The sequence below is a fragment of the Solea senegalensis genome, linkage group LG19 (genome assembly GCF_019176455.1).
Source record: "Solea senegalensis isolate Sse05_10M linkage group LG19, IFAPA_SoseM_1, whole genome shotgun sequence".
Classification (NCBI taxonomy): Eukaryota; Metazoa; Chordata; class Actinopteri; order Pleuronectiformes; family Soleidae; genus Solea; species Solea senegalensis.
The window spans coordinates 12481027-12549292 of NC_058038.1; the positions used below are offsets into that span (position 1 = coordinate 12481027).

General features: G+C 39.7%; 8 protein-coding genes, 1 long non-coding RNA gene and 1 other non-coding gene across 15 annotated transcripts; 6 read left to right on the forward strand and 4 right to left on the reverse strand.

The window, feature by feature from the left end:
• The first annotated feature begins 1135 nt into the window (after positions 1 to 1135).
• Positions 1136 to 4024, forward strand: LOC122785585. The gene is made up of 4 exons (XR_006362306.1): positions 1136 to 1629; positions 3077 to 3215; positions 3726 to 3860; positions 3957 to 4024. It is a non-coding gene; the product is annotated as an uncharacterized LOC122785585 (long non-coding RNA).
• Positions 4025 to 6634: 2610 nt separating this feature from the next.
• Positions 6635 to 18409, forward strand: sdr42e2 (short chain dehydrogenase/reductase family 42E, member 2). The gene is made up of 12 exons (XM_044050265.1): positions 6635 to 6899; positions 7600 to 8041; positions 9644 to 9739; positions 10714 to 10771; positions 10950 to 11068; positions 12109 to 12184; positions 13330 to 13412; positions 14347 to 14484; positions 15443 to 15508; positions 15646 to 15709; positions 15810 to 15883; positions 17973 to 18409. Exons 2-12 carry the CDS (start codon positions 7607 to 7609, stop codon positions 18210 to 18212), a joined length of 1449 nt encoding a protein of 482 aa, XP_043906200.1. The 5' UTR covers positions 6635 to 6899; positions 7600 to 7606; the 3' UTR covers positions 18213 to 18409.
• A 2649-nt stretch (positions 18410 to 21058) lies between these two features.
• Positions 21059 to 21140, reverse strand: trnal-uag. The gene has a single exon. It is a non-coding gene; the product is annotated as a tRNA-Leu (tRNA).
• A 1478-nt stretch (positions 21141 to 22618) lies between these two features.
• Positions 22619 to 34005, reverse strand: cdr2a (cerebellar degeneration-related protein 2a). The gene is made up of 8 exons (XM_044051864.1): positions 33797 to 34005; positions 28662 to 28852; positions 27423 to 27535; positions 26334 to 26482; positions 25754 to 25930; positions 24942 to 25247; positions 24551 to 24827; positions 22619 to 23904 (listed from the first exon to the last, which is right to left on the reverse strand). Exons 2-8 carry the CDS (start codon positions 28741 to 28743, stop codon positions 23623 to 23625), a joined length of 1386 nt encoding a protein of 461 aa, XP_043907799.1. The 5' UTR covers positions 28744 to 28852; positions 33797 to 34005; the 3' UTR covers positions 22619 to 23622.
• Positions 28850 to 33239, forward strand: LOC122785868 (transmembrane protein 180-like). 2 transcript variants are annotated; one of them, XM_044051863.1, is made up of 8 exons: positions 28850 to 28914; positions 29042 to 29320; positions 30234 to 30548; positions 30640 to 31062; positions 31182 to 31336; positions 31421 to 31504; positions 32027 to 32170; positions 32832 to 33239. In XM_044051863.1, the coding sequence occupies exons 2-8, from the start codon at positions 29162 to 29164 to the stop codon at positions 32971 to 32973; spliced, it is 1422 nt and encodes a 473-aa protein (XP_043907798.1). In that variant the 5' UTR covers positions 28850 to 28914; positions 29042 to 29161; the 3' UTR covers positions 32974 to 33239. The 2 variants fall into 2 exon arrangements, with proteins under 2 accessions (XP_043907798.1, XP_043907797.1); XM_044051862.1 differs by lacking the exon at positions 28850 to 28914 and having other exon boundaries at positions 28928 to 29320.
• A 357-nt stretch (positions 34006 to 34362) lies between the features above and the next one.
• On the forward strand, positions 34363 to 38482 carry LOC122784688 (transmembrane protein 180-like). Of its 2 annotated transcripts, none has more exons than XM_044049998.1 (7): positions 34363 to 34842; positions 35924 to 36238; positions 36330 to 36758; positions 36890 to 37044; positions 37145 to 37228; positions 37435 to 37578; positions 38047 to 38482. In XM_044049998.1, the coding sequence occupies exons 1-7, from the start codon at positions 34684 to 34686 to the stop codon at positions 38186 to 38188; spliced, it is 1428 nt and encodes a 475-aa protein (XP_043905933.1). In that variant the 5' UTR covers positions 34363 to 34683; the 3' UTR covers positions 38189 to 38482. The 2 variants fall into 2 exon arrangements, with proteins under 2 accessions (XP_043905933.1, XP_043905934.1); XM_044049999.1 differs by lacking the exon at positions 34363 to 34842 and adding an exon at positions 35636 to 35832.
• Positions 38483 to 39902: 1420 nt separating this feature from the next.
• si:ch211-139g16.8 lies at positions 39903 to 41650 on the reverse strand. The gene is made up of 6 exons (XM_044051153.1): positions 41564 to 41650; positions 41020 to 41352; positions 40840 to 40940; positions 40745 to 40756; positions 40427 to 40522; positions 39903 to 40294 (listed from the first exon to the last, which is right to left on the reverse strand). The coding sequence occupies exons 1-6, from the start codon at positions 41613 to 41615 to the stop codon at positions 40241 to 40243; spliced, it is 648 nt and encodes a 215-aa protein (XP_043907088.1). The 5' UTR covers positions 41616 to 41650; the 3' UTR covers positions 39903 to 40240.
• A 655-nt stretch (positions 41651 to 42305) lies between these two features.
• kdelr2a (KDEL endoplasmic reticulum protein retention receptor 2a) lies at positions 42306 to 46816 on the forward strand. Its single transcript, XM_044049986.1, has 5 exons — positions 42306 to 42560; positions 44646 to 44746; positions 44839 to 44997; positions 45077 to 45329; positions 45625 to 46816. The coding sequence occupies exons 1-5, from the start codon at positions 42470 to 42472 to the stop codon at positions 45657 to 45659; spliced, it is 639 nt and encodes a 212-aa protein (XP_043905921.1). The 5' UTR covers positions 42306 to 42469; the 3' UTR covers positions 45660 to 46816.
• A 595-nt stretch (positions 46817 to 47411) lies between these two features.
• LOC122785544 (lipid droplet assembly factor 1-like) lies at positions 47412 to 49750 on the reverse strand. 4 transcript variants are annotated; one of them, XM_044051397.1, is made up of 6 exons: positions 49613 to 49750; positions 49333 to 49429; positions 49069 to 49237; positions 48813 to 48955; positions 48139 to 48147; positions 47412 to 48108 (listed from the first exon to the last, which is right to left on the reverse strand). In XM_044051397.1, the coding sequence occupies exons 2-6, from the start codon at positions 49423 to 49425 to the stop codon at positions 48052 to 48054; spliced, it is 471 nt and encodes a 156-aa protein (XP_043907332.1). In that variant the 5' UTR covers positions 49426 to 49429; positions 49613 to 49750; the 3' UTR covers positions 47412 to 48051. The 4 variants fall into 4 exon arrangements, with proteins under 4 accessions (XP_043907332.1, XP_043907331.1, XP_043907330.1 ...); XM_044051396.1 differs by having other exon boundaries at positions 47412 to 48147; positions 49632 to 49750; XM_044051395.1 differs by having other exon boundaries at positions 47412 to 48147; positions 49623 to 49750.
• A 6847-nt stretch (positions 49751 to 56597) lies between these two features.
• LOC122785543 (extracellular serine/threonine protein kinase FAM20C-like) lies at positions 56598 to 65481 on the forward strand. Its single transcript, XM_044051393.1, has 7 exons — positions 56598 to 56774; positions 59275 to 59390; positions 60613 to 60793; positions 60913 to 61022; positions 61724 to 61805; positions 62262 to 62321; positions 63679 to 65481. The coding sequence occupies exons 1-7, from the start codon at positions 56629 to 56631 to the stop codon at positions 63935 to 63937; spliced, it is 954 nt and encodes a 317-aa protein (XP_043907328.1). The 5' UTR covers positions 56598 to 56628; the 3' UTR covers positions 63938 to 65481.
• The last annotated feature ends 2785 nt before the right edge of the window (positions 65482 to 68266 follow it).

The following is a 68266-nucleotide window of genomic DNA, read 5'->3' on the forward strand; positions in this document are numbered from 1 at the left end:
TAAACACTGGACGTGAGTCAGACTCTGCATCACGGTACAATTTCATAATGTACATTCACACTGAAAGGGAACATGGTATTTTTAGCTGTGATCTGGAGGGACCTTGTGTCCTGCAGCTGTGAAGACGTACAGAAAGACATCGCTGCGTCACTGCTTTGTCAGGAATTAAGCTTCTGATTGACGTCAGTGTTATTTACAATGAAACTTAAAGGAGATTTAAAGGTTATTCAGTTTTTAGTTAATAGAGATAGTGACACACTATCAACACAGACTATATCCCTTAAGAGACTCAGACACTGAGGACATGGCTGCCAGAAACAATGATTTTAACCACACTTAATAAAAGACTCACGTTATTAAATCTTCACCTGCTTACATCTGCAATTTATTCATTTCATTCATTCATTTGCAATTTCTGGCTGACAACTAAATTTATAAACTGCTATATCTCTTGCACCAAAGCCCATAGAGAAACTGAGAGGGCCAGATTTGATTCCTAGGGGCCAATGGTCGCTTCAGACATTTGTTTTAACTTTTTTATAAACATGTTATTTTCATTGTCCCAATTATCATTTTTAAATGGCAACGCCAACCATAGCTATGCCATACAGGAGTGAACAAATGGGAAAAAAAACCAAAACATTTCTTTGACATATGGAGTCAGATAACATATTAACATAAAGTAATATTTACATCTACTTATTTACAACCTTATTGAAAAGTTAATTAAATAAATAAATAAATAAATAAATAAATAAATGTACTGTTGACCATTTTGCAAATGGTGTATGCACGTATCAGTCCCCCAACTCTGGACTCAGGACATGTCTCTCCGTGTTTAAAGAAAAATACCAAAATGCCAGGGCCGATATTCTGTCCCAATCCTATAAATGACATAATATAAAACCAAACCTCAAGCTGCAGGTCGTCTAAAATTCCACAGACTTGTTTGGCCATGCCTGATGTAAAAGTAAATCTAATGATTGAGATGATCATCATAATTGATTAGAATCATGAGACCAGTGACTTCATGGCACGCTGAACAGAATATCACAGCATGTTCCCTTTTTTTTTTTTTTATAAAGGGAAGGGAAAAAAAAATGACTGTAATGATTCTCAGCATGTGGTCGAGACACTTAATTGAACCCACTGGGTTTTTCTCAGTCACACAGGAAAACCAGAACCCTCAGAGAGCACACGCCTCTTTGTCACCTGCGTCTTACATGTTGACACCTGGCATTTTTACATTTTGATCCATTGGATCCAGAGGACTTTGTGTTTCTATTCAGAACTGTACCTGCTCATAGCTACTGCCATCTTACATAAGCATGATCATTTCACCCGGATCTATTTATGTTAGGATCTGCATAAAATGTCCTTTTCCCCTTCTGTTATACTGTATGGCTGTCTGTCTGTTTTCCCCCTGTCTGCATGAGTGGGTGTGTCTCCTTGTCCTTTTCCCTGCAGGTTGGCCGGAGAAACCCCTTTACCTACCAACTCACCTGCTGCAGATTACTCTGATTGCCACCACTCACTCCTTCCTCACCTGTATTCACCAGATTGTTTTGTCTTCCTCCCACTAACACGCAGCCTTCATGCTTGCCTTCTCAGCTTTTGATCCCAGCCTCTGTAATTTTTGCTTTTCATTTCTTCTGGTTGATTTGTCGAAACTGTAAACAGGAAGTTACTAACAGAAAATCCACGCAGATGTAAACAGAACCTCCTTGGTGGAGGTACTGAGAAGCTCTTGCATCTTCCAACTCCAATGTGGTATATTTTCCTGCAAATTTCAAATACTCTGGTTCTAATATTCTGCAAAAACACCATACTGACCATATGTGTGAATAGTTGGTGGAGTGCTTCTTTGTGCTGAGACTTGATTTCTGCCTGCAAATTAAAGTGTTTAATTATGTGTTGGTCACAAGTGAGAGTTTGACAGAGCAGGACAGTGAAAGGTCAACACTTTCCACCATGGTTAGTTTTTACAGTCTGGCAACTACACTGGTGAGGAAATGTGTTTAATGCTCTCAAAAACTCTAAAGTCAATATTTATACACCACTCTATTTTGATCCCATACGAGTCCAATGAGCCCTAGACCACCCTCAAGTCATCATGCCCTTGGATGTAATGGTTGATGTTTAGTTCTGCTAAATGGCAGCGTAAATGATTCATTAAACTACCTTTTAAGTCTAGTTTCCAGATGAGTAGCTTTGTTTCAGTAGTTGTGTTGTTCTACTAGCTGGAGCTGGAGGAGAGGCTGCAACCACTGCACTCTCACACCCCACTGACCAGTGTTTATTTCCACTGGAACCCACCATTTATTTTCATGAGGGTATGAATGTATATTTTGATATGGCTCTTGTGTTGTTTTAGATGAGTCACTGGGGAAGGTGTGGGTACATGTGAGAACAGCGTATGCCTAGCAGACACTCGGCATAAGAAAGGCCTCTGTATCCTTCTGAAGCTTTCTTTATATGAAGTTAACAAGATGACAAACTAAACTAACAGTTTTACATAAGATGACGCGCTGAAGTTAAAACTGAGCGTCAGACTGGAGATGAAGGATAAAAGTGACTTGGAATGTGGTGCAGTTGTACTGCTGATTCACAGGGATTTTCATGCACAGCCGTCGCTATAGGCTTTATGAGAGAACGGTCCAAAAAAAAGAAAATATCCAGAGAGTGGCTGTCGTCGTTGACATCCGTGTCTCTCAAAAGTAAATGCCCAAATTTCACTTGTTATCATAACAAAGTGATAAAAATTAAAATTAACCACAACGTAAATATATTCTCCGTCCGTCCACGGCTCATACATATAATTACAGAAATGAAATTTAACCTTATAAGTTAATTTCACTCTAACCCACAATGAGACTTGTTGACAAAAACTCAATAAACATAAATTGTACAACATTTGAGAAAAAAAAATTCATATTCAAGACATTTTCATCAATATTTACCCCTTTAAACATATTTTGATCTCTGTCTGTCATGCATGTCATGCCTTATTCTCAGCTGATAAGATAAGATTAAAGTTTGAAGCTGTACATTTTCATCCTTCCCCTCGTGCCATCAGGTGCATCTGGACAGATACTCCGCCAATTGGGCTCCGAGGCAGCGGAGCGAGAGCTAACCTGCCCGGTTGGCTGCAAGTCTCTGACTTTAAAGGGAGCAGATTTTGTTGTTTTGCTGTTTGTCACAATCTACAAAAAAAGGTATGATTTGAACTGCTGCTGCAGCCTTATGGTGAGTTTTTGTTAAATATTGACTGAGCGGTATGGGATTAAGCCAGCAACGTATCTTGATAAAACTTCACACTGAATGGCAGGAAGAGGCTGAAATAATAAACTCCACATCCAATGAGACGAGCCTTGTTGGTTTTAGAAGTTAGTAAGCTACTATAAGTAGGTTGTAAAAACCTTCAGACAGACCTTCTGTACAACAGAAGTAGATATTTTCCCCTCGCCCACTCATTGTTTCTGTATTTGCCTCGGTCAAAAGCCTCTCATTTTGTCTTCCAAGGACTGATGTGCTCATCTTGTCAATTTCCTTCTCCTTTATCTCTGAGAGAGACAGTGAGCAGACAGGCGGGCTTCACTCACGGGCCAAAACAGCCCAGAGATGCCACAGATTCCTCAGCCATACGCTCATCACTTGTTTGGGACATCCCTGTCCTGTGTTTGCTGTGTGCTCTGTGGGCCCCGCCCACTCTGCTTGTTCCACAGGTGCATCCAATTCAGCAATCATGCTGTGGAGAGGAAAGGATGGGGGGAAAAAAGCTGGGACGGGCCTCTCTGGAGCCACTGGGAGTGATGTGTTTTCTCCATTCAACCTTTTTTCCTCACCCTTTGTTCTCAACGGTATGTGTGATATTTTATCCAGTGGAGAAACGTTGTCTTTTACTTTAAATGGATTAACCTTGGTTTAAGTTAATGGTGTCTTTCCTTGTGTCGTAGGCCGATCATCTACTTTTGGAGCAGTTTTACATTTTATTAATTCATTGTAAATAAACGCTTTTAAATGATCCCAGGATTTGTTTTACACTGTTACTCCCCTCATCCCCTGGACTTTAACAACTTTATTTGTTGAGCACATAATTATACATAGTTGACATTCAGCGTGCTTATAGAATTATAGCGAGAACAAAGACGTTTTCAAAATATCAATTTAAAGAGTGGATGCATGTACACATGATATTACTCACTCACTCACACTTGCTCATTTTTTTAAATGCAATTGTTTGGCGCCCCCTGCTGAAATACTTAATATATTTAAACATTTTACACTCAGCAGGCACATTTAAAATAATGGCTTAGTATTTTTCTATATCGAAGTGCCTAAGATTCTTTTCAACTTCCACTAAATAATTTATGTACTGCTTAGACTTATCTCGATGAGCACCTTTTTCTTATACCCAAATTAATTTTTTCTTGTCCTCTGATTATCCCCAGGAGGTTGCGTTTAATTTTTAAGTCTGTGCTTGTACAATGTTTAATTCACGAATTGGACCATATATTGTATCCAATAAAAGCCTAATCATCACAATTACTACTTATTACAAAAGACCTAATATACCCATGACTTAATGATTCAGTGTGTAAGAATTAGTGATCTAATGGTGAGACTGCAACAGTTAGACTCCTCAATGCCTTTTTCCAAGTGTATCAGCAAACTATAGTGGACTTCACATACCACATAGGATGTAAGTTTTTCCACAGTTTTCTCACCCTCATTTCCATTTCCTCTGTTATGTGGGAACGTTATTCACCATCATTGCTCATGTAGAAAGCTGCTGTTTTAAAATGCACACCTGTCGAGCTGCAGCAGAAACATGCTGCCTCAGGATGATGACCTCTGTAAAACAATGTCTGTATAAAAGACTTGTCTGACTTAAAAGGTAGTTTAATGAATCATTTACGCTGCCATTTAGCAGAACTAAGTCTGCAAAATCCAAACTGGTTTGATTTTAAAGTAAATGTACCATTATCCTAACATTCATAGGCCCAGAAAGCCTCCCAAATATTACACCCTGGACCTTTAATCGTTTATGAAAATTAACAGTGGTTGACACTTTTGTGAACTAAATGTACTGCCTCTGCACAGAAAAGAGGATTTGTGTCTACAAACAAAATCCTAAAATAAATTTCCCTCTGTGACACAACAGCACTTGCTGCCAGATTTGCCATGAAAGCCAAATGAGGTTTAAATGTAATCACAATTGAGTGAACACATCATGTACTCATCAAAAAGAGGAGATGTTTTTTTTGTTTTTTTTTATGAAATTGCTTTCACTCCAAAGAAACCTCTTGCTCTCTAATTAGCTGATATGTGTGCTGTGTTTGCGTGTCAGCTCAGGTTTGTCAGTCTGTTGTATCCTAAATAAAATATGAAGCATCTATTTCCGCCTTCTCCAGAAACACATGTGCTCAGGAGGTGGCTGCTGCTGCTGTTAATTCAGCTGCCCGTTGTCATGCCGATGATACATAATTTGATGCCTGAGCGTGGATTAATGTCAGCGTGTTTCTATGTAGACAAGTTTTCCATATATTCATTTGTAAGGAGTTCTAATATAAATATCACAGTGTTCTGAAATAGTGTGTAGAATGACTTATTGAGTGGTTATATTTGAGATTGGTTTAATGCAGGGGTCTCCCACTCTAATGCCTTGGGGGGGGCACTGATCTAGTCTGTAGTGAAAAAAGTCAAACTTTTCAGGCAATATGAGCTTAAAATGATATCATGATTTTCCCCTCATGACACTTTCTTTAGATATTTCAAAACAAAACCATTTTTGTTGCTATGGAACGATGTATAGCAAAATTATAATCTTAATAGAAAAAATGTGCAGAACTAACTATATCTTGATATAGGCTGTATAAAATCAATTGGAGGGCCACAAATGCTAGTTTGAGACCTCAGGTCTAATGACTTGCTTGTTCTGCCACTTAAGTACTAGAGAACATAAGATGAGATATACTATATGTCATACAAAGAAGCATAAGCCGCTTAAATGACTTTAGGGCAAAGGACGCCATCTTCTACAGCCGCTAAAATGGACAAACCAGCCAGAATGTAACTTTAAATCATCATTATCATCTTTATATGTGCTAATTATCATAACCCATCATACCAAATAAACAAAACATAAGAGAATGGAAACACTGAGTCACTCACCAAGCTGCTCTTTAAGAAAATTGACCTACAAGTCAACCTCAAATTTCAAACTAGAAATGTTCCAGCAGTTTTCTAATACTTAGTAGAGAAAACAACTCGCCTCATTCAGACAGAAATGGTATTCAATTCAATTCAATTAATGACATATAAAAAGTCATATTCATAACCTGAGTGTATCCTCTTTACGGCAAATACTCTTGTCCTTTAAAAGCATCACATTTTGCTAAAAGTGCAAAGTGTGCTTGTCTTGAGTTTTGAGTCAATCACAACAGGGCAGCACTGTGGCCTGAGGTAAAACTTGATAGTTTAAGTTTGTTAAACTTACAAAAATGAGTTCACCCAGTGACTGTCCCATACACTCTTCATATACTCACACTGTTTAAGTAATGCAATACAACTAATGTAAAAGTGGTATTTACTCAGACTGTTTACATAGAATGAACTTTCGGGTTAAAAGTGTGGATTAATGTTTGTGTAAATAATTTTGCAAATCTGCTGGGCCAGCTTTTTTATTCGGACGTGTCCATTGCGCGTGCGGCCGGTGCGTAAAATCCACAGGCGAGCCGGACGCGCACCGAGTGGAGTCTTCAGGTGCAGGTGATTGACAGGTGAGCGAAGTGACGCGTCGGGAGGAACCACGAACACAAAGGCAAGGTTTACGCAGGATTATTTCACGAGTCAGCCGGTACAGGCGTGGATGAGAGAGATCCGAACACGTTTTAGAGGTAAGAAAATGAACACGAGTGTTTGATTAAATTTAATTTTTTTTTGTTTTGTTTTGTTTTGTTTTGCTTTTTTTGTTCGTCTCCATGGCACGTGATGGCAGACGGATCCTCGCATCGTTTTATCATCTCTGACTTATGATCGTCTCTAAAGCGCTTTTAGTTTCGGAGAGAAAAAAACACACAGAAGAGTTCCTGTTTCAATTTGGCATGTGTCGTCCTACAGTGACTCACAGGCTGAATGTTGTGGGAAATTTCAAGTAACTTTTAAGTCTAAATGTTTAGATCACAGCCTTTGAGTATTGATTCTTAACAGTTATAAGTCAATATTTATTTATTGTTTAGTTGAGATGAAATGTCTAATATGATATTATCAGGTTTTTACTACAAAAATGGGTTAAGCACAAATGTGTGTTTCACATGAAGAAATTGCTATGAAGTAATGCACCCAGGCAGATGTAATAGTCATGGCAATGTGTCAATTTAAAATTTAAATTCAGGGACTTCTACAAATAAATGATAGTACAAGTGATTCTAGGACTAGTTATTCTCTGGCAAAAGAATGCCACTGTATAATTCACAGGGTAATAAGTCACTCAACAAAATTAAGGTGAAGGGTATTTGAAGCTCGTACAGAAGAAGTAAATCAATGACACCATATCAATGAATGACCATTATTTTCCCTAAATCTTCTGCTCATCAGGACACCGATGGAGCTGTGTGGCCCCAACATGAGTGAGAGCGGAGGTTCTCTGTGCCAGGTGAAGCAGCTGCCCAGTCACAGTGTTCCCCTGTGTCGCCTGCAGGCCAGCGGACACCACACACACAACCTCCCCCACCTCCAGCCCTGGGTCAACCACGCGACCCCGGCCCTCATCTCCAGTCCAGCGGTGGCCCTCAGACACAGGGTCAATGGAGCCATGGCTGCCAGCTGCAGCGGCCCGGAGTGCGCCGCCTCCAGACTGGGAGAGGAGGCAGCGCTGGCACCACGGGGCGTCTCCCCGGGGAAGGTGTTGGTGACGGGAGGAGGAGGATATTTCGGCTTCAGGCTGGGGAAGGAGCTGGCCCGCCAGGGAATGTCAGTGATCCTCCTGGACATGAACAAGCCTCCCTCTGCGGTCCCTGATGGAACAACCTTCTATCAGGTATGGAACAGGGCAAAGACATGTGACGTTACCTCGCTAACATATTTGATTCATGTCACCCAAATACTGTGAAGAGTGAGAAAAGAAAAGGAAATAAAAGATAACCAGTAACAATTCTCTCACCCACCCACAACAAAGAGGGGTTACTCTTTCGGGTATGTTGGCTGTATATCTTAAACACATTTTTAAAACACAGTTATGGTATGGTGGTGGTACGATGAACTATAAAGAAGCATGTACGGCCAAATAAATGGATCAAATAAAAGTAAAATAAATATCCATCACAACTCCAGGCTTTGTTCACAACAAAGAAAATAGCTCCACTGTTTCTTTATATTTGTGACCGAGTCCTTGAAAGGAGGTTCTCGATTTTACCATGAAGATTTTAATTCTTTCCTTAAAACGTCTTTGCTTTAGCCTTCAATCACAGTTTATCTTGAGAGTTATTTAAATGTATTCAATTAATGTGCACATGTATACTTCCTTTTATTATGTGGTGTGACTATTATGTGGCTTTTACTCATACACGTTTGGCTAAGTGAGCCTGTGGCTGATTGTACTGCCGAGGATGAGGTGTTGAGAGGGAAGCTTTTTGGCTTCCCTCTCAGGCTCCCTTTTTGTGTCCAACTTGGCAAGCAGGACAACCATTTTTGTCCCAGGTTCAGATAATCAAAAACACGTCCTTTTAGCCAACCTTTAGTCAGAATAATACTGCATTTTACACACACTTTATGGTTCCCAAAAGTCTGTAAGGAAGAAGAAAAACGACTTGCATTTTAGTTTTCTAATCTTGGGCTGCGTTGGTGTTATGTGTTATGTGTGATGTCATGAAATAACAAATATGAATAAGAATAATAGCTAGAATAGAATAGAAGATAGAATTTGATACATGAAAAGCAATACAGTGTACGAGATGGGAGGGTTAGGGTTAGGGAACCTTAAGGAACCAAGGGAACCTTAGGGAACCCTAACCCTTAACCTTAGGGAACATAGGGAACCTTGAAGGGCGCCTAGTTTGTGTCTTATCCTAAGTTATGGCTGTTTATATTGAACACCAATTGAACACCTTCTCTGTCATTAGGCTTATTTTAAAGACTTTAATTGAATATTTACCTGTGCAGGTGTGTTTGTTGTGTCTTACCTCCACATTTGGTTTGGGATATAAATGACATGAAATGCACAGTATATGTAACAGTCACACTGCTGCGCACAAACTTGAAAATCAACTCCGGTGTTTCCTTGCGTCAGCGCGTGTCAGTGCGTCTCTCTGGTTAGTCTGCGTGCTGGGTGGAAACAGACACAGGTGAGTGATCCGACCCAGAATGCCAGCTGCTGACTGAGTCACAGTGGGTGGAGACATGATTCAGGTTTCACCGACAGGCCTCGTGGCACACTTACCTTAATTATAACTGTCCCTTAATGAGTTTATTAGAGACACACACACTGCCACATCACACTGCACTGCTTCCAACCTGTTCACTGCTGATATTGTAGTGAGAATAATAAAAGCACTGCTTCGTGTGAAAGGACAAACTTCCTGTCCTCGTCAGTAGAAAGGACTAATTCAAGACTGAAATGAATTCCTCCCTCTCTCTCTTACAGAGTGACATTCGAGACTATCCATCCCTCTATAAAGTGTGTGAAGGTGTCGACTGTATATTCCACACGGCGTCGTATGGCATGTCTGGACCAGAACAGGTGACTTCCCTTCAGTTCATCCTAATCATTCACACATATAAATAAAGTCATATAAACTAGTGATTACTTATGGCAAATTCACACACTTTGGAGGTGTCAACTCTGCCAAACTGCATTGTGGGTCCTTTGCGCCGCTTTATAGTGTTGCTACTGTTGTTTTCCTTCATTTATATGTGTACTGTCTTTTTCTGTCGTTTCCCAATGAGGAAAGTCAATGTTTTATCTGTTGAGAAGTTGATAAGTGTTTCAACATTTCAACAGCAGCAACGTGAGGCAATCTGCCAATCAAAAGACTTTATGTTAGGGGTGTCAAACTCATTTTAGTTCAGGGGCCACGTACAGAACAATGTGACATGTAAAATAATAGCATAATGACCTACTTATAAACAAGACCTCCCAGTTTTTCCCCTTTGTTTTACATTTAATGAAGTATCTTTTTTACAAAAGATATAATAAACAACCTGAAATTTCCTGAGGGAAATTTAATCATTTCAACAATATTATGCCTAAGTTTACCATTTACACATCACGCATTACAACTGACAGATCGCAGTGGATCTACAAAGGCACAAAACATTGAGTCACAGGTATCTGGAACTGGAAAATAGAGTAGAATTTTAGCAAATTCATCCGTATGTTTGACACCCCTGCTTTATGCAGATATTCCAACTAGGGGTCGATACACCAGGGCAAATATTGATATCTTAATAAACACATTAAGACGTTCTAAAGTGAGAGTTTACAACGGCATATGGAGGAGAAAGCTACGTTAAGGGATGCTCCGTCCTCGTTCACTTCATAGACTTTATGCTCTTCTCTATGTTGTTGTAACAAACAGGTTTTTCCACCACAATGAAAAGATTGGAGTTTTGTTTTGCAATTGTTTTGATTAAGACGTTTGATACATTTTGAGTCAGTCCCGCTCAAGCAGCAGCTATAATAAAATAAAATGTGATCTTTTTCTTTGTCTCCAGCTGAAGAAAGAGCAGGTGGAGTCTGTCAACGTTGGAGGGACTAATAATGTTATAAATGGTAAGAATACATGCAGCTGTTAATGAATCAACTACATCTTTTGCTGAGCACCAAAATGTGGTTACTTGACAGTCTGACTTGGACAAATCAGTTTCATGTCTACAATTTTATTTGCAAAACTAAACCCTTGTTACTGAAGCAGCATCACGTTAAATAAATTGGTTGTGCTCTGCTTCAGTGTGTAAGGAGAGGAGCATTCCCCGCCTGGTGTACACGAGCACCATCAACGTGGTGTTTGCTGGGAAACCAATTGAGGATGGTGACGAGACTTCAGTGCCGTGCGTGCCTCCTGACGTGGTACGTAACAAGAATCAGATCGACTTAACCGACGCCTGATTTTGACCAATGAGCTTTGTTAAAGCTATAGTACAAGGCTATTCAAATGGCGGCCCGTGGGCCACATGCAGCCCATAACCCAGCCACTAAAAACACTGAGAAATAATTGAGACACACTTTTCACAGTCCCTCAAAGATTCCTACATACATTCCTACAGTAGTCTGATGAGGTTTGATAGCAGTCTTAGTTGTGTTGCGTATGTGTTAGCGTTAGGTTGTATGGTTATCTGATTTCAAAGATAAACAAATGCTAATATTGTGCACCCTTTTTGATTTCATGCACTTTAAGTTGCACATGAGATGACAAAACAGGTAATACTGTGCACTTTTAGGTGCTTTGAGGTGTGCGAAGGACAGGTATGACTAAAATAAATGTGTGCTAGTTCTTTTATTGCTCTTTTAATCCACATTTTTTGATGTACTCTTTAAATTTGGCACCAAATGCTGCTGCTGCTGCTGCTGCTGCTTACTGGCTGCAGAAAATGTCTGGCCCAGCCAGATTTCTTGGTTTGAAAATGCGGGCAGACTGAGTTTGTTATTGAATAGTCCTGCTGTAGCGTGTTACCGTTAAATATAAATAAAGTGTCCTTTACATTCAGACCGTTGTCGAATTAGTTCCCAAAGTGAGTCATTTAGCCTGGCAGCTCCACACGGCTCTCTCTGCATATCTCAGTCTAGCGGTGTTTAGATCTTGTGTTGACTGGTGACATTCCTGCACCGCTCACACAGGAAGATTTGTTACACGACAAGAAAGATGGAGACAACAGCAAATGCTTCTTGCCCCCAACCCGCCCCTGAGCTGCTGGTGTTTACACACAAAGGCTCTCTCAGTCACGTCTGATAGAATTCTTTGACAAAAGCCTGTTTTTCAGATGAAGGACGCAGCAGATGAACAGAATCATCAAAAGTTATGCACTGCAGCTTTAAGTGTCTTAGGTGTACTTAAATAAATAAACAAACAAAAAAAGCAGAGATTAACTGTGTTTTTCTTCTTTCCCCAGCACATTGACCACTATTCCAGAACTAAAGCGATTGCAGAGCAGATGATACTCTCAGCCAATGGATGCTCCCTGAAAGGTGTGAAGCAATGACGGCGTTACCACAGGATCACATGTGTGTTTCTGTGTAAAACGCCCTCTTTTTTTGCTTGTTGTTGTTGTTTGAAATAGCAACAGAGAGAGGCTGAGGCGACGGTAGCCATGGAAACCTGTGGTGTGCAGTCCAATACAACACTGACACTAGTTTAAATTTAGAGCTCGACAAAAAAAAAGCACACGCACAACCCATAAGAATCCAAATTCAATTAGAGATAATTTAGAACAAAATCATTTACTTTTAAAACATTAAAGATATTCAGCGAATTGCACTTCTGTGTTGCTGCTGACATGCAGGTGTGTAACATGCGGCCTGATTCTGCATTTACACTGTGGTATGTGTAAATCTGTATCTGCATATATCAGCAGACACCTGCCTTTGCTGAAACTATGATGACTGATAATGGCCACTGTCGGCATTTCTGTTGCTTTTCTGATTTTGCTGCTTCACGTTCCAAATGTGCACATGTGAAAAATGTATTTAGTGAAGTAAGTAAGTTACATAGCACCTTTCACAGCTATACAATCACAACGTGCTTTACAATAAAAATAAATACACTAAATATTAAAAGAGACATAAATAATAAGGTTGTTCTGAGCGTCTGACCTGAAGACCTCAGGATCAGGTCAGAGATGTAAGAAGGAGCTTGTCCATGTCCAGGATTTCAAAATGTACTCCTAAAATGAACAGGTAACCAGTGGAGTGATGCTTAAACTGGTGTGATGTGATCACTCTTGCACGTGTTAGGTAAAAGCAGAGTTCTGAACTGCCTGGAGACTTTCAAGCTCTTTCTTATTAAAACAAGTAAAAATGCCGTTACAGTAGTCCAAACGAGAAGAAATAATAGCGTGAATAAAAATGATTTTCAAAAGACATCAAAAATACCTCCTAAGTTCCTGAGGTTCTGCTGGAGGAATTAGCCTAAAGCTCCACAGTGCTGTTTAATCTGAGGGATTTTATCATCGGGTGCAATACTTGGCTGCAAGTAGTTTGATTCTAGTCAAGCAGCAGATGAAGGAGGACAGTTTATGGAGCTGAACATCATCAGCGCAGAGATGGTACGACACATTGCTGAACTGTCTGAGCTGCGTGTGTTGAGTGGAAGGGTTGTATTTTGTCCTGTGAAGGTGGAGAACTGCTGCGAACCTGTGTCCTGCGACCCTGCGGCATCTATGGACCAGAGGAGAGGAGACATCTCCACAGAGTGATGGTGAGGGAGACTCAGGGGAAAACAAAAACTCTTTCATCATACAGAATCATTCCTTTTGTGTTGGCACTGGGAAAAAAGAATGACTTATACTTGCAGTGTCTGAAACCTCTGTGGCAGAATGCAGTCCAGCCTCAAGTGTTTACATTATTGATGGAGCTCTCTAGGTGTCCACTTACAACCACCTCTTCTTCCAGTCTTTGCTCAGCACTGCTGGGCGGACTGTCGGCCAAGTGGCAGAGTGAGCTGAATTTGAATTTTCTGCCTTCAGTCTCATTCGTTTTACCACAAAATCAGAGATTTTAAAACTGCCAAGACTCGTAATTTCAGTTTATTATAGTAGGAAAAAAGACTTTCGGGGCTCCCTTGTAAAATAGATCTAGATTTGATCTCAGTGGGACCAACCTGGATAATAAAGGTTAAATATCTATTTATCCATCTATCCATCCATTTCAGTCAACTCACGTGTGAATGTTGAACTGTTTAGTGCATCAGAAGACAAATGGTGATGTTCGGCGTCCAGACTCCGACTTAATCACATTGACATGTCAGGGAGTGATGAGCAAACACATTAAACCCCCGGTGGAGCCTGCAGGTGGATGCTGGGGTGGTGTTGGGGCTTCATGCATGAGCAGCAACATCGACACAGAGCAGCAATTGAGAGCGATGTACGTGATGAAGACACAAGCACTTAAGCTGTGTTAAGTCATAACATGACCTTGAGATGCTGTCAGAGATTAAAGAAACATGTTACAATACTTGTTTCACTGTAAACAATAGTACAGACAGTTTATTCGCGGTTTACATCACATTTCTTACTGGGGAAAAAAAAAAAAAAACAGATTTGGCTGTGAAATAATATCAAGAAGAGATAAAAAGAATGTTGTAGCACATGAGGACAAGGAAACAACCAAACACATTTGTTTCTTCCTCTCAGGTGAACGTGGAGCGTCGCTTGTTCAGTTTCCGGTTCGGGGATCCACAGGCCAGGATGAACTGGGTCCACGTTGATAACCTGGTGCTGGCTCACACGCTGGCAGCTGACGCTCTCACAGTGAAGAGGAGCGGTGTCGCTGTGAGTTGCGCTTTCCAGCAGCAGATTCATGTGTTTAGAAAATGTTGAACTCAACAACCACACAGAATAAATTAGGCCTAACAGATTATCCCTAAATCTTTCATATTTGTTATGTCATAATCTGGACACGCACCTGAATGGCTGCACATAAAGGAAGCTGTTGATCATAATAACAATATTATGAGACCAAGTGACAACTGGTAGTGATGTCACCCATTAGAATTTGAAGCCTTGAGATTCATGAGTTGGCCAGCACCTCTACCAGGCTCTTATTGGACAATAGCAGCTGTCATGCGCTGTGCTTTATGATATAATTTCCCTCTAAATGCGAACATCATTTACAAAATAGGCATTTAAGAGGAGCTGGATGGAGTAATTGAGACCATTTAAAAATGATGTTGTGATCTGTATTGCGAAAGACTACACTGTGGCCAAGACCAAGGCAGGACGTATACAGTTTACACTCACTGGTCACTATATTAGGTTCACCTGTTCCACTGCTCACAAACTCAAAGATCTAATCAGCCAATCACGGGGCAGTGACTCGATGCATTTAGGCATGTAGACACGGTCAAGACGACCTGCGGAAGTTCAAACTAAGCAACGCACCAAAGAAGTAATGTGATTTAAGTGACTGTGAACATGGTTGTTGGTGCCAGACCGGCTGCTCTGAGTATTTTAGAAACTGTTGGATCCGCTGGGATTTTCCCACGTAACCATGTCTTGGTTTACATAGAATGGTCCGAAAAGGAGAAAATATTCAGTGAGTGGCAGTTCTTGCATTGGCACTTGATACAACCGAGTATGCAGAGGACATCTCTGAACTAACACGTCAAAGTATGAAGTGGATGACCTGGTGAATTCAGCTCAGTCTCCATCACTGAAGGTCTTTGTCTTGGGTCCACTGTGGTCTTGACTACAAAACTTGTTTAACCCTTTCATTTGTACTCGTTTGCAGAGCGGACAGGCCTATTTCATTAACGACGGAGTCTCGGTCAATCTGTTTGAGTGGCTGACACCTTTGGTGAGTCAAAGGATGATGATAATCCATCGCACGTTTTCCCTTATTGTCCACAGATCATCACTTACCCTATAAACGATATTCGAGTTGAGCTGAAATGTTTTACTTCCTCTCGTATTGTCTCGCTCTTTGTGTTGCAGTTTGAAAAGCTGGGCTACAGCAGGCCGCTGATTAATCTGCCTGTTTCACTCGTCTACTCAGCAGGTAGCACATCTCTCTAAGCTCTGTCCTTTTCCAGATGTTCCAAAATGTGACAGGTTCTTTGACATCACTAAACCCATGTGTGCTTATCTTTGATTTCAAGCCATCCTGGTGGAATACTTGCATGTAGCTCTCAGACCAGTGATAAAAGTGCCTCTCCTTTTTACCAGAAGTGAGGTAATTATGTTTCCTGTCTCTCTTTGAAGCTTTCTTTTGCCTCTCTGACTTATATCCTGCACAAATCTGCTAGTTTTGTGACCTTGGTGACCTGCTTGAGATACATTATAGATGAGCTTTGCATGCATGCCTAAATGCAAGTATGCGTCTTGTGTGTGGGAGAGTATGTCACCTGCTTCCTAATCAGCAGATCCTTGTTTAAGTCTCCTACAGCAGTGAAGGTCGGGTATTTTCCGATCTGCCCTCTGCCCTCCTGTGTCTGTTGCTGTCTCTTCTTCATGAATGATGGAAAAACAAAGTGAAATGTTGAGTAAATAATAATAAGAAACAAATTGGCAGAAAAGCTATGAGAGTAATCTCAAAGTTGTCACGTTCAAAGGAAGGCCCTGTAATTGTATGTGACGGTCTGTAGCACTGTTAAAATATACAACGATTAGACTGTGTCAAGGTGAGAGCCTTCACGGTGCATCTTAAGGAGCCGACACTGTGGCCCGTAAGGTCGTCATGAATGTGTGATGAGGCAGAAACCAAAGCTGAGTGCCGTGGGCCTGCACCTGGAGCTCATTCTGTCGGACAGCTGCTTGCTTGCTGGGGGATCGATGATTGTCCTGTGAATAAAACATAAACCGCTGTGGCTCAGAACAGGAAGTTTGAGACAATGTTAACAGGAAGTGACCTCAGTACAGTGGCTCTGTTACCAAGGTGAGGTGAGGCCGGGCAAACCTTTTGGCCGGGCTCAAATAATCTTGCTGCCAACTCTCAGGTTATACCAGTGCGTGACATGCAGAGGAGGTTTTCCCTCGTGTCCTGCTGGCAAGATGGGGACGATGTAGTTTAAAAGTGTTAAGTGTTCAAGTCAAATGAAATCACGGCATTTTCCTTTTTAGAGCTATAAGATTACATAATATTATTGGAGATGTTCTGTGTCTGTAAAACATAAATGAACTGGCACAGTGAGAGACTGTCAGGGAATAGAACGAAGAAGAAGAATAAGTGCTTGGTTAGTTCAAGGCGGAGAGTCGGAAGTAGAGAGTTAAGCTAAGTTAGTTAGTTAGTGGTGTTAAGAGATTTTAGATAGAAAGTGTTCATCTTTAAAACTACATAAAATGCTTGTAAAACTAATTGAAATGACCACAGAAAGACGTCATTGAGGTGCTAGGCACCGGATGCAAGTGTGTTGAGTTATTTTTCTCCATATACAGTGTATTTGTGTTTTTTAATTATAGATGACATTCTGGCCCTTAGGCTGCCTTTGAGATCACATCGTCTACTTTGTGCATAAAACAGAATGCAAACACACTAGCTCCTATAGATTCTACCCTACACCACACCTGCCGCTCTGCAAGACTGGGAACGGATAGATAATCAGCCACGAGACAACATTCTAAAGTGCCAGAGATAACGCAGCAGCAACAGCACCACACGCTGGACATTGAAATAGACATGTGCACAATTGCATCACACCAATTCAGCAGTGATGCATTAACAATAACAACGCAGTGACAAGTAATAAGTACAGATTTGATTTTTTAGAATAGATTTGTTGCAGTAACTATAAATGTTTTTTTTAAAAAAAGAAGCTGTTTTTTTTCAACAGGTACATTAGTTTTTTAAAGAATATACTGTGTCTGTGATTATCTGGGCAGTGTGAAGCATCACATGCCACAGAGAGATGATTGTCAGGTCAGACAGGATGAGCAGGACCAGTGTCTGTGTTCCTAAACATGATTTCATGCTCGCAGGTTGTCATACTACGACAGGTAGAGATGAGTCACAGAGAGGGAATCTGATACTGTTTTACATAAATAAGGAAGAAGTGTTTAGAAGATGGGAAGCCAAAAAGCTGAAAACTCTTCATGTTTCACGGTGTCCGTTGTAGCTCCTCTGTCAGTGTGCGTACTTTGCATGCAGAGACACCTAATCCCACGGCTTGTAAGATAACCAGAGACACCCATCGGTCACAGCCAAGGTTAACCTGAACCATTAGCCTGACAGAACTACGTGGTATGTTGGTCTGCAACACCCAAATGGGATTCTAAAAATGATTCTTGTCTTCATATAAATAAAAACCTCTCGTCTTCCACTGTAGGTGAGGAACATAGCGGTGAGCCACACTTTCAAAATTGACAAGGCCCATCAAGAGCTTGGTTACTGCCCGAAGCCGTACAGCCTGGTGGACTGTGTGGAGCAGTATCTGAGGTCCCAACAACCTCGAGCCACCTCGTCTCCTTTCACCGCCTGCTGGACCTCCCAGCTTCCCCGGCATCTTCTGCTGCTGCTGCTGATGGGTCTCAGTCTGCTGCTCCTCATGTTCTCCTGCATACTTTAAAGCAATCCATGCTCCAACTTCAGGGATTTTATTCGAGGCTGTCCCTGTGCATTATACTTTCAAATTAGATACTTGACTTGTTTGTTGGGTAACTAATAATTTTACTTCATTTTTTTTCATAGATTAGGTTTTTAGAATGTCAGGTTGTAACGTAATTCCCTTTGATTTAAGTACATGAGCTATAATACATATATATGTATATATATATATATACATATATACATATATATATATATATATATATATATATATATATATATATGTAGTGTGTGTGTGAGTTCAAAATTATGTATCTATCAGGCTGCTAAAGAGTATTAAATCTGAGTTCTATTATCAAGAATTTAAATTACTGTGATTTTATTAAGACGCGTTTGTATTAAAAGAAAATATTTCAGTTGAGACTGTTATATTAAAATGCTGCATGCTCTGATTTTAGGAAAACATTTTGTTGGGATTTGTCTCTCGCGTTTCATTCATATTTAAACTGGCAGTTTTGTACACTTTTAGAAATAAAAGCATGAGCAATGAATGCCAATGACCATTTTATGTCCATAACAAAAAAATGTTTTGACTGTAACGTGCAATTGAAGAGGAATAATAAGATAAGACTGTACTATTTATTTGTAATGACATTTGAAAGTGGCAGGCACAACAGCCGGGTGTCTTCGTAGCTAAACAGCCCTAAAACGTTTCCCATTCATTCTCTATGGTAGTGCTAAACCACTACGGATGTATTACATTTTTACAAAGTAGGTTTTTGGGGGCGCTGTTTCCTGCTTGGCTTAACAGTAAGGAGACGGCAAAGCGGCAGCAGCAGAGACACAGAACTTTTCAAAGTAAGTGTAGGCTTTTTTTGTATTCATGAGAATGTGAATTAATGCTTTTTTATTCATGTGTATCAAGATTGTTTAATATCAACTATTTCCAGGTTTGTTAGGTGATATTGTTGACGGTGTCCAGAAACATGAACGTTTAAATCGTTTCAAACTGATTATTTAAATATTGGTTTTACAGTGATATTTTGATTTCAATATATCTAATATCTCAATATTATTAGTAAATAGGTGTTGCAGTGATATATGTCTGTCTATATCAATCTATACCCAGATTTGAGTCAGCTCACAAGTATGTGTTTTACTATTTTTATGTTTTTCCATTTGAAAATTCATGAATCACAAGAATTATATTTTAGCATTAAAATATATCATTTCAGTTAAAGAGCTTCTAAATACTGCTGTATTAACCGTTACAGAAACCATGATTTTTATATTTACCAATGCTGTTAATTGAAGGCAGCCTTGGCTTTGGGTGGTGGTCTAATAGCACTGTGTGTTGTTGGGGTTTTATTCCTCTCTTTTGACAATGACGTATCTTTTAACTTTTATTATTTACATGTTTTTGAAAGCCCACAGAGAGCCAGTCTTCTCCCACAGTTCTTCAGAGTCTGCAGCAGCCCTTTTCTCCTTCTCATGGTAAATGTTTTATTTTCTTAAGTGTCCTCAGAGACAATATAATAAGCATATAAATGTCTGTATCACACTTACACTGTATGTCTCCCTTCTGGAAACAAAGGACACTGCCATGATGAATTTTGGTGACACTGTTTTAACCATAGCCTACATTTATACTTGCCCAGTGTCTCCTGTCAGGCACAGTGGAACTGATCCCATCAGCAGAACATATTATGGATGAGGAACGAGCTTGATGCGTTGGGTCTGTGGCCAGGGTCACGTGCTGTACCCTGTCACCCTTTTAAAGAGGAAGTCAGCATTTGTGTAGGTTCTGTCACCAGTCTGTGACGCAGGGGCCCGACAGCCCTCATATTCATGCCTGTTTCCCTGATGTGCCAGAGAAGTATATCTACTGCTCTGCAAAAATGTTTTTCCTGTACAAGACACAGGAGGGCTTGGTCAGGGAGATGACCTATGACCCAGGGGGAGTTCCAACAGTCTGACTTTTATGAGGCAGAAAACATCAGATGTGCTGCAGAGGAAGTAGATAATTTAAATGAATAAACTAAAATGAATTCAAACAATAATATATAGGCTTTATGTTTGTAGTAGTATTTACTGTATGTTTATGTAATTATTTATGTATTTATTAGTATGTATTTATAGTTAGTAATTTATAATTCAGTTTTCTTTTCAAATACAGTATCTCACCAACATTACCGTGGCTGTATTTACTTAAGAGGGTTTATGATAACAATAATAATAATAATAATAAAAAATTAAAGTGTATCATAAGTCAAGCTGGAGCAAAAATATTTGTATAGTGAAGTCAGCCTTTTTTCTTGATTACCGGCTTAACACATTGTGTTGTTACCTTATTCATAAAATATGCTACAGAAATATGTTTATCATTGTTGTTATATACTAGGTTAAGTTCAGTCTTTGCCAAAACCAGCATGTAAAGGCAGTATTATTATATTAACATTTAATAACAATAAATGAAAGTCTATCATATCAGTATTACCATTAAATATTTATTGTTCCCTCATAATTTTTGCAGCACTTCACTTTAAATACTAATACTAATGCCCTTGAAGTATAAACACACATTGTAGAAAGGTATTATTAACGAAATAGTTTGGGCGAGGTGGGATTTGCTCCAAATAATGCAAAAATCCTGCAGATAAAAAACATGCTGCCATAGTACATTGCAACTATTCGCTAATATTAAACGTACCTTTTACCACGAAGGCTGTTGAACTGTCAATTATTGTTTTCTCGGTAATTTGCAGACAAACATACTCAATGAAGTCGCTAATCGTTTTCACGGTGTGTGTGTGCTGTACACTACTGTTGACGCGCTCAACCATCTCCTGCGTTACGAAAACGATGTTCTGGCAGCGGTGGGATTCGAACCCACGCCATCGAAATGACTGGAGCCTAAATCCAGCGCCTTAGACCACTCGGCCACGCTACCCACGTGCTGCACATGTAAAATGTTTGAATAAATCCGTGATACGTTGTTACATGAACGACGTATTACAGTGGGTTTGTGGACGGAGTTGCCCTACGTGCCTCGGATAATGCTGCATATCAATTGGCTTTTAGTAAGTAATTTATAACGTAAAAGAAGTATTTTATTATACAACGATTAACTCGATGAGATGAGTAATGTACGGATGTAATGTACATGTCAAACGTCGTGAGAGTAGTAAAAAATGAACTAATCCTCCTCCCCACTACGTTATGAAATACTATGTACATTTCAAAAATAATACAAAAGCAAAAGATGACAGGAATGGCTCTTAAAACAATAGTGTTCTTGTTTGATAGAGATTTTCTTTTTATTTACTGCTCAGCTTCCCTTTTAATGGACACAAATAAAGGTTTAGACTCTAAACCTTTAGAGTTTTCACTCTGAACTTTCGAGATTCGGATTAGGCACATTTAGTTGGTAATGCTGAAAGAGGATATCTGGGCTCAACTGGTTGAAATCATCAGTTGTTATGAGGAAAACCTCAAATGTTTTTTCAGTAGTACCTAGGGAAATGTTGCTGCCTATATATCTAATAAACTACTGAGCATAATAATCACCCACCGCCATCATCACAACACAAAATGCAGGACGAGGAGCCTTTGTGAAGAAAGGTAATGCATTTGTCCGGTGCACCTTCAGATATATGGTTCTCCAAATTGTCCTGTTTTCAGGTCTTAGTCAATCAAAAGCAGGTCGATAATAATTGCACATTCTCAGTGTTTTTACAGGATTCCATGTTCTCATGAATCCATAATGCATTTGAAGGCATGTACTATGGTTATGTGATGTAGGGAATGCAATCGCCTTGTTGTCAAGTTTAATGGACTTGTAGCTGATTTGGAAGCAGTTTGGGCTTATGCACAGTTTTTTCTACCTCACATTGCAGCATATAAAATAGCCATAACAAGTGTTTCCCATCAGATAAAAGGCCAAAACAGGACAGGTTGAAACATCGCTGTGATTTTATCTCTAACGCCATATCAGCATTGCCCATTAAGGGTTTTTGCTCTCTCATGAGCATCAGATCACGGGGAAAGTGAGAGTGAAATAAAAACACCATGAAACTGTTATGTTTTGTTGTTACTGTGGACGAGGTCAGCAAAAAAGGCTGAGGTCCGGAAAATGATTGGGTTTTAAGAATTAGTCATATATTTGATTGTTGCTTTAACAAGCATGTTCTCCCTGTGTGCGTTAGTTTTCCCCTGTGTCCTCCTATGGTCCAAAAACATGCAGAGGTTAAGTGGACACAGTAGGTGTGACTGTAAGAGTGAATGGTTGTTGGTCTCTGTGATGGACTGGGTGTCCCCCAAACTTTCACCCTATGTGAGCTGGGATTGGCTCCAGCGGCGCTGTGGCCCTCAGGTGCAGAATAAAGCAGTAGACAATGAATGAATGAATGAATGAATATTACAACAATATGAGGCAAAAGGAATTGTTTATAACAAGTAAACGTGTGTCTGTCGTTCCATTCACCTCTGTTATTTCTTTATCAGTCACCCGTGTGAGTGAATATTTACAACCACAGACAAAAAGCACCTCTGTGTACATTTAAATCTCGGCTGAACCGTCTACTCTAAAGATTAAGCAATCAAGAAAATAAATAACATTTCCTCATAAAAATAAATAAAACAAAAAACCTGTGATTTAGTCACAAAAGTGCAGGATTGTTGATTGTTGTACTACTGGCGTAAAGCCTAAGTAGTGCACACACATAGAACAGAAAGCACAGACAGCTGCAAACAATACACCAGTGTCCACCGACATTTTTTCTGTTTACATACCAATGACCCTCAACTGCTGAACCAACGTACAAAAACCAACTCACACCAACTGTTAAGCCAATTATCATAAACTCCTGAGTCGTTAGTTATTACACACATTTTTTTTTTATCCTATTACAACATTTCTGTTTACATAAGTCACATGTAACAGCTACGCAATTCCTCAAAGGATTAAGTGTTAACATTACGTTATATAAACTCTAGATACTGTCGCCGTTGAGCGTAATACTTAAATACAAAGAGTAAATACAGACATCGAGTTATTCAAGTAGTTCTGTTAGTACATGTTAATCCAAGCTTAAATTTCTCCCTGTGCAATACTTTTCTTTAGCCTCTATAGCTTTCTGATATTTGTTGTACTTTGGAATGCATTGTTGCATCACACATACAGCTTCTTTGTATAACACTGAGGTTTTATTTCTGTTTTTTTTCCACAGGGACGGAATTAAAGGAACAGTGCTGACTAACTAAAGTATAGGTGCATCGACATGACAGGTGATAAGAGGATTACACACGCACAAGTGCCGACTGTGATTAATGCATCTGCACTGTGCAAGGTGGTTTTCCATTACTAACGCAAAACCGCCACAAAGTGTTTTTCCCATGTTAAGAACGTCGACAGATCAATTATTATATGCTCACTAGGCACAGCTATGAGAAATAATGTCCCCGTCTGCACGTCTGTTCTCGCCGAGGTCCTCTTTGGTCTTTTGGATGCAGGTGAATATCTCCTTGAAGAGGGCCTTGTACTCAGGCTGCTGGCCGTCTTCCAGAGCCACCGCCAGATCAGACAACACGGTCGAACTGGACAGGCGTCGGCATGTCCGGGTGCTTGCAAAGGGACTATGGGATGTCTGCACAGCTTTATGGCTGAGTCCGTCTGTAGCCTGATGGCATCGCAGCAGCAGCTCATCATATTTCACCTAGAAAACACACAGGCATTCATATCTTAGAGAAGTGGTTTTATTTTTATTTTAATCGTTTAAACTCGGGCTGAGCTCATTCCTAATTTGAATGTATAAGGATACTAACATACTGATTTTGCAATTTTCTATTTTTTAAAATCACAATTCAATGATACATTTCTTGAGACAATAAACCCACAAGTTAGATTTCCAAAATCAATGCACATCGCACGTCAGTAGTCTGACATTTTTTTTTAAGTCAACTGCTACATTTTGGAATTGAAATAAATACAAATGAGGCCCAAGTACAAAATATATATTTTTTTTTTTAGCTTTGCCAACTCAGTGTTCACACTGTAGGACACACCACAAATGTGAGCTTTGACATCTTTCAAATGAAACTTCAAAACTCTGGACTGCTACTTTTCACCTTTTCTGTTTATCAAGCTAGTCAAAATATCACGATGTGTTTTATATCACCATGAAAAAAAAAAAAACTAAAAAAACACCCTCCAATAAATCTATGTTACATTTTTCCTCAGCCGTAGTTTAAACCATAGACTGCTGGAGAAGAATGACATAATCAAGTTCAGATTCAAAAAGGGTCATGCTGTGCAACAAAGAAAAAATTCTCAATTGTTTTATTATTACTTGCATACATCACCTTCAGGGCACTGTACTGTGCGTCCACCTCGTTGAGCAGAGAGATGCCCCTCTGTTTCACCGCCTCCGCTCGCCTTATACACAGCTGCTCATGACCGCGGCGGATTTCATCTGGGTTTGCAGTTCGCAAAACGCTGTCACTGTTACACCTCTGTCGAGTGAATCTTCTCCGCTCCTCATCATTCTCCACCCTCTCCTCTGCGTCACTCTGCATTGGGCCGGGCTTTTCTTCAGAGGCAAAGAAAACTGTATCTGGCAGCAGAAGTTGGTCTGGTATTCTGACATAGAACATAGATAACAGAAAATAAGGTGACGTTACACATCTGATTATGACCCATATCTAAAAAAAGAGAGTCAATATAACTCAGTCGAGAAATGAATTCAGTCCTGACCTCTTGGCACAGTCGCTGCGCCACAGAAGCCGCAGCTGTTCCACTTCACCCTCCAGCTCCTTCTGCCGGGCCCAGCAGCCCGAGAGCAGAGACAGCCGCTGCTCCAGACTCATGTTCTCCCTGATTGTCAACTCACTTTCCCGCTCTGCCGTATCCCTGCGGCTCCGCTCCACCACTAACTGGGCCTGAAGGGTCTGGATGGAGCGCTGGAGAGCTGCATTCTCCTCCTCTGGGTTTAGGCATCTGTCTCGGTCATGGAAAAAACCCTGAGGTGACCACAGACTGTCCACATGCAGAGTGTCTGACCTGAGACAGGACAGGTAGGTCAAGTGATGCCAAAATTTGAAAATGAAAAAAATTATTAGTAGATGGGGATATTTTTATTGGAAACACTAAAATGTGACAGTAAAAATGGTGATAGTATCATGGAAGTGTGGTTATAATTTAACATAAGGGAAGTAACATTATGGTAATACCATCTTATTTTTAGGTTATCACCAAATAATGAGGATGAAATTCATCTTTTTAATACGGTAATTATCAAACCAACATTTTTATGTCACGGTATTACACTGATACTGACTAAAGTAATTCTCATTACCAAGCTTTTACCAGGACATTACTTTGGTACATTACATGGTGTTGCTGTATACCCCTTACTAATCTATTAGTACTTTTACCATTATTACCACTAGTAATAATATCTCAGATCTACCCTATTACAGTTGTCAGCAGAAACTCTATTTCTAGAAAATCTACAAGACACATTTCAAGGTGAGTAACAATGTATGTGTTATACACAAGCAAAATACCTGTCACTGTGTAAATCATACAGCTCTTTGAGACAGGACACACTCTGTGCTCCGAGGTTGCGTCGTTGCTCTGATAGCTCTCTCTTTTTTCTCTCTTCCTGGGCGGCCTTGAGCTCATCCACCTGGGTCTGCAGGTCCTCCATGTGGGTCTGAAGTCCATCAATGGTCTCTGTTAGACTGCAAGGAAAAGCAGAGAAATGACTGTGAAGTCCTCCTGAACCTCCAGGTTTATTTTCACTCTTGTTAAAACTTTTCACAAGTGTTTCTTGGCATTTTTCGATGCAGTTACTGTGTGTATGCAGCAGTCTTGCTTCACATTTGTAGCTGCTGACATAAAATGCATCACTGTGTGCGCGTCATGTTAATGTCACGGGCGACATGAAAACAAAACACTGCTATAGTGAGAAACGCAGACTGAGAGTCATGTGGAGCTGATCATGTGACAATGGTTTGAATGTAGTGAAAATCTACATTCAAAGTAGCTGGAATGATTGATAAAGTATTTCTAATTCTGATTTATATCTAAAAATGACTCCCTACAGCTTTGGAAGGTCATTTTATTGAAGGCAAATAAACTGACCTGTGGATCTTCTGCTGAGCCAGTCGGTTGTCCTGCACTAGTCTCCTGTTGCCCTGCTCCAGATCCCTGGCGGCCATGTCCAGCTGCTCATATACTTTGGCGTGCTGGTCATTCATCTGACGCAGCAGGTCCACCTGCTTGGTGAGGTACTGGAGCAGCAAGAGATGGAAATGACAAAAGTTTAGGTATGGTATATTAAATAAATGACTTTTCCATGACTAAATGTTCCAACCTAATTCAATGTTGTGAGCGAGCTGTCACGAGGAAATTTGTCATTTGAAGGACTCAAAAATGCTGATGCTATATCATTTACTTTTATTTAAAAACACAAAAGGTTACTTAGAGAGAAGAACGAGAGGAGAACAGTACATGATCTTTTACACAGTTTTACAACAGTCAAAGGCTTCGTTAAAAAAAGAAAGTCCGGGTTACATTTAAATGTTATTTGACTTGTAATTGTTGTTGTACAGGCCACGAGTTCATGACATGGGCTAAATTACTTTTCTCTGGTGGAGATCAATGCAGTCATTTTGTCTGATGTACACAGAGAGACGCTCTGCCCTGTGTCACATTACCATGTTCAGGTGTGTGCACGGCTTTCACACAGTCATTAGTGAAGTGACTAAGACCAGCAGCGGACACGGCATGAGAATGAAGGTCAGAGACACATATGGGGATTACCATATCAACTTCAATAAATCCTGAAGCCACCGGCCCTCCCACTGATGTAAACAAATTAAGGCTCTTATCATTGTTGACCCACTGAATGCTACAGTACGTCCTTGGAATGTCTCATACTGAAATATGAAGCATAACAGTATGTATTTAGAAGCTATAACTGACAACCCATGAGCAAACCAAAAACTGTGCTCTGTAGTTTGAAAGGTGAACGCTAGAATTTAGTAACTTATTCATCTAAAGAATGGTGAAAATACATGGGATGAAACTCACAATAATGTCTTTTCTAGTTTTACTAGACTAGACTGGGGAAAGTGCAACCACAAATATAAATCTTGTTTAGGGCATATGCCTCTGTCTCATAGCTGTTCCCAATTCCCACTGATTAATTCCTTCCCTAACGTTTATCACCTCGATCTCCTGCAGCTGCTCCTGGTTGGTGGAGTACATCTGCTGCAGAGCCTGCTCCAGCTCATGGTTCCTGTCGAGCAGGGTTTTCCCCAGCTCTGCGGCCAGGTGGAGATCTGTCAGAGCACCGGGGGAAAAAATGTAAACATGAGACACAAGACAGCTTCAATGCCCAAACACAGGCAACTGATAGAGGTAGGTGAGTGTAAATGATGTGTATACAGACTTCCAATAAAACACACAAGCCATTGTTCCCATGCTGTTCGTATTTGACACTGGTGAATCACACGGGAATCTGAGGCATGTCTTGGGATCTCTGTGTGACCCTTCCCCCTCAATACTTTCTCTGAGGGAAAGTGTGTGAATTAATATTTTCTGCTACACTCTACACGCATAAGAGAGCCGTCTGTCTTTGTTATTGCGTCTTGTGTTAATTACATGTGTCACTAATAAAGTGCACCATCTGCGTGTCTAGCTCACAATTTATGAACAGCAAGGTTATTGGAAAACAGTCAACACAGAACCAGTGAGCGCCTCAGGAAATCCTGGCTATATAGAGCTCTCAGGATGTCTCAGCTCTTTCTGCAATCTTACTTGATCTGTGCAGCAGTTGGGATGGGATGATATACAAAATATATTGTGCTAAAAAGCACTCGTACTAAGTTGACTTGTGACTTTATTTCTAAACGTCACAAAGGAGAGCCTGTATATTTCCAATCATTCCGGTGGTGACTTCATGAATATAATGACCTTTTTTAAGATTCTTGTTTGTTATTGTTAATGACATTGGAAACATTGGTTAATCAGTTTTCCTTTGTTAACAATCTGACAAACCAAATGAAGGTTTGAGAATCTAAGAAAAACAAAACTATATTATATATATGCTTTTAAGATTTTCTGCAATAATATGGTGTGTAGCAGAACATTTTTTGTGTGAGCCCATTTGTTATTGTGTATATGTATCAAGCATTGGATTACTTCAGTAAAAACCGTCACTCACTGACAAGCTCACATGTTTTGTTTTACTAATATAATAATAAGATTACCTGCACTTGAACACAATACAGCAGCTGATGTTTACTCAAATATTTAATTGTTCTCCGTCTTTTCTTGTAGCTAGTTGGATATGGACATTGATGATTTTATTCCGATGTTTTCCTTTATATTATTATGCAGCTGTTTGTAGGGTCAATGTGAGACCACACACACAAACACACACACACACAGCCATGCAGCTCCTACCGTGTTCAAGGTCTTGTGGGTTGTGCCAGCAGGATTCTCCATCCGTTTCAAACTCTTCCTCCAAAATCATGTCAGTCAACATTTTATAGCCTCTGGGTTCAAGTGAGGACTCCACCTGACTGAAACCTGACACACCGGTGTGTGTGGTTGCTGGACCGCCTGTCGTGTGAACAGGAAGGGAAATCTGCAACCTACCAGTGAGAGAGGAGCGTTAAGTCTCTGAAGCAACGTGGCAAGTGTTTACTTATAAGCTGTGGGTCTCGCCCTGCTGCACACACACACACACACACACACAGTTGTTCTTGTAGCCTTAACCCGGAGGAACATTTTTTATTAGGATTAATGAGCAAACTCTCTGTTTTTGTGGATATATTTAACAGTGATGCTAAGCAACATCAACGTGCCGCGACAACACTTCCTGCTTCCAAGACTGTTGATTAAACTACCTGAGCTGCTGTGGCCGTGGAGGAAAACCAACCTCAGGTGTGCACTTTGCAAAAATGAATGCATTCAGAAACTTCCGCGTCAATCGTGCAGCTCTGGCCTATGCCATGACTACACTGGGAGCAAGCATGATAAACAATGTATTTGGCTTCTACTATGTCAAACTCTTCCTCAACAAGTACCAAATCTCAGAGGGAGCTTTCCACCAATCACAAGTGAGTATTTTTCTGATGCACTACTGTTTTATTTATACAAATTGAGTTTGAAAGTTTGGCCAAGATCACCAAATTCCTCTTTCTTTCATATAACATATAGGTTAGTTTCTTGTTGGCTCAATATATGTATAGTATAGACAATTTTTTTTTGAAGATTTGTTGTTGGGTTCTTTTAATGTTTTTTTTTTTTAATTATTATATCTCGACTTTTGCTAAATCCACACATTTTGTTTTATGGGGGCAGAACACTTGATTCTTGCCCTTGTGAGGGGTCCAGTTGAGGGGGCAAGACACTCGATTCTGGGGAGTACTGCCCCCTCTTGCCCCTTTGAGGAGCTGGCCCCGCTTCCTATTGCAGAACACACCCCAGTTCAGTTGGGTGTCATGCTCTTGTTTTGGTCAAATGAGACAACAAAAGACGTTAGGTTGTACATGGTAGTTTGCCAGTACCCACACATGTAGCACAAGTCAGCGCTCAAATACTACAAGGACACACACATTAAGTTAGGGTGATTTCCTTGTGAGATGTCAGCGCAATTGGAGTAGAATATGAGACTGAATATGCATGCTTTCAACAACTGACTGACATCTGACATGGACCCTTGTGTAAAGTGCAACTAAACCCCTAAACATGGCGTGAGCAGCTCGATGTCTGATTTCATGACCAGACAACGTCCCCTCACTGCTCCCCTCTCTCGCTCACTCCTCCTCAGTTCTCAGTCCACTTCTTTGGCATTTTTCAAAATCAATGCGGGCTTGTGCATGCATGTGGAAATTGAAAAGCAGCTTTCTGTGAATGAGGTCAGGGTTAGATTTAGAATAGATTTTTTCAACAAATGATTAATTTATTGGTTGATTATTTTAACGATATTCAAATTTTTCACAAGTAATGTTTTGCACATCCTCTCCACAGGTGGTGTACATGGTGTGGAATGCGTTCAATGACCCTCTCTTCGGATACCTGCAAGATAATTCCAAAATGCCTTGCTGCTCTCAGCGACGTCTGTCCATCCTATACGGGGCTCCCTTCTACTCACTGGCGTTTCTTATAGCCTGGTTCCCATGGCGGACCTACACCCCTGGGGACTGGATGAGTGGCCTACATTTGATGGTGGCGCTGTGTGCTTTTGATGGCATGCTGACTTTTGTGCTGTTGGCACAATGTGCACTATTCACAGAGATTTCCAGCAACCATAACAACCGACTAAGACTAATAAAGTACAGCCAGGTAAGGACTTTGTTTATGTCCTTCTTTTTCTTCTGTGCCCCCCTTCCAACAAAGTATGACTTTTCAGCCTTATTTTATGCCCTCTCTCCAGGTGGCATCTCTTATTGGTTCCTCCAGTGTCCTTTTCTGTGGTGTGCTGTCCAATAACATGGAGGACTTTGCATCCTTCCAAGCCTTCGCAGTGCTAATTGCTGTCCTAAGCTGCGTCTGCATGCTCTACACGGGCTTCCACAGTGACAGCCGCTATGACAACAGAGGATCAGATTCAGTTTCTGGGTGTGATCACACATCCCATCAATCAGTGTTGTCCATCTCCATGTTAAGAACACTAATCTGGCAAATCCTGACCAATCGGGACTTTCAGCTATTTGTGCTCATGAACTTCTTCCACGTTTTCATGCTGTCTTTCTTTAACAACTTCATGATGATATTTGTTGAGCACTTGATTCCTCCAGATGTGCTTCCATCCTTGGCCAAGAGCATCATGTATGGAGCAGGACACATCTGTCCACAGGTATTGTGCTGCCAATCACTAAATGCATGTATCGCACTCATGCATTAGTCATAGCAAAAATAATTATGAGCTGTCAAACACCTGCATTTAATTTATTAATCTGACATTTTCTTCTTAAGTTGTTAGTGTTGAGCTGTCGGAGACTGCTGCAAGGCGTTGGCTACTACAAGATTATCCTCTGCAGCTTCTACGTAGAAGCAGGAATGGCAGCTGCCATGCTCATGCTTGGTCGTCAGCACTACTATATTGTGGCATTTTTCCTCACCATCAACCTGTAAGACTTTAATAACGTTCTCCATTTAAAAAAAATATTCACAGTATCACTTCCTGTGAACCGGTCACCTTAACCTTTATGCAGGGTTTTACGCCAAGCATCCTGCAGTCTCTTTGGGCTGCCTTTGGCTGACATCATTGACAAGGACATGCAGCAGTACAAGCGCAGGTAAAGAAAACTTGCTTATCAGCACACTTACAAAAACACAGCCATTGCTCACACGCAATTTTTATAAATATATTTAAACAAAGTGAGAACTAGTCATTTTTAACCCTAACCCATTTAGTGGTAGTGAATTTGTCCTCTGCATTGAGCCCATCCTTATTATACACTAGTAGTGAACACACACAACCCGAGCGCAGGAGCAGTGGGCAACACTCATCTGCGCCTGGGGAGAAGTGGGGGATTAGGTGCCTTGCTCAGGGGCCCACCATAAGCATAAACCCGTCCTGGGATTGAACCAGTGACCTTCCAGTTATAAATCCTATTCCTTTCCTCCTGGCCAAGGCCTGTTATTTGATGTAGACAACATATATATAAGGATTTACATTTACACCTTTCACCTTCAAAGATGGTTTGCCTGCATTTACGTCATAGAAAAGAAATGTGGGATATTGATGATCAAGTTACAAGTTATTTGATAAATGAAAATATGTTTTATCTGACTTTTCTTTTTCTTTTTTTCTACAGTGCCCCTCTCTCCTCTATGGTGTTTGGGACAAATGCTCTCTTCACTAAGCCAGCTCATTCTCTGGCTCCTATGTTGGTGCTCAGTATTGTCAATCAGTTTGGATATGAAAAGCTGAAGGACCTAGGACAGGAGGCAAATTCAAGGTACTGACACTTTGTTGCTTCTTAAATATCCAAATAAGGTCACATTTACAGTTGGAAGAGTGCAGACCTCTGTCACCTGCGTTTTACTTAGCGATACCTGAAATGTTTACATTTTGAGCCACTGGATCCAGGAGACATAAATGTTCAAATTAAATTGCCACATGCTATCTGGATCATACAGATAGAGAGGGAGTTGCTAACACAGGGACAAACTTACAGAGAAACCCACACAGATGAAAACATTATCTCCTTGGTGGAGGTAATACCTGTGATGTCTAAATTAGAGCTGAAACAATTAATCGATTAATCGATTACTAAATGAATTGGCAACTATTTTGATTAATCGGTATGAAGCTTTTTTCATGATTAAAACAAAATTTCCGAATGTGAATATTTTCTTAATTTCTTTGCTCTGGATAACAAAGAAATCATTAAAAGTTAATCATTTTGGTTTGTGGACAAAACAAGACATTTGAGAACATCGTCATTTCCAGGTTTGACAAACACGATCATTTCCTGACATTTTATGGACCAAACAATTAATCGAGAAAATAATCGACAGATTAATCGATTATGAAAATAAACATTAGTTGCAGCTCTCGTCTATATCAGTACAGTTACAAAGTAAACATACCAACACTTTGTGTTTTCTTCTTTCTAGTGACTTGGAAAGCCTCCATAATGTGATGTTCTACTTAGTGTGTGTGGCGCCAATATGTGTCGCTGCTGCACAAGTCCTGGCTTGGAAGCCTTTCTCTATCCGCCAAAGTCACTCAGTCGAAACAAAGTGTATTGATGGCTAGTTTTTGTGCTCACTGCACTCAACGTTCTACAATTCTTAAAGTGGGATTTGGGAATATTCATAATTGCTTTACCGAGACCATGTCGAAAGTAATGTTTGTTGAATCCTGGGTTGTAACGGTGTTCATGTATGTACATAATGTTTTCATACAAATAAATGATCCTCTTTGCTGGGCTTATGGACAAGTGCACCACTATCTAAATTAAAAGTAAATATACATTTTGACATGAGGGAAAACAAAAATAAAGAAATTAAAATCTATTTAAGGATTTACTTCTTCATTGACATCTTCCACTTACAAAGATGGTCTGCCTGCATTTATGGCATAGAAAGAAAATGTGGGATGTTGCAAGTCATTTTGTAGATTCCTCTAACTGCTGTATATTAAATGTATATTTAACAATTAAGCCTTGGATAAGCACTTTATAATACTAATATGGTGTGCAGCAAAACTTTAATTATATTCTTCTTCCCCAGTAAAAATCACTCACTGACAAACTCAACTAGAATAACACACGTTTTTATTAATTTAATCAAATACTAATGACCTGCACTTAAACACAATACAGCAGCTGATGTTTACCTAAGTATTTTTTAGTTGTTATTTTCTTTCTTCTTAGTTTCTCTTCTAGTTGCTTAGATATGGACATTGATAACTTTATTATTTTGCTTCATTGGCTTGTAATTCCACCCTACATATATTTTCTGTTTAAATAGTACACAGCAGATGTCCGGTGTGTTTTCCTCTATACTATTGTTGGTGGGGTCAGTGTGAGACAGGGTGCGACCACACACACACTCACACACACCCATGCAGATCCTACCGTGTTCTAGATCTTGTGGTTATTGTCAGCAGGATCCTCCATCCGTGTCAAACCATTCCTCCAAATACAGCCTCGGGTTGAAGTGAAGACTCCACCTGACTGAAACCTGACACACAGGTGTGTGTGTGTGTGTGCGCGTGTGCGTGTGGTTGCCCCACAGCCCGCCGTGTGTGTATGGGAAGAAAAACTGCAGCCTACCGGTGAGAGAGGAGCGTTAAGTCTCTACAGCAACGTGGCAAGTACCTAATACACGACAACATCCGGTAGGTGGCAGATGTGAGAAATCATCGTTATTATAATGATAATTATTATTATTATTATTATTATTATTATTATTGTTGTTATTTTATTAATGAATCGTGAATCGTTTCTCTATTTTAACCAACGTAAGTTTCACAACCATTTAACATGAAGTCCAACAAACACCGCTGTCTACTTTTTGTTTGTTTTCTTTACTTCCTGCTTTCATTTGATTGGCATTTTCTATCAGCCAATCACAAAGCAGCAGTGTAACTTCATTGCGATACTGGTCAATCAAGTGTTTGCTTATACGCTGTGGGTCCCGCCCTGCTGCACGCACACACACACACACACACACGAATCAAGTTTGACGGGTTAGAGGATCGAGCTTAATTTTAGAAAAGGAAAGTTTTCTCGTAGCCTGAAACATTTTAATGCGTTGGCATTCATAGAAAAGAGGCAGCTGCAATATATTTTTTATTGGGAATAATGAGCAAACTCTTTGTTTTTTGTGGATAGCTTTAAACAGAGATGCTAAGCAACATCGGCGTGCAGCGAGGACACTTCCTGCTTCCAAGACAGATACAAATCACCTGAGCGTCTGTGGCCGTGGAGGGAAACCTACCTCAGGTGCGCACTTTGTAAAAATGAAGGCACTCAGAAACATCGGGATCAATCCTGCAGCTCTGGCCTATGCCATGACCACATTGGGAGCAAGCATGATAAACAATATATTCAGCTTCTACTATGTCAAACTCTTCCTCAACAAGTACCAAATCTCAGAGGGAGCTTTCCACCAATCACAAGTGAGTATTATTCTGATGTACAGCTGTTCTTTTTAATAAACAAATTGAGTGAGAAATGGAAAAACCGATGGCTGTGTCATAAAAGCACACACAAAAAAACAAGAACTAGGGTTTGTATGATGCAAACCTGTCGTCTGCACATTTCCGCATTGTTCTGCACAGAATCCACGCACACCTGTTTGATATCTTTTGCCATTCATGTGTATGGGGTTTGTCATTATGGACAGCTACAATTCAGCTGTGGATATCTGTAAATGAATCGTAGGTATCTCTAATTCCACTTTCAGATATCACCATGCAAGTTCCAGATATCTTCAATTATTATCATTTTTCAATTATGACCTTGAATTAGTCATAATGTTATTGTAGATTAGAGATATCTACACTGCTACTGGAAATGGAAATTGTGATGCATTGAACATGCATGCTTTGAACTGGCTGACATGGACCCTTGTTTAAAGTGCAACTAAACTGTGCACATTTTCACAGTTTAGTGTAAAATATTGAAATTATACATTTTATGATTTTTTTTTATTTTATTTTTTAAATGGTGAATCTTCTGCCTCTCTGGTCAAACACCAGCTACTGTATTCAAATTTTGGCACTGACTGTTTTAGACCATGCTTGCATCACTGATGCACTCTTTCATCACACTCTTGCCTAATAAAGCAACCACAGGAGCTCTTGCTTTGTCACCTTTCTCTTTCCACCACATGAAGCACATTGTGAGCAGCACCTCATTAGAAAGCTGCAACTCAGTGTCTGATTTCACTATGTCCCTCATTGTTCCACTCTCTCTCTTTTTCCTGCTCTATCTCACGCAGGTCTCGGCCCACTTCATTGGCCTTTTTCAAAATCCGACATTGGGTGGAGTTAGCTGCAGAAGAGAGGGTTTAGTTACACTTTAAATATGCACACAACCGCGGGCTTATACGCACATGTGGAAATTGCAAAGCGGCTAGGTTACGGTTAGATGTTGTTGATATAGAGGTAAGTATGACCCGGCTCTTATAAATCATCAATCATAAGTCATAATAGTTACTGATGATTCTTGTTGTTGTTATTATTACCCTCTCCACAGGTGGTGTACATGGTGTGGAATGCGTTCAATGACCCTCTCTTCGGATACCTGCAAGACAATTCCAAAGTGCCTTGCTGCTCTCAGCGACGTCTGTCCATCCTATACGGGGCTCCCTTCTACTCACTGGCGTTTCTTATAGCCTGGTTCCCATGGCGGACCTACACCCCTGGGGACTGGATGAGTGGCCTACATTTGATGGTGGCGCTGTGTGCTTTTGATGGCATGCTGACTTTTGTGCTGTTGGCACAATGTGCACTATTCGCAGAGATTTCCAGCAACCATAACAACCGACTAAGACTAATAAAGTACAGCCAGGTAAGGACTTTGTTTATGTCCTTTTCCGTCTTTGTGCCCCCCTTGCCAACAAAGTATGACTTTTCAGCCTTCTTTTATGCCCTCTTTCCAGGTGGCATCTCTTATTGGTTCCTCCAGTGTCCTTTTCTGTGGTGTGCTGTCCAATAACATGGAGGACTTTGCATCCTTCCAAGCCTTCACAGTGCTAATTGCTGTCCTAAGCTGCGTCTGCATGCTCTACACGGGCTTCCACAGTGACAGCCGCTATGACAACAGAGGATCAGATTCAGATGATTCTGGGTGTGTTGATGAGACATCCCATCAATCAGTGTTGTCCATCTCCATGTTAAGAACACTTATCTGGCAAATCTTGACCAATCGGGACTTCCAGCTATTTGTGCTCATGAACTTCTTCCAGGTTTTCATGCTGTCTTTCTTTAACAACTTCACGATGATATTTGCTGAGCACTTGATTCCTCCAGATGTGCTTCCATCCTTGGCCAAGAGCATCATGTATGGGGCAGGATTCATCTGTCCACAGGTATTGTGCTCGCTGCAGTAATAACAATAATAATTTTGTCCAGCCCATAGGACTATACTGACAATTTCACATGGCTAATTCCATCCATGTTGCATGTCCTTCACTCACATTGTTTCTAATTTTGTTTTTAGTTGTTAGTGTTGAGCTGTCAGAGTCTGCTGCATAGCCTTGGCTACTATAAGATTATCCTCTACACCTTCTACACAGAAGCAGGAATGGCAGCTGCCATGCTAATGCTTGGCCATCAGCACTACTATATTCTGGCATTTTTTCTCACCATCAACATGTAAGACTTTATTGACATATTCCATTAAAAAAAGAATTCTATCACTTCACGTCATTTGAATCATACTTGCTCCGTCACCATCATCTCCTACTGTATGCAGGGTCTTAATCCAAGCAGCCTTCAGTCTCTTTGGGCTGCCTTTGGCTGACATCATCGACAAAGACATGCAGCAGTACAAGCGCAGGTAAAGAAAACTTGCTTCTCAGCACACACACAGCCATCCCTCACACGCAAATACATGTGATTATTATTATTATTGTTATTATTATTATTATTATTATTATTATTATTATATGTGTTCTGCCTTTTTAAAGATACATTTAAACACATAGGTTTTCTGATAAATGAAAACATGTCTTATCCGAATTTTCTTTTTTCTTTTTTCTGCAGTGCCCCTCTCTCCTCTATGGTGTTTGGGACAAATGCTCTCTTCACTAAGCCAGGTCATTCTCTGGCTCCTATGTTGGTGCTCAGTATCGTCAATCAGTTTGGTTATGAAAAGCTGAAGGACCTACGACAGGATGCAAATTCAAGGTACTGACACTTTGTTGCTTCTTAAATGTCCAAAAAAAGGTCACATTTACAGTTTCAAACAAACCTCTGCCAAGACTTAAACACTTGCATTTTACATGCCAGCACCTGAAATGTTTACATTTTCATCCACTGATGTGTTAAGATGTTGCTGAGATATACTGTATGCCTCTGAACTTGTTAAATGGGACTCATCTGATAGATTTTGACTGAGATATTTGACAGTTTTGCCCATTATATAGTTTTAGACAATTTGATCCTTCTTTATGACATCAGTGGGTAGATTCTTACCAAAATGTAATGGAAACATACTTGGCGTGATCACCTACCTATCACACAAAATTCAGATTGATCCGTCAAAAACAGAAAGAAAGTTGCTAACAGAGGGACAAACGCCTTGGCGGAGGTAATAACTCCAACTGTGCAGTTACAAAGTAAACATACCAACACTTTGTGTTTTCTTCTTTCCAGTGACTTAGAAAGCCTCCATAGTGTGATGTTCTACTTGGTGTGTGTGGTGCCAATGTTTATCGCTGGTGTACAAGTCCTGGCTTGGAAACCTTTCTCTATCCGCCAAAGTCACACCGTCGAAGCAAAGTATATCGATGGCTAACTTCGGTGCACTCAACTCTCGGAGGCAGCTGAGCTGTTCTACAATTCTTAACCTGGCATTTGGGAACATTCTTAATTACTTTACAGGGACCATGTTGAAAGTAATGTTGTTGTAGAATCCTGGGTTGTAATGGTGTTTATGAATGTATAATGTTTTCAAACAGATAAACAATCCTCTCTGTTGCGCTTATGGACATGTGTATCACTATTCAAATGAAACATAAATGTACATTTTGACATGAGGGAAAACAAAAATGGAGAAATTAAAATCTGTCAGGATTGACTTCCTCATTGACATAGAGTATCTCACCTCCAAAGACTGCATTCATGGCAGTGAAAGGAAATGTGGGATGTTGATGATCATTGCAAGCAATTTTGTGGATTATCTATTGTATATCAAAACCCAACTATTAAGCCTTTGATAAGCACTTTATATACTCATGCTGTTTCATCCTTAGTGAACCAAAACCACTGTGGCACAATGTTCAAATGGAACTTAAGTCATATATGCTGGTTTTTACTTTATTAATATAAATTATGTATTTATGGCCTATACAAATGAACGAAGCACATGAACCTGAGCACTGACAACTGTTAACCCCTATGTGTTGTGCAATAACTCCTAGACTCAGAAGTAAAACAAAAAAACAACTTTATTTTCTTTGAGGACTTTAACATCTCAGGCTCACGTTTGGTTTTATCACTTGTGGCATGGAGAAAACTAAAAAGTACATTTTGCTGTGGTCTGCGATAATGCAAGCACTTTAGGCAGCGTAAAAAGACATGAATGTGTCCCTTGCTACCTGCAAAGGCTGTAGACCTTTTGTAAGCATATACAGTATTGTGTCAGAAACAGCATATTTACATGGTGCAAAGTTACCAGCAATTTTATCTCAAGAAGCAAATGTCACTAACTACAGTAAATTACGTCATGATCTTATGTGTGTATATGCCTGTGATCAAGGTGGTCAGTCATTAAGATAGAGAGTTATGAACAAGAGGAAGTGCAGGTTTTGGTCTAATGGTATATATATGTATGTATTTATATATATGTATGTATGTATATATATATATGTATGTACTGTATATATATATGTGTGTGTATATATAGATAATTGATAACATTTCACATTATATTCACAACATTAATATATATATATATATATATATATATATATATATATATATATATATATATTAATATTCACCTTTGCAAAGGACGAAAAGGGCATAACTGAGCAGAATGTGTCGACATGATGTTTCAGTAACATATTGCCCTACTTTAAATTTTGTGCTAAAACTGGCAGTTTTGGTGCAGTGGCTAGCATTGCTGCCTCACAGCCAGAAATGATTTATATGAATTTACATGTTCTCCCCATGAGCATGTGGCTTCTCTCTGGGTGCTCCAGCCTCTTTCCGCACTCCAAATTGACAGTAGGAGTGAATGGTTGTTTCTGTACATTGGCCCTATGATGGACTGATGATCTATCCTTGGTGAACCCCGCCTTTTGCCCCATGTCATGTCAGCTGGGATTGGCTCCAGCTTCCCCCGTGCTTCCCCCGTGACCCTCATGGAAGGTCGATGGACTGCTAGTTTATATATAATATACCTTTTTGTCATTACATAATTTATAATGATTAACTTTATATATACAAAATTCTCCTTGCATTTTTTGGATTGTTTTCCAAAAGATATGATTTCTACACAGCTCCACTCTGAATCTACCCCCATGTTTATTTCCTTATTTGTTGAGAAAATGGTGCATAGTTTTACAATCCTGACAGAAAATGCTATTGTTAAAAATCAGATTGAATCCTCCAGGACATGGACTGCGACCTCTGTCTGCTCCTGTGCAGAGTTATTTTAGAATCCACAGAATGTAGACAAACGCTGAAACCGTGTGGAATGTCTCATTTTATGAGAAACTGTGAGCAACCTCTGCTGATGTGTCAATTTCCTCAGTCACGCGAGTGTCCTGGTGTTTCATGACTTGCATTTCCCCCAGTTGAGAAGACAAAGGTCTGGCTGCCAATTAATGTCTTTGACCATCAGTTAGACGTTTTGATAGATGTCATCAGCTGACCTGTTGAATTTGGCATTTGCAGCCTGTGACAGTGTTTATTAGTTTATAGTTAAAAAAATGGAAATTTTCTAGAGCAACAGGAAATGTGATATGCAGAAGTTTTTGCCCAATCTGCCTGTTGACTAAATCTCAACTACTACTGCAACACAATTTACCTCAACTTGGAGACTGCTCTGGCCCTTTTCCAAGTTCCTTCTGCTGTTCATTTCTTGCAGCACATCATGGAACTTTGTTGTTTTAGTTGAGTAGTTCTGAAAACAGAATTCTAACATTTGTTATCATACCTACTGGAAATATTCAGTTGATCTGTCTTTTCACAACCAGACTTTACACAGGCCTTGTTCCTCTATTTCCTCTATTGGGCTTTTCCCAATTTAGTTCACAGTTTAACATGTCATATACAAATTGAAAGAAAAAATCATTCACTTATCTACAACCTTGTCGGTTTTGCACGTTTTTCTGCAAAAACTCACCTTGCGGCCGTGCTAGAACACAGAGAGAAAACATTAAAGTTACATATTTTAAGATCTCATTTGAATTTGAAATGAATATAGTGAGGTAATTGTACCTTTTTTAAAATGATGAGTGTCACAATTGCTATGCTGTAGATGACCAACAGGACAAATGATGACCATAGAAGAATGTTGCTTGCCACTGTTTTAACATTTCCTGAAAACAGAGCAAAGGTCTGTCATCAAATCTCAGTCAAAATATCCAAACACATGTGCCAATACAATTTTTTTCTTACCTGTCACTGTGAGAACTGTACCCGGCCCAACATGCTGTGTGCCACTCTCCGCAGTGAGTTCAGAACACACTGCAGCACAGTGGTAGATTCCACTGTCATTTTTCTGAAGTGACTTGATGCGTAAAGATGCTCCATTCAATGTGTATTTGAGAGGATTATCCCGCAGGTTGAGGCGAACATGTGAGTGCTCTTTGAAAAGAAACCACTCATAACGCACGCCAATGGCTAAGCACTCTGAACTGCCATTACAAGGCAAAACAACGACTTGTCCTCGTTCCTTCAAGATCTCCTTCTGTGGCTGTCTTAAGCAGTCATTTACTTTTCGCATACTCTCTGGAAAGAAATATGACAAACGCCATATGTAAGATGTCAAATAATGTTTTCTAAGCCCAAAATTGTTTAATAGTAACCACTGCACAATAACACCCAGGAGCTTTGATTTAAGTTTATTTTTTTATGAGGCACAATAACAGTTAGAAAACATTACCCCCCTAAGTAAATACTGTGCACAATGACAGACCACATGTGGGAAAATAAATTTTACCTGTTACTGGCAGGTTGGTGAGGACGAGAGAAATCCAAAACAGCAGCTCCATGTCTGACGCTTGACAGAGTGAGTGATCTCATGATTACTTGCATGATGTTGTCCAACTTCCTCAGCACTCACTTCCTATTTCCTACTTGGGTGATATCTCATATTTCATATGTTCATGACTCATGGAATCAAGGAGATTTAATGGTTGAGACTGACCTGGAGTCAAGAATTTCTCAGATTCTTTGTCTGATGGAATACACCATAAGAACTAGATATCTGAAATTATAGTTACAATCGTCATCAGGATTCACCGAAGAGCACCAATAGTAAACAAAGTTACATGGGGATCTTATTGGGCACTGCATCACTTTTCTCTACTAGAAAGACACTCATTTAAAAACAATACAATTTATAATTTGCTTTAGAGGCCACATACGAATGGCAGGCAGTAGGGCACTTCCCATGTTTCAAACTTCAAACTTGGAACTTGCAGACCACATGACCACATCAATCTCATGTGGCACGCCACTTAATATTATAAAATTATTATAATGAGTTATTTCTGTATGTTTGTTTTTTTTAAAAAAAACTGGATTAATTTAGCATCATACATATGTTTATTTGTGGCAAGAGGCTCAAGTTTTCAGTCTCTGTGGGTCCAGCTCGTGGTGGGCGGCTCATGTGTTGTCAATCAAATTTTTGCTCCAATCAAATCTGCTCCCTTTGTTTTCTCACGCCCCCTTCCACGTCGACCTGCACTTTCGCCATATTTTCAATCCTGTCGAGACCCGCATCTCTGTTTGCCACCAAGTTTAACCCGAGGACCCTTCTCACAGCTCTACGCTTGGGCTTATTTCTGAGGAAACATCTCTGTTAGCTTCACTGCCGTGTCTGCGAGCTCTTCCTGCTGCAACCATGAACATCTTCAGAGGGATTGCGGACTTCTCCCATCTGGCTGCTATCATCATACTGCTGCACAAAATATGGAAAAGCAGGTCGTGTGCAGGTAAGTCAGTGCTGCTGTTCGTCATGCACATGCTCCACTATGACTTTCCTGATTTTACAGGTTGACTTCTATAAATGCCAAAGTGGCCGGTTTTAAAAGCTTTGTCCCGCCTCACTCAGTACCCTCTAATGCAGCTAGCTAACGTTTCCCCACTCATTCATTTGACCCATTGGCTACGAGCGTTAGCGGTCAGTTGACTCACTGGTTCGTAACTTTAATAAACTATTGTGTGTGCAATGTGCACTCTCTTCAATTCTATTGCGGTTTACACAACACATATGTGGTTGAATGTTTGTCTTATCGACGTAAGTAGCACCTACATCCGAATGTAGTATATCTGTCTTAGTGGAAGTTAACTCTGTTAGCTAAACTGCTGGTTGAGGGAGTCTGTACATAGTTAAGTACAAATAAATACACGTATGAGAAAACATTAATACAAAATTTGTATTAGAAGTACTTTATTTGCCACACACATAAAGACACAGCTTGATGTTCAGTGCTCGACTTGTTTGGTCTGGCTTCTGACGTGGCGTTCTTACAACAGCGGTCAGAAGTAGCGAACCTTTACTTTTCATCATTTTTTGTTGTGAAGTATAAAGGTAGACAGACTTGACAAGGCAGATAACCAATCATTGACATTTATATTATACTAAACACGTATCAATGCGAAGTGAAAATAAAATGCGTTGAAATAAAATTTAGCGCACAGCAAAAAAAAAAATGCGTTAACGGGTCACTTTTAATAATTTGAAGGCATCAGTAGTATTCAATATTATTTCCGTAGTCTTTTGTTGGCTTCTGTGTCTTGTCATATGAAGCAAACTCTCTCTTAATATCCACCTGTAAAGGTTGTGTTTTTTCCATTTGTTTGGATAAAAGTCTTACCCAACATTATTGTTGAGTGTTTTGTCAAACTTCTGAGCTGCTATCCTCCCAGACAATTCCAAATGTGATGTTCTCGTTAAACGTGGAAGAGTGACTGCACTTTGGGCTCCACCTAATCATGCATGTCACCCCCAACTGCAAGATGGCCATAGTATAGAATAGGCAATATTATGTTCAATGGGAAATCATTGTCATCTTAGGATATCACCCGAAGCACATATATCTTTAATACTTGTGTCTAACTTTACAAAATGCTTGTTTGTGTTATTCTGCTCATGAACACCTGTAATGTGTTAAGAATAAAACCCTCTTCTCACCACCACTGATTTCTCATGTGGAGTAAAGTAGTCTTTCGGTTCAAAGTTTAGAGGTTACATCAGGCCACAGATGATTACTAGATTGGTGTGTTTGTGTATCGTCTTTAGATATTATGCATCAATAGTTTGGTTTACTACAACACATGACAAATGTTGTTGAAGATTGCAATACAAAGAGTATGAAATATTTAGAAAGTAGTGCAGAGTGTTAGCTAAAGAGGTAAGTAAGGCTGTTTTACAGGTGAGGAGTGTAGACACTAAATATTGACTCTCCAAAGTTGTTTGAGCTCTCTTGTGAAACAATGAAATGGCCCGCACTGTAGGACCCGAGTCATCTGGAGGGAGTCTACTCCAAACTCTGTTCTGAATCATAATGCCCATATAGCATTCACACAGAGGAATGGAACACCTACCACCTAGAGGCTGATGAAACAGACCTCTCTTGTGATGTGAATGCAGGGCTTCATTTAAAAGAAAACAAAATCACCTTGCTTTCTTTTTAGAATGAGAATGTCTATCGTTCTGAAGGTGATGGAATGTCCCAAATTTTAATTGATTGACAATTGATCATTTGAAAAATGTGTATCGCGATGAAGGTTGTGGATACCTCAACCAGCCCTACCTTGTTAAAATATCTTGTTTTTTCATGCTAGAGTAGTTTTAGAAAATAAAACTGAGTGGGCATACAAATGGATATCCATTCACATACATACACACTAGATTGTGTGTGATAAATATTCCCAATTTTTCCAATTAATGTCGCTGATCAACAAGGCAAAGTATAATTATTCACCCTTACTACTAGAGAAGCATATCTGAAGTGCTCATCACTGTGGTGCACCTTTAACCGAAATGAAAAATGTGCTTGATATTTGTGTTAAAGGTATCTCTGGAAAGAGCCAGATCCTGTTTGCCATTGTGTTCACCACACGCTACTTGGATTTGCTGACCTCCTTCATCTCCCTCTACAACACAAGCATGAAGGTAAGACAGCCGTTAAGTCTCAGCCCAGACCGGTAGCCTTTCTACCAGTGCACCCTGACTGATGTGTGGAATGGTTTTGTGTTGTTTACCAGGTGATCTACATCAGCTGTTCATATGCCACAGTCTATTTGATCTACATGAAATTTAGGGCTACGTACGATGGCAACCACGACAGTTTCCGTGTGGAGTTCCTGGTTGTTCCTGTTGGAGGTCTTGCTGTTCTCATCAACCATGACTTTGCCTTGCTAGAGGTGGGTTCAGCCTCCTGTACTGCAATCTGTCTGTGATAGAATTCATTCCTACATGGTGACATATAACTTCTTTGATCAGATCCTTTGGACATTCTCCATCTACCTGGAGTCTGTGGCAATTCTGCCTCAGCTCTTCATGATCAGTAAGACGGGTGAGGCGGAGACGATCACCACCCACTATCTGTTCTGCCTGGGCTTGTATCGAGCCCTCTACCTCTTCAACTGGATCTGGCGTTTCTACTTTGAGGGCTTCTTTGACATGATTGCTATTGTGGCTGGTTTGGTCCAAACTGTCCTCTACTGCGACTTCTTCTACCTTTATGTCACCAAAGGTGAGTTCTTAACTGGTATCATCTATTTATACAACCACTAGCAATAGTAACTGCAACTGGGCACAGCAACAACAACACAGATGTATCTCTGAAACATTATACTGTAGTTCAATAAAGAAATGTTTTAGAGTTAGTAATTTACATACAATTATTTATTTACAGTAGCTTCCAACACATAGTTGCAATTGTCATCATCATGTAGACTGTAGTCAGTTCACTCAGTTCCTTTAAAACAGAAACTCTGGTGCTTAGTTTTCTACATGACGACTGTCTTAAACTTTTTCTTCTCTCTCAGTATTGAAAGGCAAGAAACTAAGCCTGCCTGCGTAAAACGGAGGTGGAGACAGCGACTCCCAGTAGACTCGGGGGGTGCGGAGATGACATCTTGGAATTCTCGTGACCTATAGCAAAGGACACCTGGGACAGAGAGTCAACCAACAGGGAAAAACACTAGTCCTCTTGAAGATTGATGATTGAACTGGTAAATGCCAACAAACACCAGAGCTGAACAAAAATCATCCCAGATCAACTTTTGGATTTTTGTGTTCAGCATCTTGCCTTAAACTTCTTTTCATTGTTGTTCAGATAGGAGAAAAGGCTTCTTTTTCTTTTTCCTTGTCTTTCTTTCTTTGTTTTTTGTGAGGTGGATGTGTTTTTTTTTACTTTTATAATGTCACAAAGGGGGTTGTCTCTGAGAAATACCTTGTTTGACTTAGTAATGAAATGCACAAATGTACAGTCTTATTAAAGAGTGAGATAAAGAGTAATGTATCCGAGTGCCTGATGTAGAGTATGCCCATTTTCTCACAGTATTTTTCTTTTTTAAACCTTTTAATTTTTTATCTGTATACATATGCAGTAACCCTCTCTTGGAAACATTTAAAAGAGGCCAACATTCACAGTTTGATGCTTTATAATATCTCTATACATTAAAAACTGGGGTTAAAAGGAAACCAATAACAATATTTTTACATAAATGCCTTCAGTCTTTTAATCATAGGTGTCAGCATTTTCAAATTGATCTAATTTGGAATTAAACTTTTCATGCAATCTTTTCTTTAGCTTACTGTGTTGGAGAAGCTGTTATGCAGTGCAACTGTTTTGTGGCTTAAATATGAATCCAAACCTTGTTTCTGTCAAGTGTAATCCAGTCATAAATGCAAAAGAAATGATGACCGATTGAACAATGATTGCACTCGTCACACACGGATGAGCAGAGCAGTTACCTGGCATCAGAGTCCTCTGTCACTTCCAACTGGTTGTGACATTTCATTTGTTAACCCAGCGTGTGTAGTGTGAACATTTCAACAGTTCTGATATTTTGCTGCAGTAGTGGGTTGTTTTTCTTTTCAATGACTGCATTTGCATCATATCTAAAAGGCCTCTTGTTAACCTCTTTAAAGTTGCCATTCTTAGAAGAAGTATTTCAACTTTTTATGTCATTGTTTTGCATGTTATCACCTCCATTAAAGATTTTATGAGAATCACCCTTTAGTGCCACTTGTTATTGAAGTGATGCAAGCCCTAATGAGTATGATTTGTTCGACTATGGCAGAAAAGCAGTGGTTTAATTCATATTTTGCATATCCATTGTCTACCTCTTAGTCCCCACCCGCCAGGGTCGCAGGGCTGCTGGTGCCAATCCCAGCTGAGATTGATCGGAAGGCGGGGTCACACCCTTGACAATCATCTAGTGGTAAACCCAGAGCAATGTATTCTTGTTATTCCTGCATGTTTGGCTCAATGGTCGGTTTAATTCACTTCTGTAGAAATGTCCATACAAAAAATATCAACTAAAGCATCTTAAGTGAAACATGTTCCTATGTGGAGTTGTGAATGTAATTAATTCAAATCCACCATGTCACTTCTTTGTATGGTTTGCCAGGTTGGAAAAAAAAGTAAATAAATTTAGAAAATGGCTTACAGAGATCGTTGAGACCAATAAATATAACCATAATTGAATTAAAAATGTAATCAAAGTCCCTGTGTGCGCGTGGGTTTTCTCCCATGTTTAAAAACATGCAGAGGTTAAATTGCCAGTCTACTATTTTTTTTTCTTAAGACAGAATGCCACAGCAAAAGTTCCTTCTCATGGGCTTTTATTGAAGATTGCATTGCAGATGCAAAACATTGTGCAGGTGGCACCAAACAGACTTGTAACATTGTGTTGTAGTGTATTTTAAAAGGCTAACGTGTGTGAACATCACATACAAAGCCATCCTTGGGCTGAAAATCATACTCCGTAACAGATGTGCTTACATATCTTACACATTATTCTCTTAAATAGAAAGGAGATACTATATATTCACACACATATAGTATAAAACAGCATAAATAGGTCATATAAATATATATATATACATATGTATATGATAATACAAATATGTAATCTGTGATACAATTTGCTGGCAGTTGAAAGGGAAATTCAGACTTTGCACACTTCCTGGCCCCCCCAAAAAACAGTCAAACATGATTTTTTCTTTATCATAGCCAGCAGTTACAATGACATGTATTAATTAAACGTAGCTACTGCTCAGTTTCGATGTAGTAACAGTATTACTAATTTACATATCCGGTTTACTAAGCTCTGAAAATCGATTACAACAGCATTGTACCATTTGAATCCCGACCACCTTAACTCAGTGGTGCTGATTCAAGGCTCCTATGTGTTTGAACGTGAAACTTGAGAGAGAAGTGGAAGAGAGCTGCTACAGCATTTCCCTCACTTATCCTTCTCCTGGTCCTTCTCCTTCTTCTGGTCCTGGTCCTTCTCCTGGTCCTTCTCCTTCTCCTGGTCCTTCTCCTTCTCCTGGACTTGCTGGAAGAGCAGAAAATAAATACAGTGTGAGGTATTTATTAACCATGTACACATGTATTACAGATGACTTTTGGATAGAAGATATAGATGGATGTTGCACACATAATATAACCAGGGATAGACATTTACATCATTTACACAAGTACATTTACTGCATTTAGGTACACTTTTAAGTGATTTGAAAGGCAAATATTGTACTTTTGACTTCACTACATTTGTACAAAGATCATGTTCTAAGTGAGAAACTGTGATGATGATGATGATGATGACATTCACCCAACTCGACATCTTAAAGCTGCAGTACGACAGATCAATAGATAATGGATTGTTGTTGAGTTTAAACAGCAGGTTGTTAAAAAATACTAACATATTGGGATTGGGATCATCTTTTTCAGATCAGCACAGATACTTGTTATTCATACAACAACCTCATTGAGTCATTTCACTCAATGCTGAAGTCATGAGTGTGTCTAAGTAAGTCTAAGTCAAGTACAGTCTTTTACCAACGTTAGTCAAGCAAGTCTCAAGACTTAAGTCAGACTCGAGTCAAGTCACGTGACTCGGGTCTCCCACCTCTGGAAATCACTGACCAATAATGCCAACAATATTCCACTTAAAGCCTAGAAAAGTAAAAGTACCTCCAATTACAACAAGAAGTACATTACCTTTGCCAGCTCTGAATAATACATGAGGATGTTGGAGATGGTGGTATAAAAAGCCATTAAGATGAATGACACAATGACGGAGACGATTGCGAGGCCCGAGAGCACGCACAGTAAAGTCAGCATTCCAGCAAACAACACGAACACTGAAAGAAAACGTCAGAGGACAAGTTTGTGGTGAATTAAAAAACAAACTAACTAAACACAATAGGTGCAGGATCACAAAAACACTGGCTGATTTTGACACATGAACACCTACCTTCGAAGAAAACAAAACCTACTGTCGACGTAATAACGGTGACAAGTGCAAAAATCAGGAACAGACCCACAGGCAGTGCAGCCATGGCACTGAACAGCATCACTGCAAGAGCTAAGAAAGGATGGCTGCTGAGGTACTGTCCACATCTTGAATTCATCGCCTGTGATATCTGGTGAAAACAAATGTCAAGTCAGGTCAGGTGGGAGGAAATGAAGGAAAGAAAGCAACACATTAAGAGCAGGTGGTAATAATAACAGGGGTTACCAGTGGCTGGGAGTCAACATAGAGACGTTGTATCTGTGTGGACCATCTTTCCTGCAGCTGCTGGAAGTCACTCACACCGCTTTTGTTCTCCATCTCACTGTACATGAGGGAAAAACATGAGAAAACCTACATCAGTCATTATCCGCTAATGTTTTAAAACAGTCAGCTCTCCCTTTGGATTCTTATTACAACAAGTTAGCATCTGCTGAGTGAGCTTCCTTGACAACTACCAATATCATATTTGACTGTACTTTTGATAATTAAACAAAATTCAACTTACAAGTACAAACCTGAACAACCTGGTTTGATTCTCTTGCTTTCAACTTCTGAAACTGTTTCCCCCGAATGTTGTGTCAAACAGTGTAACAGGAGGAAGCAGCAGCTACAACAACACACCCTTTCAGAAACACTCCTTCCTCCTCCTCCTTCTTCCTTTCTGTGTCAGAGACTCCAAAATGCTGGCTGATAATAATACTGCCACCTACTGTTCACAGCACAGCACAGCACAGCACAGCACGGCACGGCACAGCACGGCACAGCTGGGGGTACCAGCCAAACTGGGATTCCAACTGACGTCCTTCTTGCTGTGAGGTAACAGTCTTAGCCAATACACCACCATGTGACCCAGATGAGATTACTTTCATGTGACATATTTCTTTTTCCCCAAGTATGCTCAATTTAAGTGAAATTAATTTCATTTGGCACATAAGACAAGTGTCTAAATGTGTGTTTGTGTGCATTCATTTATTTGCACATTTGAATTTTCAAACTAGTAAATGGCTTATATTGCTTATAAGTTAGAAGTCAGTGATGAGAAAATGAAAGGATATTGTGTATAAATAATGTAATACTCAGAGGGAGTGCAAACACAATTATATTACACAGATAAGTCAGTGTAGCAGCTCAGTTGCTACAAATGTTTATTTAATTAGTCCAAAAGTTCATGCAGAAGTTTATTCAAGAGTTCACTTATTTGATTTCCTGTTAAACATATTTAATATTTAAAAACAGCAAATGATTCCATTTTCTGGGCTAAAGCATTGTCGCGGTAGTAACAGTTTTTCCTGCTTATGAATATTTATCCCTTCATTCCACCATTTTCTTTACATTTAATATGTAGTTTATACTTTTATTCAAAATATATACGTTGTACTCTAGTGCTGATACAACATGTAGATGAAGAACAGATAGATATAAGTTTATTAATTTGATTACAAACTCTTGTGTTTTATGAGACAAAATGAAAACTGGCAAAACATATTGGCAAATAGATAAATGAAATCGACACCGTATCGTTATCATTTGTCCTCTCATGATAGTACACAACAAAATGACTGCATTTATAAAGTGTTCTCAGGTGGAAAACGTTGCATATTTAATACAAATATTCAGCAAACGGCGCAGCTTTCATTCGTAAACTTTCAATTTATCATCATTTCAGTGTTGCCTTTTATTCTTAACCTGCATATTTCCTCTGACACATTATAACTCATCTGTTGTTCCTCTCTCCTTTAGGTACAGATACATGAATTGTGTACTTAAGAAAAGTATTTATACTTCGTTACAGTACAACACTGAGTGTGACGCCCTGTGACACACGGAGACAAAGTGTCAGCGGTAGTTCTCCAGAAACCCAGTAGAGGGAGATCCCAACTCACGTCCTTGCTGTCACAACCAAACAGCTCCTTAAAAGTAATGGCAGTGCGTTCTCCCTCTCTGCTCTGTGCTGCTATTAAAAATCAACAAGATTTCCGTGCAAAGACTGAGTGATCAGAATATATAATGAATGAACTTTACCAGCACCGCTGATTACTTCTTTAATCAAAGATGAGGATTGCTGGTCTTGCCACCACCACTGCCCACAAATTGAGTTTATCCTCTTGAGTATTGAGGATAGTATTTGATATATGTGAGAACATTAGATCTAAGGGGCGAGGAAAACAGCAATGTGATCTGTAATGAACCATACGAAGTGAGGGAGAGCGCGCGCAAGAGAAGCCTGCAGGACCAGTGATGACAAATTTATTTGGACCCTTTATTGTTGCAGGCCATTCTAATTAATCACACTCTTTTGTATTGGGTGGAGGAGAAGAATTTGGTGATGGAGAGAGGCAGAGAGGCTGTATCCACCTCTCTAGACTGTTAAACACAACAAACTCAGTGAACTCGGGCGTTCAGGGCCGTAAGCCAAATAATGGTGTGCACTTTCTGCACACACAGTAAGGAATTCACTGTAATTAGACTCTACATCTTTTGTGTCCGTCTCTTAGCATTCCAGGCTTTCATCGAGTCATGTCTGACTGCTGACCAACACGTTAGCTAACAAGACAAGGCCTGGCTGGACATAAGATGTTCATTCCTGGTTTTGGTGAAAGCTTCAGGCTCTGGCACAGCTGATATTCATATTCATTGGTTAAACAGGTGGATACTGTGGATACTGACTGATTCTGCAGCTGCGAGTCGCTGCAGCATTCTTGTGTCTTGTCTTTCATGTCTTTTCTGCCACTGTTGTCATGCTGCAATGTTGGACCCAATGACCGGGAAGAATGCAAAATACATTCGGTTTGAAAGAAGCAATTTAGGTTAAAAAAAAACAAAAAAAAACCAAAATCAATCCTCCCTTTGCACAAGAAGAAATATCTGGCGGAACCAGACTAAAAGATGTGCAGCCACCTGCCTCGGCCGGTTAGGGTGAAGAAAAATTGGGGACCGAGGAGAGGTGGAGGACAAAGGACAGACAGGTGACAGGGCAGAGACAGAGGAGAGAGACCAGGAGCAGGTGCATATGTGAAAGAGGAAGAACATAATTAACAGAGGATAAAACCATAGAACAAGTTAAATAAGTAAGTCCGGGGCCACAAAGTTGGTCATACTAACCTCTGACTATTTTGTCAAAATTTTGACGACATACTATAGTATGACTTTTTTGTTAAAATGTGGACGACATTTTAACCTATGACTTTTTTGTCAAATTTTGGATGAAGTTTGAAGTGAACATTTTCACATTATCAAATCTGGCCCTCCTTAAAAAATTCTACTGAGATATAAATACTTCAGGTTTTAAAGGTTCAATCCATCCCAAAGCAAGAAGCATGCATGATCACAATTTTCCTACACTGTAACATAAAAATATATGATATACTGCTTGAAAACTAATTTAAACCACATACCTTATATTATTAATATGAAGACAATATACAGTAATTAGTTTTGACTTTGTTCCAAAACAAATTATTGATATTTGTTTATTTCACCACACATTTCCCAGCAGTTGTCTCTAGTATTTTCACCACTCATAGTGCTATAGAGAAAGCATTCTTATGATAATATCATCCCTACAGCTTCTCATATATGCAAATGACCCGCTGGTATCTCACACTTGGTGTTTCAAAATAACCAAGATTTTGGGCACAACATTGTCTTGATTTTAAAATTAAATCAAACACTGATGCTGGAGGAAGCTAAAACAAAAACATCATGGAGGAAAATAAAGTGAAATAAGCAGACAAGGAGAAATGCACACAAGCTGTATGGACACACTGTACTATGCTGTAAGCAGATGTAAGCAGTAGCTTACACAGCCGTCCTGACAGTTTTAGCCTGTGTTTTCTCTGATTATTCTGCAAATAAGTGCTGGTGACATACAAGCACCTCTGTCACTCTGAGACTATTTCTCCTATGTCTATTGCTTTGAGAGATGCTGTGACTCTTCCACAAAGTGCCATTTACCCATGAGTGTCTGAATATATCACAATAATCACCTGCACTTCTCCAAATCCCATGTAAACAAAAAAAACTGTGATTCTTTTTGAAAAGAAATACTAATCAATATCAAGAGGGAGAGAAGTTTGTATCACATTAGTCGTCTTTGTTGGGGAAAAGTGGTGTTGAAAAAAACAAGAGGGTCAAAGTGTACTAAAACAGAGGAAATGAGAAACTGCTGCATAGCGTTTTATACAGTGAAGCTGATAAGAGGTCCTTTTATGTGGCTGCATAGTAGCAGAACTGGTGAATCAAAGCAGGTCAAAATCTCCTTTTATCCTTTTCTTTTGCCCATGTGTTCATTTCTATGAAGAGAGACCTGCATGCAAATGTTTTCTCCTTGTTATATTCATAGTCCGCTTTGACCATGTTGATGTTGTCGAGGAGACTAGTAACTTAGGACACGTGAGGGCATACTTGCTACATCTCTTTACATTGTTAATGGGATTGGTTGTGGCTTGTCATAGCTGACTATCGGTGCTACGTTAACGCTGCATTTTCATGTATTGTAATTTCTCACTCGTATACAAAATACTCAAAATTCCAAAGTCTGGGATTCTTTGAAAGCTCTTATACATTAATTATTATACATTATTATTCAATACAATTAAATAGAGCTGCAACTAACGTTTATACTCATAACCGATTAATATGTCAATTATTTTCTCGATTAATCGATTAAAAGTTTGGTCCAAAAAATAAACCTGGAATGATGATGTTCTCAAATGTCTTGTTTGGTCCACAAAACAAAATTTCTTTGTTATCCAGAGCAAAGAAATGAAGAAAATACTCACATTTAAGAAGCTTAAACAATCGGAAATCTTGTTTTAATCATGAAAAAAGCTTCGAACCAATTGAACAATTATCAAAATAGTTGTCAATTAATTTAGTAATCAATTAATAATCGATTAATCGTTTTAGCTCTAAAATTAAACACATATCAGATACAAAGTTATATTATATTGTTCACTATCTCTAGCATCCATCCAATATGACATAAAGGTTATTCATTTAATGGTTAAGGAAAAACATTGACAAAAGGTAACACTTATTTTAAACTTGCAAAATCCAATTTATACTTGGATACTTATACTTGTGCTGTTCCTCAAGTATATATTTTACATACCTTATACAAGACTGGATAAAAGATAGTGTGTATATGAAGAGGGGGTGGAATAAAAGGTGACCTTATGAGCTGAGGCAATCAAAACACCTGTGAGACACCTTGTGTTATTCAAGTACACAATTATACAGGTGTCTTATCATGATACATGATCAGGGTTGCTACAGTTTCCGTTACTCTCATAGTAACATAACATAATAACAGCCTATCAGGTACTAAGTGGGATGAATCCTTGCTACAGCGATGTATTAAAGGTGCAATATGCAACATTCTGCCTCTGCAAGATGACAGGAAACAAATATTAGCCAGTTAAACAGTGATGTCACACTCCAGCTGTTGCGTTTGAGTGCTGTAGAAAATCACAGAATCAGGTTGCAAATGCGCTGCATTCACAGGGGGTTGTTAGCCATGTTTATAAGACAAGTACATTTGAACATGGTTTTCTGAAAGCTGCATTTACAGGATGTATACATATATTTATATATATACAGTAGATTTATATACATATGTATATATGTATATATATACATATATACATATAGAAACATTTTTTCAAACAATTCAAAAAAGAAACCAGGGTTAATACAGATCTAGTATTTCAGTGATGAGAGCTCTATGAGCTGAGAAAGACTAAATGACTCTGAGCTAGTCTGTCTTCCCTGGATTCATATGTAAAGTGATGCATACATAATATTCCAGCTGTCAGCCTCCATTAGTAACAGGTTGAAATGCACATGATGATTCACAGGCCTTAGCTGTCACACCCTTTGACATACTGTAGGTGCTCAGCTGCAAGTGGTGCCATACACTGTGTTTGTTCGTTTGTCTGTTTGTTTTTATTAGTTTTCCACTGTGGAAAATACGTTATGTAAACCTGACTGACAGGAATTCCACGCTTGGGTTGCCATGGCCACCAAGACATAAAATGCTAGAATTTTGAATGTAGGTAGTCTGTGATGTGAAAAGCTGTAACTCACACACACACAATAAATAAATGAATGCAAACACACACACACACACACACACACACACTATGAATAAACACTAATTAGCCTTAGTTCTGTGCACATATCTTATTTATGTGTGAGTGTCTCTGATAATAATAAAGTCCCTTTATCTGAAGGAGAGTGTGTGTGTGTGAGCGTTTATGTGTATGATTACATGGAGTGATGAAGCTGAACAGTATGCCTATGTGGACTCAGTTTCGCTGACTTGGCAGATTTAATGCTTTTTTTTTATGAGCTTAGACCTGCACAGTGAAGGGTTATATTAGAGAAAGATGGCAGAGGGAGGAGGGGAGACACACATCACAACAGCTGCGGCCCAGACTCTACACGCACACTCTTCTTTTCTTTCCATCGCTCTCTCTCTCGCACACGCACACACACAAACGTACAATCACACAGCCAGATTGAGGTTAATGACACATGATGGTGACCGAGAGAGGTCAGCACAGAACAAACCCAGTGCGAGAAAATACAGCACAATTACAACTTTCATGTCGTCTTTTGAATTGAAACTAATGACAGCAAATAAAAAAAAAGAAGTGTGCTTGCTGAATAAAGATGAAACACTATATGGTTTGTTTTCTCCTGCCTCAGTTTTGATGGTTAGTCTATCAGGCATTATTCAGCTTCTAGCTAAGAAAGAAAGGAAACAGTAGCCAGTGATTGAGTGCTGTAATGGCAGCTACTGATCCAGCATATAGAATGAAAGAAGAGACACCGAGAAGGCACACAAGAGATCTGTCATCTATTTGTAATATACAGTAGATTTTAGCCCCTTACTGACAGGCTCCTTTGTCTCTGTCTGGCCTTTAGTCCTCTGTGTGTGGACTTGGTATTCCTTATGTTGTGGGGACCTATATCTGTTACACAGTCACACAAAAATCAAGTAAATCATAAGTTAAAGACATGTTTTAAAGTTAGGCTGAGGTTAGGGTCAGGGTTAGGATTAGGCCAGTTGGTTTTATGGTTAAAGTTAGAGTAAGTCTCCAGGAAATGAATGAAAGTCAATGCAATGTCCTCTGAAGTCATGGAAACCAGTGTGTGCGTGCGTGTGTGTGTGTGTGCGTGTAGGATGTGAGCAAAAATCTCCTCCAGCTTCCCCTCAGCAGCCTTGTCCACTCAGGCTTTGGACTCGTGCGTCAGCTTGTGTTCTAGAACGGAGCATTGAGATGAGTTTCACGCTTCAGGAAACAACATTTGATGACAGCTGAGGAGATTTGCAAAGACAGAAGTAGTAATGCCTCAAATGGAAAACAACACAAACAACAACCATGAAATTAAAGCACATATTTTTTTAACTGTTTTTATTCCAGGATGACTCCTTTTTATATTTACTGTATATAGTGTAAAATGTACAATACAATCAATAACATTAAAAATAAACGGGTGGCTTTGGTGAGTAAAATGTCCTACTGCTACATGTATATTCACTGTTTGTTGTCACCTCTGTCTTTCAGGCAAACTCGAGAGCAGGAAACCCCGCCTGACTTCTTCTACTTCTCTGACTTTGAGCGGCACAATGCTGAGATTGCTGCTTTTCACTTGGACAGGTGAGTTTTCTAAACACGCCTAACAAAACAAAACGCAGCTGGGATTCCTGGGTGACTCATGTTTTACATCTGAGTGCATTTTCATTCACCACATTCCTTTCCAGGCAAAATGAAGGATCACGAGTGACATGTTCATTCACACAGACGGCAACATTTTTACTAGGGCTGCTTGATATGTTTTTGCCACGATTCGATTGTGTCCAGTCCAATTTTATTTATAAAGCACATTTTAAAAAAAACAGCAGCAGTTGACCAAAGTGCTGTACAGTAGTATTAAAAAATAAATAAACTAAAATAGAATCAAAATAACTAAACAGATGTAAAAACATACATTGTGATTTTACAGGTATTGCATATCAGTAGTAAATCAGTAATTGATGATTTTCATTTCCACTTTGAATTGAAAATGAATAATAACATTGCCGAGACATGTTAGGACTGACACTGAATCTCTAGATATATGACTATCCAGATATCCAGTATCAGTACTAACATGTAAAACACAACACTAGTGGGGTTTGGGTTTTTTTATCTGTTTTTTAGATTTGTCTATCAGTGTTCACCGAGCTAGGGCTGTAAAAAAAACTGAATGCTGTGTCCAAAATGAAACAAAAAATAATGAAATGCAACGAAGATACAGATACAGATGCCTTCAAATAAACAGGCTTTTAATGAAGGCTTCATTGTCTGTCAAAGCACTTTGTAAACTTTGTTATTAAAAGTGCTACAATTATTATTAATTTAGATGTGGTGTTGTAAATGTTACCTAAGTAATATTATAAAAAACTTCTACCAAAGTCATTTTCTGGTGAAGATGCTTTTGATTTTACTCAAGTATCACTTTAAGATACTTTATACAGTACTGATTATTAGTAGTAGCAGCAGTCACAGTATAATTAGCAGTTTGAATCAGAAAAGATGAGTAGCAGGTGGATGTTTAGTCTGCTAAAAATGTCTTTAATTCAGTGTTCTAATTCTAAGCAGTAATTAAATCCACTAAAATGTCGTGCATTTAACATGAACAGGAAACATTTATTCAGTCGTTGACTTGTATACTATCCTCCCAATAGCTGTTTGAACTCCTCATGACTCAGTGATGTGCAATAGGCAAAACCAGTCAAACAGACATTTGAATGTTCTCTCACGGGCGAATACACACACACACACACACACAGGTGCTCCTTTGTCACCAGGGCCCGACATGACAGTGCAGTTTTCAGCTCCTGAATGCCGTCCTCTGTAGGCTTAAGTTTCCCCCAACTCTGTGCAACCCAGCCAGTAAGTCTGTGTTCCTGCCTGCTCCCAGGAGGCTTAGCTTTAGTCTCAAACGGGCCAGGGTCATTTGAACAGAAAACAAAAAGCGGGAGAGCGTCTAAACAGAGGCTGAATAGATATCATGTTCTAACATGGGAGCACGGGGAAAGAATGAGAGCGCGAGATGGAGAGAGACAGAGACAGAGAACACACAGTTGAGAGCAGTAATAGTAGCTTTACAAGCCATCACACTGTTAATCTCACAAAAGGTTCGCCTCGCCAGCCCCCACACACACACACACACACACACACACACACACACACACACTCCTCATCACTGAACATCGTCAAGTCTGAAACGTGCAATACAATATGTGAACTCTGTACCAGACTGTACTATGCTCCCTGCTGCCAGACACTATACTGTGAAAGATATGTGCATACTGCCTTTTAACCCTTTAACACCAGAGATTGTCCTTTTGCCCAGTTTTCCAGAATAACTTTCAACATCTGGCAGTTGTTTGCAGTTTACTGCATGTTAAAATAGTGTATTAACAATCTGAAATGAAGGAAAAACACTGTAGCTGTACATGAACACCAGATTTTGCGTGTTGAATTTGAAATTTGAGCAGTAAAAAACATATTTAAAGCAACATTTGGTTGAGTCTTTGTCTCTCAATGTCCAAAACAGGACAAAAAAATAGAAACTATGTGCAGGTGTTTTTCCAACTCTCTCCTCTCTGCTGACAAAGACGCTGATTCGCCAGCTTCCTTGTCGTTCAGTAATTTCCGTGACTCTCAAAGTATATGTCTGAATTTCACAAATTGGTGCCACAGACACTCACACGTCCTTGTCTTTGTTTATAAGCGGGTGGCGAATGTTGAATAATGCTGCTTTTTGATGCCAATCACACAAGATGGTGAATTATGAATACCATTCAGGTCAAATGTTGATGCTTTTGATGGGAAATCACTTCATGTACTGCAGATAAAGAGGTTTCAAAAAAAAAAAAAAGATTCAATGGCCATCTCTAGTGTAAGACACTAATGGGCTCAGATAATGAACATTAATGGAGATGACAATGAGCTGGAAAATGAAGATGCATTGCATCTGTTCACAACAAAGTAAACACTGTGTAAGACCGTTTATAATTTGGAATAATGTCAAGTTAGTTAATTAAAAAAACAAAAACATTATTTCTGATGTTTTAAATACTATATAATATTTTCTCCTCTCTTTCTCCAGGATCCTTGATTTCAAAAGAGTGCCCCCGGTGGCAGGTCGACTCGTCAACATGACAAGAGAGATCAGAGATGTGACGCGTGATAAGAAGCTGTGGAGGACCTTCTTCATTTCACCAGGTAGTGAGTTTGGAGCTCAGCACTGTGTCAGCGTCACATGTTTCATCGCATGCCATGTGTGATCATAAATAAAGCCAAAACTCACCACAGGGTGGCACTGTAAGTCAGGTTTATCACAGAGGCACCGCAACAAAGAATTTCCCGGGGGGGGGGGTTTTATCCATGCATTTTCTGTACTGCTTAACCTTTGAGGGTCACAGAGGGAACTGCATGGAGACATTAGGACAAAGACAGAGTATAAAGTACCTGCACAGATCACCAGCCTTTCACAGGCTTTTTCTTATAATAGTTAAAAAGGTTTGTACTACACAAATAAATTAGGTCATTTGTTGAGAAAATTGTCAAATGTGGAGGGTTTTCATTTCTTTGATAAAACAATTTAAAGTCTAAAATCTAAAATTCAGTCGTCAGTATAAAGCACTTATAAAAAAGTATCTTACCAGAAAATGACTTTGGCAGAAGTTTTTTATTATATTACTAAAGTAAACTTGAAGTATATGACAATTACTGTACTTAAGTAAAAATAAAAGTATGAAAAAAAGTGAGGAGCAAGGAATGAGCAATGGAAGCTCGGTGGTAGGGTGAGTTGTCTTTCAACTGGAAGGGTGTGAGTTCAATTCCCAGCTCTGCTAGTCTATATGTGTCCTTGAGAAAGACACTTAACCCCATGTTGAAGCGTGTGAATGGCAAAACTGTAGTTTAAAGCAGCTCATCAAGACTAGAAAAGATTTAAATACAGACCATCACCAACCCTTCTTCTGATTTTATTTGGTAGTAACGAGTAACAAAGATAGTTGGAGGAAATGTAGTGGAGGAAAAGTAAAAGTTTCTCGAAATATAAATAACATAGATACATACTTACACATATTTTGTACTTAAGTACAGTAACAAGGTATTTGTACTTTTAACCCTGGTAAAATTCAAATGCTTTGTGAAGCCACACTGACCTGCATTCACATCATCTCAGTAGGAAGATAATGTGGATAAAAGAATGCTAAGTTCTCTTCGACTTTGCTGAATCAGCACTTTCTTTCCTGCCAGTTGCACAACTTGATACTGCGATTAGAAAACCCTCATGCTGGTTTTTTCACCATCTAACATATTATTTCCTCTGTTTCTTAGTATTTACTTCCTCGCTGGCAGTATGTAGCACTGTTAATCCCCTTGTTGTCCTTCCTGCTTGACTTCATCGCTAAACAAGGGTTTTCTTTTCTTCCCTCAGCCAACAACATCTGCTTCTACGGCGAATGTTCTTACTACTGCTCCACTGAGCATGCTCTGTGCGGGAAACCAGACCAGATCGAAGGTTCGCTCGCAGCCTTCCTGCCAGACCTGAACCTGGCCAAACGCAAGACCTGGAGAAACCCCTGGAGACGCTCCTACCACAAACGCAAGAAAGCAGAGTAAGAAAACAAAGAGGCACTTGTGAGCCACATTCAAGACTCTGTCAGCACTGACTAAACCTCAAGTCTTCATGACATGGACTGATATTTTTGGATTTTCTTTTTCTTCGTATTCCCAGGTGGGAGGTGGACCCAGATTACTGTGATGAAGTGAAGCAGACGCCCCCGTATGACCGTGGCACTCGCCTGCTGGACATCATGGACATGACCATCTTTGACTTCTTAATGGGTAATCAGACATATAACTGATAGAGTAAAAAAAATAGTACAATTGTATAAATATGTCCGTCTATCCATCTTCTACCGCTGTATCCTCCACATGAGGATCGGGCTCTGTGCCAATCTCAGCGGACATAGGGCGACCCTGGACAGATCGCCAGTGACACATAGAGACATAGAGTGTCCAATTTACCTAATCCACATATTGCATGTTTTTGGACGGTGGGATGTAATCAAAGAAAACCCACGCACACACGGGGAGAACATGTGAACTCCATGCAGACATGAACCTAGATCGTCCTCCTGCAAAGGCAAATTAAGAATATAACGATACAAAACATCATACATATATGATAATAATGAAACGTTTTGATGGTACACATTTACATTTATTACGTGACATTTATTGTGATTTTTGTGATGTTAAGTCCACCTATCCATTGGGAATTACATGTACTCTGATTGCTTGAGGGTCTGTGTGATTTAAGGTTTTGTCTCTTTGTAAAAAGTTAATAATTATGGTAATAGCATTGCTTTACTCATGTATCTCATGTTTTACCTTGTTACTGGTGCAAGTAACACAAGAAAAAAAAGATCCAAACACAACTGGCAATTACCATCATAGCTACGCAAAGGTTTTGAGACACCTTTGTCATCGTGATATTGCAAACTTGTCACTCCTGTTTATAACTACCCTCTCTCCCTGCGCAGGCAATATGGATCGTCATCATTATGAAACTTTTGAGAAGTTTGGAAACGACACTTTCATCATTCACCTTGACAACGGAAGAGGGTAAAGACATTCATCAGCTCGTGAAGGGTTTGTCTCAGGAGGTATTAAACGTTTGAGCCACTGTGACGAACACAGGAACTGACATCTCGCTACGACTCAGACATTAATTAGAGATGAAATTAATGAATGGAAATCAATCTCCTCCCTTTCAATTTTTCCTCAAACTATGAACGCGCAAAGGGAATACATCCCATAGAACTTATGAAGCAACTGTTTGAGGAGTCATTTCAAAAGCAAAGTCCGTCATAGAATACTGCTGAGGATAAATACGATCATCTATTGGACTTCGTTGCTTTGTGATATGGATTGACAGTGACCTATGGAGGTCTGATTCTAGTCCCCGGTTCCAAACTTGGATAAGAAAACTAAGATGACTAAAAATAAGATGCAGATCTATTCTGCATTTTTATAAAATATATATATATTTATTTTTTTTAAATGTTTCCTTCCTCATAGGTTTGGAAAACACTCCCATGATGAGCTGTCCATCCTGGTGCCGCTCAGCCAGTGCTGCAGGTCAGACGAAATCTATCTCTTCTGCTGTAAAGACAATGTTTCTTTGTCCTAGTCACTGCTGTGTAAGGTAGTTTGTATTTAAACCCCTGGAAATGACCCCCTGGTGTCTCCTGTGTCATCATCATCGTCATCATCATTATCGTCATGCCTTTGGCGCACAAGAAATATCTCAGAAGAGATTATCATAAAATATTCTAAACAGAGGTTTTTTAAATTTTACATTTCAGACACACTCCATGTTCTTAGACAAAGAAATGTCTGAACTTAGTCATTACTAAAATACTATGATACTCTTAGTGGAATTTAAGCTGCAGTGTATAACTTGGTCTTGACTTGAGTCTTGAGAAACTTAGTTGAGATTAGTTGAGATATATACACATATGTAAACAAAGGTGAAATGTAAATCATAAACCAATGAGAATTTTACACTGTTCACTTGTTTTTCCATCTTTGAAAAGAGCAATCTAATTATTCCAAGAGTGGATTATCAAGAGTACACCAACAGTAGGTTTATTGAATCGGGATTATTGAAATTTGAAGATTTAGCTTAGTTGCAGAACTTATTATTTATGTAAGGCCAAAAGCAGAGTTTGGCCAGATAATCTGGACAGGTTGTTTGGTTTTTACTTCAAAGGGTGAAGACCATACAAGAAATTTGAATTTTAAACGCCATTATACCGTACAAGGACCACTTTAAAGCAAATTTGTGTGTCGGTAATTGGAGGTAAACTTTGGAATTCCCCTCCACAATGACTATTCGAATAGTTTGCACTTTGCAAACTACCTTTAAAAAGAAGAACACTGAGGTCATGTGAAACTGACAATTAAGGTGTCTTCTTTTAATCCTTCTCCTCAATCTTCTTGTTTTGAAACTAAAGAACGGAACGCGCAGGCGACTGTGCCAGTGCCAGTTTCGAGCTGTCACAGTTGACTGTGCACTATAAATCCAGTCCGAGCAATGTATCGCGGAACTTAACAGACCGAATATATCCGACCCTTACAATGGCGCCAGGTGGTTTTCAAGTTTTCAAGTATGGAAACAGCAGGAGCGGACATTATTCCAGACCTTCAGTAACCTGATATCTTCAACTTTGTGATAATCTTCCCCTCATCCTACTCTAAAGAATGCTTACTCATCTCAGTAATTGTGAGTAAAAAAAAAACCCAAGATATTAAAGTTAGATATCGTTGGATTCTGCTCCTGATGTTAAATTATCACTGCACAAGCAGATTCTGTTTCCATCATTCTGTCTTCTATGAGTAAAATGCTACCTGGTATTTACATCTATGGATGTGAACAGTTGGACTCCCAATCACAATGGAAAATGGAAAATAACCTGTTCTATTAACCTTTCAGGGTGAGGAAGTCCACATACCTGCGCCTCCAGCTGCTGGCCAAAGAGGAGTACCAGCTGAGCTCCCTGATGGAAGAGTCCCTCCTGCGTGACCGCCTGTCTCCCGTTCTCATCCAGCCACACCTGCAGGCCATGGACCGCAGGCTCCGGCTGGTGCTGCAGGTGCTCGCAGGCTGTGTGGAGAAAGAAGGCTCCGTTAATGTTGTGGAGGAGGATATATTTGGGGACACGTCCACCCACAGGAGCCGAGGTCATAGGTAGTGAGGGCATTGCTTTACGGGTGATGGGGACCACCAGTGACTCATGGACGATGGGCCACGTCTGTGGCTGTCTGGCCAATGGGATCGGACCAAACATCCCACTTCTGCTACCAAGCTGAATTCAGTGAATTCCGAGACTTGCCAAAATTGCCTCTATTGGAAACTGCTGTATAATTGTGGTGTTTATAGAAGAAACCGTCCACAGATACAGTAAACGGCTGCACTCACATGGAAAGGAGACTTTGTATTTGTCAGCTGCAGATGTATTTTTGTTTTACCAGATGTTGTGTAAGACATAAAGGAACCACTGCTGTGTTCTGACTCTGTCCTCTTTGTTTTATATATTTTAATATGGGGGTATCAGCTTGTTACGTGTGTTTTATTATGTTATTGCATAACCAAATGAGAGCAAACACTGACTGGGCATCTTATGACCAGACAATAAGCTTTATGTTTTATCACGATGTATACACGGGAATATGGAGAGGTTTGGAGATATTTTTGTTTGTTTTGTAAAACATGGCGTTCCCCTCCTGCAGTCAAATTTATCAGCCGGTGAAGTGAAGTCACGCCTGGTAGAGACAAAGACGGGTTTCATGTTTATCTTTCTTGACACAAACACGAGTTTAAATGTTACCGCTTACACAGAATAAATCCGAGTTCAAGCGTATTTCTCACTGTATTTTAAAATTTTTGCATTGCTTTTTGTTTTCTTAACCCAACTACATCCCAGTAGAACAGTACAAAATATTATTTTATGAACCAAAAAAAAAAGACTCTCGCAGTCAAGAATGAAGCTCACACTGATGGTTAGTTTGTGTTAAATGGTATGTCGGTTTATTTAAATGCACCACCATTCTTCCCTACAGACCTGAAACATGTGTATTGTCTAATATGATATGCAATGCAAAATGTTACCAGTTTGTGTGTTGTTTAATTTTATGAGATTTCATATTCAAATGACTATTTATCGCTACAATGAGTGAAAGTGACTTAATACATTCTTGGCTACGGTTTTGCTTCATGTTGCTTTGTAGGAGAATATAGAGGATATATTAAATATTTGGGTATTATTTAAATTGGGTATTTTTTATTATTATTATTTTCAGATGTAAGGAATAAAAAAAAAAAACATCACGTCTTAAGTTGTTGAAGTGGTGCCAGTGCAATTTTCACTTTCTTCCGAGGATCCTGTGTATTGGCTAACCCAGTACATGTGCAATGACAGAAACGTAGTACTTGAAGGTTTTTGGGTTGGTCGGATGAACAGGATTCTTTGAGCTACAAAACAGTGTAAAGCCTGTGAACTGAACTCAAGTCTGCCTGTTGACGACGAAGAGGTTGAAATGCCTCATCCCACCTTAAAAATAACCTTGGGTACTGTTTTCATGTTCACAGTGTACGTACCTATACAATCTCTGAAGACTGAACAACCTGCACCGCACAGTGATCTGCTTCTGTTTTCTGCTATTGCATTGTTACTGTGAAGATCTGTTTACTAAAAGAGTAAAGTGTGCAATAAAAACCAAAAAGTGAGGACAAAAACGCTCTCTCTTCTTCATTTCATGCACAGGTGGGTGTAAACATTTCAGTCTGAGGGGAGAGGACTCACAATACATTGAACTAAATAAAAGATTTAAAACACTGAACGTCTGCCAAGCTCAGCTGTCAGTGGGCAGGCTCAGAAAAACAAATGTGAGAACTCGCAACTCCACCGTAACCTTCGTGTTTGCCTGAAGAACCTGACAGCATCACAGACACACACACAAACAAGAAAGCAAAGCCCACTTTGAACTTAACAGTCAAACCGTAGATTTACTGTATATTTAATACCTAATCCAGTGAATCTCAAAAGGCTTTAGCTTCAATGCGTGACAACGTAAGGTACTCACTCCCACATGAATTTGTTATTGCAGCATTTAAACATTTCTTATACATCATCCTCTATTTCTTGATGTTTTCTTCAGTAACTGATGTGTGTGAATTCACCTATGTCAAGGCGCTCTGTTGCCAGTCTGCTTGTCATATCATCTTATCCCCACTGGTCTCCTTTTAATGTGGGTTCAAAACATTTCAAAGAGAACGCAAGAAGTGAGGCACAAAGCATTGTTTCTCCCCCTGAGATGAATGCGTCCCCAGTATACACAAATGTAATAAACTTAAACAAAAACTACACACACTACCCTTCACACCTTTCCAAACACATGAGAGAACTATGGTGACTTTTGTATACCAGAAACTATATAAGTGTCTGCTTGAAAGTGTGAAACCCACTCTCTGGCTTTTACTATTTTTATTGTTTTTATATTATTTATTTATTTATATTTTTACCATTTTTTATCTGTTCTTTCTTTGGCCAACTGTGTTGTCTTTGAAGTGCTCTATAAATAAAGTTGAATTGGATTCATTGAACACTCGAAATCACAGTGTCTCTATGTGTGGCCCTGCGATGGACTAACGACCTGTCCAGGATTGTGACCTATGTCAGCTGGGATTGGCACCAGCAACCCTTGCAACCCTCATGTGTTACACTAAAATATACGTGGCTGCAACTATTTCTCCATTGCTGAAATCTGAATGAATCAAACGTGGCTTTATTTAGCGCACAGAAAAGTTTAGCTTGCACGTGTCTTGTCACACCACAGTTGGCCGCTAGACAGCTCCGCGGCGCTGTCCAACGTGTTGATGGCGTTCAACGGTGTATGAGACCATCTCGGGCGCTGTCCGTGGTGCTAAAGGGGTTTCGAGGACGCCGTATAAAGAGGAATGTCGCGTCGCTGTCCTTGGTCCTGAAGTGTCACAACGACGCTGAATGACGGCGCGAGTTTCGTCGAATACGTGAAGTTCAGGAGCCAGAGTGGAGGAGGATCCAGTTCATCACATGTGAGGTTTGTTTAAGGATAAACTCGACTTATCACTCAACATATGTATGTTTATAAGCACACAGAGACGCAGTAGAGGCAAAGTAACATTAGTTACGGACTTATAGAAGTCATATCAGTGACTCTGGTGCGACTCTGCTAAACAGCAAGTAACTTTTACAGAAAAAAAAATTGTATGCACAGTACAGGAAGAAACACTGTGCTTTCCCCGAAAGAGGGCGCTGGTGTACTACATGTATGAGTGTGGATCTCAGAAATAAAACGCTGTTACTGTCAAAATGCACCAGGTGGCACTCGCGCACCGACGGTCACGTTTGAGCGGCTTTGCACCTCTGTCACAGATATGACGCATCTTGTCGCTCTGAGGTTAAAGGCAGCGAATTGAATTCGTTTTGATGAGCGGATTTGTGTTGGTTTTTTTAACTCACATGTGGATAACACGACTCTTGCACTGGAAGACACTGATTTGAGACTTGAAGGAGTTTGTGAAAAAAGTTCTACACTCACATCATTTTTATTTATTTGATAAATATGAACATGATTTGGGGACACATAAATGTCAATTATGTGTCATTTCTCACCCAAAAAAACATTATTTCTTTTTTATTTTAATAATTCCGCCTGACCAGAGAATATCAAACCAAGCAAAAGTAGAATAGATTATGGTCACCCGCCACAGCAGACTAGCCCCGCCTTCTCTCACCTCATTCAGTGGCAGCCTCGCCTGCCTAGTAACAGTATCCAACACCACTGTCCTCCCATCTCTATGGCAACAGTGAGCGACCCCTTCCCGCGGAGCCTCCCACGGATTCGAAGGTGTGTGTGTGCGTGTGTGTGCCCTCACCGTCATGACCCCTACACCTCCCCCCATCAGTGAACGTGTATTATGCTTGTGTTTAAGGATGTGCACGTTCCTTGAAGTAAATCGAAAACACTTAGATTGTCATTGACTAAACTACAAAGCTATGAATATTTATTGACAACGTCACCACAAACAGGTGCGTGTCGACGTTGCACATTCAATATAATGCAATCTTCCAGTTGAGGAAGAAAAAAAGAGGCTACACTATCATAGAAGCCAGCAGCCTCCTCAGTATGAACTTGTAATATTTCACTGAGATTCCAAATGATAAAAGAGACAATTCTTTAATTAACCCCTGTCCATCTCGACTGATGTCAGCGCTGCAGGCAAAATCACGCTACACTCAGATCCGCATTGATCAAAACAAATGCGTCCCGGGGAGGAAAAACTCCTTTGGGCACAAGCGCGCGAGAAAGTCTCTGAAAGCTGTCGTGCATCTGGTGACGCTGATCCCCAAACCACCAAATACTCATGGGTCGAATATTTAAAACTGTGCAGGGCTAAGATGCGTATATGTCTGTTTTATGGTGAGACCAAAGCGCAATGCAATTCTATTTTATTCTATTCTATCATCTGAGTCTTTCCA

What these genes read in the sequence shown, in the direction of transcription:
- sdr42e2 (XM_044050265.1), top strand. Translation starts at nt 7,607, where the DNA reads ATGGAGCTGTGTGGCCCCAACATGAGTGAGAGCGGAGGTTCTCTGTGC. An exon ending in ATGGAACAACCTTCTATCAG is followed by an intron (nt 8,042 to 9,643) that starts GTATGGAACAGG and finishes TCTCTCTTACAG; the next exon opens with AGTGACATTCGAGACTATCC. An exon ending in GCATGTCTGGACCAGAACAG is followed by an intron (nt 9,740 to 10,713) that starts GTGACTTCCCTT and finishes CTTTGTCTCCAG; the next exon opens with CTGAAGAAAGAGCAGGTGGA.
- cdr2a (XM_044051864.1), bottom strand. Translation starts at nt 28,743, where the DNA reads ATGTTGACTGACATGATTTTGGAGGAAGAGTTTGAAACGGATGGAGAA. An exon ending in TATGATTTACACAGTGACAG is followed by an intron (nt 25,248 to 25,753) that starts GTATTTTGCTTG and finishes GTCCTGTCTCAG; the next exon opens with GTCAGACACTCTGCATGTGG. An exon ending in CACAGTACAGTGCCCTGAAG is followed by an intron (nt 23,905 to 24,550) that starts GTGATGTATGCA and finishes TGTGTTTTCTAG; the next exon opens with GTGAAATATGATGAGCTGCT.
- LOC122785868 (XM_044051863.1), top strand. Translation starts at nt 29,162, where the DNA reads ATGAATGCATTCAGAAACTTCCGCGTCAATCGTGCAGCTCTGGCCTAT. An exon ending in GAGCTTTCCACCAATCACAA is followed by an intron (nt 29,321 to 30,233) that starts GTGAGTATTTTT and finishes TCCTCTCCACAG; the next exon opens with GTGGTGTACATGGTGTGGAA. An exon ending in ATGCAGCAGTACAAGCGCAG is followed by an intron (nt 31,505 to 32,026) that starts GTAAAGAAAACT and finishes TTTTTTCTACAG; the next exon opens with TGCCCCTCTCTCCTCTATGG.
- LOC122784688 (XM_044049998.1), top strand. Translation starts at nt 34,684, where the DNA reads ATGAAGGCACTCAGAAACATCGGGATCAATCCTGCAGCTCTGGCCTAT. An exon ending in TTTTTTCTCACCATCAACAT is followed by an intron (nt 37,045 to 37,144) that starts GTAAGACTTTAT and finishes TACTGTATGCAG; the next exon opens with GGTCTTAATCCAAGCAGCCT. An exon ending in CGACAGGATGCAAATTCAAG is followed by an intron (nt 37,579 to 38,046) that starts GTACTGACACTT and finishes TCTTCTTTCCAG; the next exon opens with TGACTTAGAAAGCCTCCATA.
- si:ch211-139g16.8 (XM_044051153.1), bottom strand. Translation starts at nt 41,615, where the DNA reads ATGGAGCTGCTGTTTTGGATTTCTCTCGTCCTCACCAACCTGCCAGTA. An exon ending in CACCAACCTGCCAGTAACAG is followed by an intron (nt 41,353 to 41,563) that starts GTAAAATTTATT and finishes ATTTCTTTCCAG; the next exon opens with AGAGTATGCGAAAAGTAAAT. An exon ending in AGAGCAGTCTCCAAGTTGAG is followed by an intron (nt 40,295 to 40,426) that starts GTAAATTGTGTT and finishes ACACTGTCACAG; the next exon opens with GCTGCAAATGCCAAATTCAA.
- kdelr2a (XM_044049986.1), top strand. Translation starts at nt 42,470, where the DNA reads ATGAACATCTTCAGAGGGATTGCGGACTTCTCCCATCTGGCTGCTATC. An exon ending in GAAAAGCAGGTCGTGTGCAG is followed by an intron (nt 42,561 to 44,645) that starts GTAAGTCAGTGC and finishes TTTGTGTTAAAG; the next exon opens with GTATCTCTGGAAAGAGCCAG. An exon ending in CTACCTTTATGTCACCAAAG is followed by an intron (nt 45,330 to 45,624) that starts GTGAGTTCTTAA and finishes CTTCTCTCTCAG; the next exon opens with TATTGAAAGGCAAGAAACTA.
- LOC122785544 (XM_044051396.1), bottom strand. Translation starts at nt 49,425, where the DNA reads ATGGAGAACAAAAGCGGTGTGAGTGACTTCCAGCAGCTGCAGGAAAGA. An exon ending in ATGTTGACTCCCAGCCACTG is followed by an intron (nt 49,238 to 49,332) that starts GTAACCCCTGTT and finishes TGTTTTCACCAG; the next exon opens with ATATCACAGGCGATGAATTC. An exon ending in ATTATTCAGAGCTGGCAAAG is followed by an intron (nt 48,148 to 48,812) that starts GTAATGTACTTC and finishes CTGCTCTTCCAG; the next exon opens with CAAGTCCAGGAGAAGGAGAA.
- LOC122785543 (XM_044051393.1), top strand. Translation starts at nt 56,629, where the DNA reads ATGTCCTACTGCTACATGTATATTCACTGTTTGTTGTCACCTCTGTCT. An exon ending in GCTGCTTTTCACTTGGACAG is followed by an intron (nt 56,775 to 59,274) that starts GTGAGTTTTCTA and finishes CTCTTTCTCCAG; the next exon opens with GATCCTTGATTTCAAAAGAG. An exon ending in CCGCTCAGCCAGTGCTGCAG is followed by an intron (nt 62,322 to 63,678) that starts GTCAGACGAAAT and finishes TTAACCTTTCAG; the next exon opens with GGTGAGGAAGTCCACATACC.